The sequence below is a fragment of the Sceloporus occidentalis genome, unplaced genomic scaffold (assembly GCF_023333645.1).
Source record: "Sceloporus occidentalis isolate IW3139 unplaced genomic scaffold, rSceOcc1.0.p SCAF_17, whole genome shotgun sequence".
NCBI lineage: Eukaryota > Metazoa > Chordata > Lepidosauria > Squamata > Phrynosomatidae > Sceloporus > Sceloporus occidentalis.
This window is the reverse complement of record NW_028316997.1, coordinates 3,296,287-3,368,375: the sequence shown is the minus strand read 5'-3', so window position 1 is coordinate 3,368,375 and position 72,089 is coordinate 3,296,287.

Sequence of the window (72,089 nt, the reverse complement as noted above, 5' to 3'; positions counted from 1 at the left end):
AATAAGAACAAAAAAAAAATAGTTTACATGAATTAATATTTACTAGTAAAACTTTTTTTCCTATGGGGTCATCTTATATTCAGGCATTTCCTTTTTTTCCTAAATTAATATTCAGATTCTGGGGGGTCGTCTTATAATCAGGGTCATCTTATAATCGAGCAAATACGGTAATTGATCCACCAGAGTAAGGAAGGACATTGAAGCAAAAGGCAGGGCATAAGCCAGGCACTGAAGGACAGACACACCCAGCCCCAAGATATTAGGAAAAAAAAAGGAATTGCTTCCCCCAGAGTAAGGAAGGTGAGAGTGGAGCAGCAGTGGGGTACTGGGCCTGGGCAGCCTTGCACTGGCAGCTAAGTTTCCCCAATCACGAGAAGATGGCCGCTTAGGCTTTTTGCTCTGCAGCCCCTCTCCGTGTCCTACCGCTAAAGTGTGCTTTCCTGACCAAGATGGGCAAAACAAAAAAGGCTCCTGGCACCCCTAAACCTTCGTGGAGCAAAGAGAAGTCTTCACTTACCTCGGTCCGGTCCTATTTTCAAGGAACCCAAGACCCGGACTCTAGAGACTCTTTTTCCAAGATGGCGCCTTCTCCCGCCAGCTCCAGTAACGATTGTCCCGACGACGCCTGCTCTGACTCCCGGGACTACTCCACGCTGCAAGAAGCTCTACAGCTTCTGCCTACGAAGGATGAGATGTTCCAGATTATCGATAAAGCCACCCAAGGCATTCGAGTTGCGATCTCAGACCCCAAGGCCGACGTGCAGCAACAAGGGGACCGCGTGGAAGCTGTCGAATCGGATACTTCTAAACTCACCGATGCTGTGGATACCTTATCCTCGCAAGTGCATTCCCAGACGCTCTGGCTCATGGCTCGGAAGATGAAGGACCTGGATAACCGGGGACGAAGAAATAATTTGAGGATCCGCGGTGTACCGGAAGACGTACTGCAACCTGATCTCATCTCGACCCTACAGGCCATCTTTAATGATCTTCTGCAACGTCCGGTGGAGTCGCAGATTGATTTCGACAGAGCCCATGGAGCCCTTAGACCCCGCGGTGACACCCCTAGTCCCCCCAGGGACATTGTATGCAGACTGCACTACTACTCCGTGAAGGAGGACAGAGCGAGAGGAGACGTCTTGTGGAACGGACACTCCATTTTCATCTACCCGGACTTGTCTCCTGCTACCCTACAGGCACGTCGCATGCTGAAGCCACTCACAATGGCTTTAAGGGAAGCGTCGATCCCATACCAATGGGGCTTTCCATTCGCCCTCATTGTCCGTAAGGGCGCTGAGACTTTCGCCCTCCGTCAAGCCTCGGATGCTCCCGCCTTTCTGGAGAACTTAGGCCTACCGCTCCTAGACGTCCCGGACTGGGAAACGACTCTCTTCGCTCCGACTCACCTTCAGGACCCTTCCAAAGACTGGTCGTCCAAACCATGCAGGGCCAAGCGACCAAAGTTTCCGGGCTCCTAGGGATGCAGCCCCCCTGCTGTTCCTCCGTTCTTCACAATTTTATGATGCCAGGGGTTGCAGTGAATGGGGCTATATCTGGTGCAGAAAATTAGGTGGCACACAGATTTTTTGCAGGAGTAGGTATAGACTCTGTATGCCTCCTTTTTGGGTTTGAGAGCTGGCAGCAGAGCCCCTGAACTGTCACTTGAGGAATCAATAATTGGCTTGATATCTGAGGCCGTATGGGACAAATCTGAACACAGAGCTACAGTATCTCACAAAAGTAAGTACACCCTCACATTTTTGTAAATATTTTATTATATCGTTTCATGTAACAACACTGAAGAAATTACACTCTGCTAAAATGTAAAGTAGTGAGTGTACAGCCTGTATAACAGTGTACATTTGCTATCCCCTTAAAAATAACTCACACAGCCATTAATGTCTAAACCTTGGCAACAAAAGTGAGTACACCCCAAGTGGAAATGTCTAAATTGGGCCCAATTAGCCATTTCCCCTCCCCAGTGTCATATGACTCGTTCGTGTTACAAGGTCTCAGGTGTGAATGGGGAGCAGGTGTGTTTAATTTGGTATTATAGCTCTCACACTCCCTCATACTGCTCACTGGAAGTCCAACATGGCACCTCATGTCAAAGAACTCTCCGGGATCTGAAAAAAAGAATTGTTGCTCTACATGGCTTAGGCTATAAGAAGATTGCCAAGACCCTGAAACTGGGCTGCAGCATGGTGGGCAAGACCATACAGGGGTTTCACAGGACAGGTTCCACTCAGAACAGGCCTCGCCATGGTCGACCAAAGAAGTTGAGTGCTCATAGTCATATCCAGAGGTTGTCTTTGGGAAACAGATGTATGAGTGCTGCCAGCATTGCTACAGGGATTGAAGGGGTGGGGGGGTCAGAACATACGCCGCACACTGCATCAAATTGGTCTGCATGGCTGTCATCCCAGAAGGAAGCCTCTTCTAAAGATGATGCACAAGAAAGCCAGCAAACAGTTTGCTGAAGACAAGTGACAGAGCCACATGTCAGTTGCAAAATAACAGTGCTGCTGCTAATAAATAAGTAAGTTGGATGTTTCCAAAACCAGCTCCAATTTCCAATTGCAAGAAGTTGCAACTATCACTGCACCCTTTCACACTGAACAACCTGATTAGCACTTCATACTGAGTAGCAGACTCATAACATAATGAAAATACCTCTAATCATTTAAAGTCATTTTTAGAGGTAGGCTTGGCCTGTTGAGTATCTTGTTTTGTGAGAGCACAAGGGAAATCACACTCACTTTTTTCACTTTGTTTTTTTAAAGCGAGACTGAGTTATCCGGTGGGCTCAGTTATTATAATAGCTTCACATTTGAAAAATAATAATGTTTTAAGATGTGCTATGAAAGTTATAAATAAATATGCATGGGGAAATTATTGCATACTGGCCATTTTTGATCTGAGTTTGTCAGTTGTATGCATCTTGATTCATATTTGTGCTTTTAGACTTCTTAATATCTCTTTATTTGCTTATAGGCTACATAGGTAAGATATACATTGTAGATTTAGCTGATCTATAGGGATGCTCTTGTGCACACACTTACTGTTCATTCATTGAATGACTGATCTGATGTGAAAACATCAGAATTACACAAAGAAAGTATCTGATGTTACTCACATGCTAAATCTGTGGTGTTTAATATCCTTGTTACAAGCTCAAACAACTGATAAATGATTAGACTGGAATCTAAATAATGGGTTCAGATCTCATCAAAACCTTCAATGCAATGATAAAGTATCCATATTAATGAAGATGTTTCATATACATTCTTATAGTCTTATTTAATAGGCACCTTTATATTTTTCTCAACCAGTCACTTAGAAAATGGTCTTCATTGTGTTTCAATCCGATTGTCCCTCATTTTGAAGGCAAAAATTAAAAGATAACATCAGTATGGACAAACTGACAATGACAGGTATGGACTTTAAGCTGCACCTTGACCCTCCTTACCACACGTTCCTTAATGCCTTTTTTCTTTTTACCCCTTTACTTATTTTGTTTCAATTCTGAAAAGTGCTACCCTTCCAATTGTGTACTATTTGGACCAATTTTAAAATAAAGTGTTAAATGCATAAAAAACATTTTGTGTCATAGTTTGTATAAAAGTACTTATTTCTATCAATCATTTTTATGAATTTAGTAATCTTTCCATAACTTAGATATGTATATCTCCACTAAAATAATTATTTTCTGTTAGTACCACATAAATAGAAGCTTTCTGTTTATAGCTCATTTTATGAAAGCTTTTAAAAGTAATATTGTAAATTATACTTAATTCTTTCAATACTGAGAAGCATAAAACCACATAAAATTTAATAATTAGCATATTTAATAAAGATTCAATGGGCCTTTTTATTTTATCTCAGGATTAATAAGAGTCATTGTGTTCATTCCATGCAATTTGCTATGTCATTAAGACATAAACTTAACTGCTTGTATAGAAATAATTACTGATAGCTTCTGCAGAAGAACAGCTGATATGCCACAGTTATTGGCTTTTTAAAGCACTTATTGTAATGCTTAGTAAAGCTTGTGTAACATTTTACCATTTTATTGTTTAAAAATGCAATGTAAATGTAAGATAAAATTTCTGATGGCAAAATGTCAAAAGATGTTTTGGAGAAAATTATTAAAAATTACTTAGAACATATTTAAAATAAATTTTGGTAATTTTTCATTTTATAATCCCTTGTCAATCCAGGCAGCAACCTATTAGAGACTCTACCTCCTAACTCAGGTATAGAAATGTAAATTACCCCTTTCCCCTTACCTCCCCATTTGTTTTTCCCTGCAGATAGTGGGCCAGGAGTGAGGCTAGTACTCCTCCTCTAGACTGGGCATAAGAGAATAGTCCCTCTGCAGGCTGGGGGTGAGTCTGCGGCAGACTTGGACTGAAACTTGCTCCCTCCTCAACATCAGGTGTACCCTGTACACCTTCCATGTGTTTTCCTAGAAATATTCTCTAAAATACTAAGTGGAAGGACAGGTGCTTTCTCTTGATAAAGTCATTGAGTTTCCAAGTCAAATGTTTCCAAGATGGCCCCCTAAGTGAAGCAGATGCACAGTGGGGGGTTGCTATAGTAATGCACTTGAATGCATGCACTGTTTTAAGTTATGAGCCCAGTCACTTGATTCAGCAGTTGAATTCAGCGAGTGGCATTGGCTGCCTTGTTTTGTCTTACTTTTTGATTGCTGCTGTCAAAGATATCCGCTAATTTGAAGACCCTGGCATGCATGGATCAGGGGCGGTGATATCACTATAAAGCACTACCAGGACAGTTTCTTTAGCATTATAGTACTGAACCCCTTTTTATATATGCCTATTCAGAGTTACTTTGCTGTCACGTACATGGGGTGTGTGCAATCTACATGTACGTACAACAACATATATTACAGTTAGTAAGGAGTTGGTTTGGAGTATATGAAGGGGATTATGTTTGAGGGGGTAACCACTATAAGCTAGGCCCCTTACTAACTTAATCTTAATGCTTCAGCATACCAAGGCATTTTGGACAATGCTGTGCTTTGTGGGAGCAGTTTGGGGAAGGCCCATAAAGACATAATTGGATGAATTTGGTGGGGAAGTACTTGACTGGACCACACAGAGCCCTGACCTCAATCCCATCGGACACCTTTGGGATGAACTGGAACGGAGATTGCTAGCCAGGCCTTCTGGTCCAACATCTGTGCCTTACCTCACAAATGCTCTACTTGATGAATTGGCAAACATTAACACAGAAACACTCCAAAATATTATGGAAAGAAGCTTTTATAGATGCAAATGGGGGGGGGACTACATAATAGTGTCTATGTATTTAGAATGCAATGTCATAAAAGTCCCTGTTGGTGGAATGGTCAGGTGCCTAAATATTTTTTCCCCCATATAGTGTATATATAATGGCATCTTCTTCCAAGGTTGTCATCTACATGTAATGATAACAAAAACATTAAAACTAAAAGTATCCTGCTGTCACTCTAAAGGTTAAACCGACTAGGTTTTAACTGTACATAGAGCTGGATCAGTTATTGAGTCACAGGGTGCCAAAGACATTCCTTAGCTGTGTGTTCCTTAAGTTTTTATTAAACAGAGGCAGAATGTGTCATACTACAGGTCAAGGAGCAACTTAGATGGGCTATGAACAGATTTTTCTGTATGTGGTACTTTTGCAAATGGATTGTTATGATTTTATTACAGATCTTTAAAATTGATCCTTAGGTAAGAATATTTTAATATCTATACTTTCCTCCCAATAAGTTGATGTTTAATAATTGTGGATAAAATATGAAATTGAGCAACGGTTGGAGGCCAATGCCTGCCAGCAACCAATAGAGTCGCTCTTACGACCTTTAAATCCTGGCTCGATTCTACGGATTCCCGTATTAACTCCTGCTATACCACAGAATACTTAATATAGGCTAGAAAACCAGCAGAAAATGAAGAAAAAAATGAATCTGAAGAACCTATATGAATATTCAAAACGAACATTATATTCGTAGAATATTTATTTCCCGAAGACAAACTTGAAGACTTCCCTGGCGCCCAAGTCTAGTAAGTTTTACTTTTGACTAAGAATTGTCCCTTATGGGTAAATACACCTAAACCATAAGATTTTAAAGCTTGATTTTCATATATAGGTGAGTATGTATGTAACTAATTATTCAAACTTTCATGATGTGGGAGGATACACCATCAATATTGACACTAAGTTTTTTCTAATATACAAATATACAGAAACATGAGAAAACTATGTAGTTTGTTAAAATACAATTATGAAACCCCCTAGGTGATTTAATTTTCACATGAGATAATAGCACTCGTCGAGCACAAAAAGCCTACTGTTCATGGTTGCCGTACTAACACACACCAGTAAATTATGACAACAACATGATATTTTTCTTCAATTTACAAGACTTTATTTTTAGATACATTTTGCTTTGAGGTTTTGCAATCCTGCATATAACAGGACAATAGTGTGACTCAAGTATAAAGACCTTCCATCGGCTGTAAGTGAGAAACCCCACTGCTATGTGTAACAGGTTCTAGCTTATGATGCATGGAGAAAGCTCCATGGAAATCACAGTCAAGAAATCAAAATTTATCTTGCTGTGAATAGAATTGCATCCACTACAGACACCAATTAGTTTTGTCCTATAACACCAGTATATAGATATGACATTGAAAAAACTATTTGCAAACTACAAGAGATTTGACATAGCATGAGCTCAGGATGTCTAACAGACCTATTAATTCCAATCTGGCATGTGAAAGTATGTGAAAGATTATCTGAAAAGAGCACCGCAAGGTCAGGAGACAACTGCTGAGGTACTGAAATAAGATTCTTTCACAGACGAGCAGGTAAATGCCTGATACATATATGCAAAAACTATGTGTAATATATTGTCAGGATTTTATTGATATTATGTTAGATATTAATTTTGTGTAAATGTTACAAATATTTTCGGCAATATTAATTTACAATCTATTCATATAAAGATAGATATATATTGTCCTCAAAATAAATATTTATTACAGAATGCTATGGAATATGATAGAGAATTTATTAGAGAAGATTGGGGTTGGCAGGAAAGGGTTAGACATTGAGGTCCATCATCATTATCAATCAGTCACAACTATAGTTATAGTTATGCCAGGAAGCGAAGTTCAAAGAACATGAAGGACAAGTTTATGTGCCAAAATGTCATAAGCGTAATTTTGTAGATCAACAGAAAAATAAGCAACATAAGGGACACAGTAGTAGTGTTCATGTTATATTAGATGTTAAGATTTTAACTGAATCTACTAGAGCACTGATAGGCTGGAGCATGTTGTGTACTCAGGGGGACTGATCCACCGAGAATGGATTTAGGGCCCGCCGTCAGGTGTGTGCCCCTTTAAAGGCAGACTATACTATCCACCGCTCCATGAGAAGGGTCAGTTGGGGAGATCATGGATGTCCCTCTAACTGGCCCAAAATAAAGAGAGCGGGAGGTCTGTTCATACAGCCTCCGTATACTGCTCCCTTGCAATGTGCCAGAATATGATGTGATATCCCTGACTAGAAGGCAGAACAAGAAAAAGCATTTTAGTGTACCACCGTCAATGCCTGGCTCAGTATATAGTGATGGGAGTTATGCTGTACCACCGGTAATGTCTGGCTCAGTAAATATTGATGGGAGTTTTGCTGTACCACTGTCAATGTCTGGTTCAGTGAACATGAATACAGCTTTGATAAAGTCTTTGATCAATTTGCAGAAATAAAAACTCAAAGGGAGATGTAAATTAATTTACCTTTACAGAATAGACTAAGTGGTTGCTTTGGACCTGTGTTTTTTGGGGGATTTGCTTTATAGAAAACAGTGTTATCTATTCAGTAAATGTTATTTATGTAAATCTACCGTATTTGCTCGATTATAAGACGATGTTTTTTTCAGAGCAAATGATCTGAAAAATACCCCTCGTCTTATAATCGATGTCGTCTTATAATCAGACCTAATAAAAAAAATTTAGCTGGGGCCAGGCTGCTTACCGGTGCTTTGGTCGCGAGCAGCGTCTCTTCTTCTTCTAGCAGCAGGAGAATAGGAAGCTAGCAGAGTGTCACATAATTCTGCCTCCCCCCTCCTTCCTCTGGGGGCGTGGCCAGAGAAGTTGCTCGCACAGCCAGACCCCTGCAGAAGTCTTCGAGTGAGAGATCTGCAGTTCAGTTAAGGGGGTGGGGGAGGGTTTTTGAATGGAATGAATGAGTATTTAAATGTTTGTGAATGAGTGTGTGTGAGTGATATCATGGATGTGTAAGGGGGGTGGTGGTGGTAGCATGGCATAGGGAGGCTGTACTCACACTCCTATCATCCCCAGGTTCCAGCATGTACTGGCTGCCTTGGCTTGATAGGAGTGTGATTGCTGTTAGCAGTTATATATATATATATATATATACCTCCAGAAATGCCTTTTAACCCCCTATATGCCACTCTGCCCCATGATATGCCTTTTAACCCCCTATATGCCACTCTGGCATATAGAAGGTTAAAAGGCACATCATGGGGCAGAGTGGCAAATAGGGGGTATAAGGCATTTCTGGGGGCAGAGTGGCAACCCTGGGGGCAGATGTGCATAACTGGGGGGGCAGGTTGGCAAATAAAAGGAAATAAAAAAAATATATTTTTATCAATCATAGCTTTTATTAAATATGAAAAAATTGTTAACATGAATTAATATTTACTAGTAAAACTTTTTTCCTATAGGGTAGTCTTATATTCAGGCTTTTTGTTTTTTTCCTAAATTAATATTTAGATTTTGGGGGTCGTCTTATAATCAGGGTCGTCTTATAATCGAGCAAATACTAGACTTGTGCATTCGTCTTCGGGCGAACATGGAAACGAACATGAAGAGTGCGTTTTCGTGTTCGTTCCGAAGACACGCCGAAGAGAAGACGGCGGTGGTAAAACGTAGGCGAAGACGAAGACACACACCACGAAGATCTTCGTGATTGTCTTCGTCTACCATTCTCCCCCCCTCTTCTAACTTACCTTGTCTTCGCGGCTTCGCAGCAGTTCCCAGAAATCCGCAGGTTCGCCGTCACGGGTTACAGGGCAGTGCGAATGAGCTTATTGGTCGCCTACAGGGACCTCCTCTGGCATCAACCAATTGGTTGATGCCAGAGGAAGACCCTGCAGGTGACCAATAGGCTCACTCGCACGGTCTTTGTAACACCTGACAGCGAACCTATGGATTTCCGCTCCCGTTAACCCCTTCGATGATGCGTTATCTAACACAGCATCGAAGGGGTTAACGGGAGCGGAAATCCATAGGTTAAAGGGATGTGCAAGCGACCAATAGGCTCACTTGCACGCCCCCTTTTAAAACCCCAATGCTGCAACTTACCCTGCCGATGCCACTGATCTCCCTCCCTGTTCAATTAGTTAATTGTCCGTACGAGCGACCAATAAAGTCGCTCGTACGGACATTTAACTAATTGAACAGGGAGGGAGATCAGTGGCATCGGCAGGGTAAGTTGCAGCACTGGGGTTTTAAAACCCCAATGCTGCAACTTACCCTGCCGATGCCACTGGTCTCCCTCCCTGTTCAATTAGTTAAAGACCAGTGGCATCTGCAGGGCAAGTTGCAGCATTGGGGTTTTAAACCCCCAATGCTGCAACTTGCCCTGCCGATGCCACTGGTCTCCCTCCCTGTTCAATTAGTTAAATGTCCGTACGAGCGACTTTATTGTTTGCTCGTACGGACATTTAATTAATTAAACAGGGAGGGAGACCAGTGGGATGTGCCGGGTAAGTTGCAGCACTGGGGTTTTAAAACCCCAATGCTGCAACTTACCCTGCCGATGCCACTGGTCTCCCTCCCTGTTCAATTAGTTAAAGACCAGTGGCATCTGCAGGGCAAGTTGCAGCATTGGGGTTTTAAAACCTCAATGCTGCAACTTACCCTGCCGATGCCACTGGTCTCCCTCCCTGTTCAATTAGTTAAATGTCCGTACAAGCGACTTTATTGTTCGCTCGTACGGACATTTAATTAATTGAACAAGGAGGGAGACCAGTGGGATGTGCCGGGTAAGTTGCAGCATTGGGGTTTTAAAACCCCAATGCTGCAACTTACCCTGCCGATGCCACTGGTCTCCCTCCCTGTTCAATTAGTTAAATGTCCGTACGAGCGACTTTATTGTTTGCTCGTACGGACATTTAATTAATTGAACAAGGAGGGAGACCAGTGGGATGTGCCGGGTAAGTTGCAACATTGGGGTTTTAAAACCCCAATGCTGCAACTTACCCTGCCGATGCCACTGGTCTCCCTCCCTGTTCAATTAGTTAAATGTCCGTACGAGCGACTTTATTGTTCACTCGTACGGACATTTAATTAATTAAACAGGGAGGGAGACCAGTGGGATGTGCTGGGTAAGTTGCAGCATTGGGGTTTTAAAACCCCAATGCTGCAACTTACCCTGCAGATGCCACTGGTCTCCCTCCCTGTTCAATTAGTTAAATGTCCGTACGAGCGACTTTATTGTTCGCTCGTACGGACATTTAATTAATTGAACAGGGAGGAATACCAGTGGGATGTGCCGGGTAAGTTGCAGCATTGGGGTTTTAAAAGTCTGCACGAGCGACCAACAGAGTGGCTCGTGCGGACTTTTAAAACCCCAATGCTGCAACTTACCCGGCAGATCCCACTGGTCTCCCTGTTCTATCAGTTAATAAATGATAGAACAGGGAGACCAGCGGGATCTGCCGGACAATTACGGCACCAGGAGTTTAACAGTCTGTACGAGCGACCCTATTGGTCGCCAGCAGGGGGCTCGTCTGCCATCAACCAATGGCAGACGAGCCCCCTGCTGACGACCAATAGAGTTGCTCATACGGACATTTAAACTCCTGGTGCCAGAGCGGCTTTAACCCCGTTTTAACCCCTTAACCGGGGAAAATGATGAAAACCCGAACACGAAGAATGTCCGCGAATATTCACCCGAAGAGAAGACAGGACCAGACGAATATTCGCGGAATACGAAGTTGTTTTTTTTGCCGAAGATGAACACGAAGAGCCCCCTGGTGCCCAAGTCTAGCAAATACGGTATTTTATTTATTTAAAGTGTATGGGGGTGCCACATATAGGATCCGCCCGGGTGCCAAATACTGTAGGTATGCCCCTTTGTGGTCTGCCCCTATGCAGAACTGATTTTTTCATTTAAATGCTGTTCCCCCCTGTCCTGGGAGCCATCTGAACACTTTTTCTCTACTCTCATTATTAAATGGTCTTCCCAGAGTCTCCTGTGCTCAGGGAAGTTGAAACTTCAATGCGCATGTGTGTGCACTCTTATGTGTGTGTGCAAGTAAGTAGTTGTAGGCCAAGACATTAGCCAGGCCAATCTAATGTTCTACTCCTGTAAGGTTTAGGGTAAACATTCATGCTTATAATAGTTGGTATATTCATATTTAGTAAAACATTTTTAAATGACAAGACCTTTTTTGTGTCGAAATCTTACAATGAGCCTTTGTATTTCCTAGTTTTAGTTCACGTTTACAGTGATAGTACTGTATTTGCTCAATTATAAGCATACCTGGGAACTTTTGGGCTCCGGCTACCCAGAGCCTTCTCTTGCAGGACGCGGCCAGGACTGTCCACTGACGTCAGCGGGTGGTCCCATGACATTTAATTAAGTATATATTATTACTTCAATTAAGTAGAAAACTTAACTGACGGTAAGCACGTAGTTTCATTTATTCGCAGGATCATCTTAACATCTGCAGAAGTGTTGAGGGAAATTCATAGATGGTCTTTATGTTTGGGAGTAGGCACAGACTAGACAAGCAGACATACACATAGGGTTAATTAGTAATTAGTAATTACACAGATGATTTGTCATAGACAGATCTCAAAGTAGTGCATGTTATTTACCTAAAATATGTTATGTACTGAAGTAAAATAACCTTTAATTTCTTTAACAAATAATTTAAACCCCTTAATGACAAAGCCCCTACGTGCATGTACTGGCTGAAAATGCATTGTTTTCAATGGGTTTAGGGACCGCCCATTGTCCTTAAGGGGTTAAAATTGACAACTATATGACACAATGAACTTTTTTGGAAAAAAAAAATATAATAATCCTAACTTTAGAACATGCGTTGACAATTGTGTTGTGTCTTAAACTTATATATGTCCAGAAATAAAAGGCCACACTAGCATATTTGTAGACACAGATATCAGGTGTGTACCTGGTCAAGTTCACCTAATGACTTTACTCCTATCAGTGTGGTTCAGGAATGTACTCTGGGTTGGGGGACTTCAATATTCAATATGAAGTGACAAAAATGTGTTTATAAATATATATATACAGCATAAATGTTATTTATGCCGGAACATGTGTTGATGTTGTCTTTTTTTTTTTACAACAGATGAAAACATTGCTACACAGTATATCTATATATGGAAATTGCTTAAGTGATGATTACTAACTCAGTTAAATGTTCACACATATTATTGTTGGTGTAATTGTGCAATTGCTAGCCTCCTGTCAGACTGCCAAGTTTCTCAGTAGTAAATGTTTATTTACCACATAACAATGTGCTGTTGATTGATGAAGATTGCTGGGATAGATAATAACAGTTATACTGGTGAAATAATTGCTGCTAAAGAGAAACATTGTACCAGTTGATGGTATTTTAGTTACTTTACAACAGTCCCTCAAATAAATATGTTTATAATAAATAATTATCTTATTTTCACTCCCCACCTGGGGAACACAAGGCCCCGCTGTTGACCATAGTGTATACCCAGTTACTCTGGCCAGTGTTGCATTTTTAAAATAAAGAGACAGAGCTTATTCTGGTTATTTCTCACACAATCTCACCAAAATACCTTTTGGTACATAGACAGGAAACCATGCATAATGATACAAAATAAGAACTAAGAAACTTGCTTGTAGATCTGGCATAGTAGTCCAAATAAGTTGGAATACTTTTTATCTTTTACTTTTAGCAAGACCTTGGCTTGAGATGGTAGTTAGCATGCTGTTTATTATGGTGCAGGAGAGCTTACTTTTTGAGCATGAACCTGTTTGATTTGGACCTATGTGAGATGACTTATTTTATGTTTTTTTATTTATGTATGTACATATGTGCCGAATGCGTATTTTTATTTATTGAGCCCTAACAAATTTATAATTAACACTATAATGAAAATGTGAGGTATAAAATGTGGTTAAATAATAAGTACAGACAATAGGTATTAATACATTAGAAAAGAAGGTCCCTGCCCTGTAGAGCCTACAATTTATTTTCTCATTACTTACAGTCCTCATTAGTTATTTAAGTATTTGTATGACCAGGGCCGGCCCTACAATGGAGCAGAGTGGGGCAATTGCTCCAGGCGACACTTTGAAGCCCTTTTTTTTTTTTTAAAGCGGAAGAGAGAGAGGGCGCTGAGTGGTTTTCGCTTACCAAGTTATCACTACCCGCTCGGCGCCCCTCTCTCTCCTCTGCGAGCCCTCTAGCTCGGTCTCGGTGCCGGCTTGTAATGCTGAGCGTCAGAAGATGATGTCATTTCCGGCGCTCAGCATTACAAGCTGGCACCGAGACCGAGCAGGGAGACTCGCCGCAGGACTGCTGAAAGGTAAGTACAAAGGGGGGGACTAATGGTAGATAACGGGGGGGGCGGCAGAGGAAGGGTAGATAATGGGGGGGCATTTTAACCTTCGCCCCAGGCGGCATTATGTCTTGGGCCGGCCCTGTGTATGACTTGGAAGCTTACTTACTTTTGTTGTAGGGGTGTTTTTATAATTGCACCCTTCCATTTATTCTTAGGCTTTACACTGTGCAGGTTCATTCTAGTAGATATTACGCAGAGAGAGGACTGGTATGTAATGCTCCTTTTGATTGTGAGATACACTTTTCTTTGTGATTAGGACTAACGTGATGACTTTCCCATTTTTGAGTGTTTATTTCTCACCCTACACAATTTTTCACAGGGCCAAAGCTGGTTTCCTGAGCTTTTAATAGAGAATTTGTACTATAAGAAAAGTTCTGGGTTTTTCCCATTCCATTCCCCCTGACATCCCTTCAGTACCTGATCACAAGTAACTTGGTTCAAGTTGTGTCACTCACTGATAGCACTTGTGGTTGCAAAATAATGGCCCTTTTAGTGACATCCTTTCCCGCGGTTCACTTGAGGGCGATATGGCTGCACTTGCAGTGACGTCCTCTCCCCTGATTGGAGGATCGGGAAGGACATCACCACAGCACCCCTATGCGGACAAAGAAAGTAGATTAAGGATTGAAGATTGAAAATAGAAGAGAGAAGAGAAGGGAGAAGATAAAGAAGAAAAAGATGCAGAAGTGGAAGTGGTCAGCAGAGAAGGTAGGGAAACTTAGAGAGCATGAGAGAGAGAGTAAACGAGAATAAGAGTGTGGGAGAGTGAGCGATAATGAATGAGAGTAATTGAGGACACCGGGCAACAAATTTTTTTTAAAATTTCCCCCTAATTTTCAGCCTAATTAAATGGGCAAGGAACGAAAATTGTTGCCCGAAAATGAATGGGCCAAAAACAAACCGGAAAATTAGTCAATCATTTTTGGCCTATTTGCACATGTCTAATTTACACTACATTTTTCAAACAATACTTTATGCTATGGGTGCAACACATTGTACCATCCTATTATATGTATTTTACTATCAATAAACAACAGTAGCAATGCAAAAAGATAAGTATACTAAACTAAGCATCATTCTTTATACAATCTTCAGACAATATGAGATGTCAATAGCTTCTTTACAAAAAAAACCACAGGAGCAATCACTGTAGAAGAAGTCATTTAGTATGCCTAAGGTATAGTCATTATGCTTTGACACATCTCCCCATGTTTCAAAATTAACATTTGCGCCTCTGGCTATCAAACATCAATGCACAAAATTATTCACAAAGGGTTTTAGGTTCAAGTGGTAAACTCAGTAATTTGCAAAATGTTGACCCACATGAGTCAGAGCAGAGAGCTTGATCTTTCAATATGATGAAAATGTAATTTTATAGATGTCAAGTCTAAGTTCAAAAGTGACACAGAGTGTCATCCATATAAGCAGTTTTGCTGAAAGCAATGCCACAGTTTATAAGCACATTTTAGGGCAATACTACGCATTGTGCTTACAAAAAGGCCAACCAGAAGGATTTGTTTCAAGTGAGTGACACATTCTAATGGTCATGTCTCTCCCTCTGTACTATGTCCTACTTGTATCCTTTTGTCAACAGCAACATTTACATTATTTCAATATTTTTTACAATAATTGGAAATTATTATAGCCTTGGTGCCCGAATAATTATAATTTTAATAAAGACAGGAGGCGAGTATTTTGCATCTCTTCCTTTACTGTCACCAACAGCAGCAAAGAAAGGGTTAACGTAGAACAGAGAAACAACCAATAGAACAGCACACAGTAGGTATATAAACTCCTAAACCATCCCCCTCTTCCTCTTTCGTCCGCTGTGAACCGGAGCCGTGGAGCATCTGAAAACTTCCTCAGGAGGGAACCAAACTTAGAGAACTGCAACCAGAACCCAAACCGGAACTACAGGAATATGGCAACCAGCCGTCTTTAGATACGAATCGCACCCGGAACATTGTGACAACGAAGTTAAGCTGAAAAAGAGAGAGAACGTAACAGACACCTCATCCAAAATTAGTCAGCAAACACAAACCAACATAAGAAAAGACCATAGCGTGTAAACGGCAATGCAGAACACAATGCGAGAAATGCATAAAACCGCACAGGAAAAACCAGACAAACGTACTCACCCCCAGGAACCCAACGCCACTAGGGAGGGAAGGGAGGGGAAATGCTCGCCTCCTGTCTTTATTAAAATTATAATTATTCGGGCACCAAGGCTAGAATAATTTCCAATTTTAAGGCAAGACAGGAGGCTTCCTATTTTGCAGTTTTAACGGCTGAAACAAGCGCAACGGCCGCAGAAGAAAGGGGCTTAAAATAAAAAGAACGAAATGTAGAGGCGCGAGACCAATCCGCCGCCTGAAGGATGTCCCCAAGAGCTCCACCAGCACGCAAGGCGCCAGAAGCCGCGGCCCCACGGACTCAGTGGGCCCCAAAAGACGACTCCACCCCCGCCAGGGACCCACCTGGCGAGAGTGGGAGGCGAAACCGCCTTAAACGGTTTAACATAAGAAATAAGAAGCTGGGAGACCGAGGAATGGCGAACCGCCGCCGAACGAGAAAGGTATGCCCGGACGCAACGAGCGACACAAAGCTTAGGGTCATCATGGAAATACGGGTAAGACACGGAGGAAGACAGCGAAATGAGAGTAGGCAGAGAAGCAAAGTAAGCTTGGCTGATAACTGCCGAAGGGACAGAGAATCGTCCTCGGGTCAGACCCGAAGGAAATCCAAGACCACCGCCACGTCCCATAGAGACTCTTAGCGGGGAGCCGGGGGCCTAGACAGACGAATACCCCGCAAAAGGCGACACACCAGGGGAGCCTTACCGACCGAGTCCCCATCAAACCCCACATGCCCGAAAAAGATAGCCGAACGAAACACATTAATAGTGCGGTACGACTTGCCCGCCGAAAATAAATCGGCCAAAAAATTGAGAACGGACTCTAAAGGGGCCGAATGGGGATCCACCTGTCGTCCCACACACCAAGCAGCCCAGCGTCGCCAAGCAGCCCGGTATGACTTTCTGGTACCTGGAGCCCAAGACTCCCGGAGCAGGGACTGAGCCTCGTCCGATAAGCCTGGGAACGACCGGGATCCCCCGAGATCGACCAAGCCACCAGAGACAGACGGCCCTCCACGATGAGTGGATGAGGTTGACCCTCCGGACCGGACAGGAGGGACGGCAAGAGCGGAAGAGCCAAGGGATCCCAAAAGGACAACTCCAACAGGGCCGGGAACCACGGCTGAGAGTGCCAAAGGGAAGTCACCAGAAGGAGGCACCCCCCCGCCCGACGAAGATGATGAACGACCCTGGAAATGAAGGCGAACGGGGGAAAAGCATAACCGCCCGACAGGGGCCAAACTTGGGAGAAGGCGTCCGTCGCCCGGGCTTCCGGGTCCGGAAGCCAACTGAAAAAGTCTGCCGATTCGTCCTGGACACGAAGAGGTCCAGGTGCAAAGGACCCCTCTGGCGACGGAGGGTCTGAAAAACCTGAGGATGGAGCCTCCAGTCGCTGGCGTCCCGCCAGTGTCTCGAGAACCAATCCGCCAAGAGGTTCTCTGAGCCCAGGAGATATTCCGCCTGAAGGGAGATATTGCGGGCCAGGCAAAACTCGAAGATGTCCTTGGTCACCTCCGTGAGACGCTTGGAGCGCGCACCGCCTAAACGGTTGATGTAGCACACCGCTGACACATTGTCCATCCGTAGAAGGAGACAACAATTCGTACGGTCTTTGGCCAGGTTCTTGATTGCGAACGACCCCGCGATCAACTCCAGACAATTGATGTGGAGAGACCGTTCCTCCAGGGACCAGAGGCCCCCGGTCGCCTCCGACTCGGAGGCAGCACCCCAGCCCAGCATGCTGGCTTCGGATTCGAGAACGAAGTCCGGCTGGGAACCGAAAATCGCCCGGCCGTTCCACGCCTCCATATGCCGGAGCCACCACCCCAGTTCCTGGCGAACCTCGGGGGTGTGGTGGACGAGCTGGTCATACGACGGGACCCTGCGAAGATGCTGCGCCTTGAGTGAAGCGGACCCGGGAAGATCGCCTGGATAGACGACGAGAGGAGACCCACAACCCCGGCTAGGAGATGGAGCGAGCAAGAATTCGCGCGGAGAAGGGCCCAAATCTTCTTCCGAATGGCGACAATTTTGGACCTGGGAAGGCGAAGCATAGCAGCCTGTGAATCTATCTCGAAGCCGAGAAAAAGAATGCGCTGGCGCGGCGTAAGCTCGGATTTGCTCGAGTTTACAAGGAAACCAAGTTGGTGAAGGGACTGGATCATGAAGTCCGTCTGGACTCGCAGAGTCTCCCTGGAACTGGAAAAGAGCAGGATGTTGTCTAGGTAGACGATGCACCTGATACCCCTGGTTCGAAAGAGAGCCATGACCGGCTTCAGGAGCTTTGTAAAGCACCAAGGGGCGGAACTGAGACCGAAAGGGAGAGCCTTGAATTGCCAGATTTGGCTGCCCCAGCGGAATTGCAGGAAACGCCTGTGGTCCGGGTGGATCGGGACGGATAGGTACGCGTCCGTAAGGTCCAGCCTGGTGAACCAGTCGCCTTCCGACATAAGGTCGCAAAGAAGGTGAATGCCCTCCATCTTGAAGTGGCCATACACGACAAACGCGTTGAGGGCCCTGAGGTTGATAACCGGGCGGAACTCCCCGGATCGTTTTCGGACCAGAAATATGGAACTGAGGAAACCGATCGGGCCTGACGCCCTTTGGATGGCACCCTTGTCGCGAAGGGAATGAAGTTCCGCCTCCACTAGGGCCTGGTCGGCGGAGGACCTGCACGCTGGGGGCGGTCTGCGGGACTGGAGGGGGGGGGCACAAAGTCTATCCGAAAACCCCGGACCTTTTGGAGGATCCAAGGGTCTGACGAAATCCACGCCCAGTTGTGGAAAAAACGAGATATCCTGCCCGCTACCCGTGGAGGGGAAGAAAGACAAGGAAAAGTTGTGCTTATCGAATCCGGAACGGCCTCTAGGGAATGCGGTAGCGCCTCGACCTCTGTTACCTCCTCGCGGAACGAAGGAGCGCGGCTGGAAGGGGGTCCTGAAGGACGTCTGGGCCTGAGGGAAGCCACGGGAGCCTTGAAACGACGAGCGGCTGGAGACCCGGCCCCGGGGTCGTCCAGCCCTGCCAGAAAAACGAGGGCCTATCTGAAAAACCTTGCGCATGGACAACTTTGCCTTGTTCCAGGAGGTCATAAGTGCAACATGCCTGTTCAGTTCCTTGACAAAAGCGTCCCCGAACAGGAGACCTAGAAAACACAGAAAACACTGAAATAAATGGTAAATAAGTAATGTAATAATATATATATATGAATCAGAAAATTAAGCACCAATGGTAGCAAAAGATCTGACCTATGTAGCTTCGGTGAGCAGCAAAGAAAGAGGAAGAGGGGGATGGTTTAGGGCAGGGGTGTCCAAGCTTTTTCTGCAGTGGGCCACTTCATCAGAATTGTATACGTGCGCGGGCCACACTCATTTTTCACTTTGAGAAAATATGGCCTTTAATAAAATATGCAGATTAAAATAAAGTAAATGACACAAAACCTTTATTTTTCCTCTCACTGATTTCTGGGCCTAGAAAGTTTTCTGACTACAAATTCAGGATAATTAAAAATGAAATAGTTCTATTTATTCTAGGGATGCACCAAAATGAAACTTCTGGACCAAAACATTCACTTAGCCAAAAATGAAAATGACCCCCCGCCTTTAAAAATAATAATAAAAACACATTTTTAATAAAAGTAGGTAACACACCACAATTGGACAAAAAAGATTAGCAAATGACTTGGCATGATAGGAGTGTGATTGTTAACAGCAATCACACTCCTATCATACACAGGCAAAGAGTAAATGCTGGTACCTAGGCATGATGGGACTGTGATTGCTGTTAGCAATCACACTCCTATCATGCCAAGTCAGCCAGTACATGCTGGTACAGGGTGGCTGTAAGTGATGTGCAGACCCCATATTGCTGGCAGCATCAATACACAAGGGGGGCAGCTAGCTAGGTTTCAGCATGTACTGGCTGACTTGGCATGATAGGAGTGTGATTGCTAACAGCAATCACAGTCACATCATGCCTAGGTTCCAGCACTTACACATTCAACCAGTAAATGCTGGAACCTAAGCATGATGGGACTGTGATTGCTGTTAGCACTCACACTCCTATCATGCCAAGTCGGCCAGTACATGCTGGCACAGGGTGGCTGTAAGTGATGTGCAGACCCCATACTGCTGGCAGCATCAATACACAAGGGGGGCAGCTAGCTAGGTTTCAGCATGTACTGGCTGACTTGGCATGATAGGAGTGTGATTGCTAACAGCAATTACAGTCCCATCATGCCTAGGTTCCAGCACGTACACATCCATGCTATCACACACACACTCATTCATTCATATATTCATTTATTCACAGATTCATTCCCTCAATCACGCATACTCATTCAAACACCCTCCCCACCCCCTTACCTGCACTGCAGCTCCTCGATGCCGCTCACAGACATCGGCAGGGGGCGCAGCCTCCCTCTGCGTTCTCTGGTACTGCACAGAGGAAGCAGGACTGGAGCAGAGTCATGTGATGTCGCGTGAACTCTGTTGGGTTGCGCTTCCTCTTTGCAGTACAAAAGACCCTCCCACTGGTATGTAGCAGGGCTCTTGTTGTAACAGGGGTCGAGGTACGGCCCGCATAAGATCGGTTGCCCTGGCTGCCGATCTTACGCGGGCCGCACCTCGAGGTCTCGCGGGCCGCATGTTGGACGCCCCTGGTTTAGGGGTTTATATACCTACTGTGTGCTGTTCTATTGGTTGTTTCTCTGTTCTACGTTAACCCTTTCTTTGCTGCTGTTGGTGTAAAGGAAGAGATGCAAAATAGGAAGCCTCCTGTCTTGCCTTAAAATTTACGAGTGGACTTTAGACAAGGTGCATATCAAACATTAAATCTAACTAATTAAGAATAACCTCACTTGTGTTGAACAGTACACCCATATATTTTCCTTCCGTCACACTTCAATCCCAGGGGTTTTTGGTACCTCAAAGCCCAGAGCAATTTTGCCATTTTTGGGGTATGTCGGTTTAGCGATGATTCTCTTTTCCTGTGAACCCATGTAAACTATATATTGTTTTTTCAAGGAGAGATAGAGCTTCCGTTTGATACCATAGTTGGATGATTAGCTGAACATTTAGAATGAGAAATTTAGTAAAAACTAGCGAAAATTAGAAAAATAAACTAATTTTTTTTACATTTTGCCTCTGAATCCTCACAAAATTAGGTAAAGTGATGGAAAATCCCCTCCAAGTTTATTAATTCAGGTGTCCTGATTTCAGAAATACCTAATTTATATAGATTTTCCAGACTTTCCCAGCACCAGGGAGCATACTATTAGGTGTACAATTTTGTATAATTTTTATGCCTATGGCTTAACGGGTTTGGGGGTTGTGAACGGGGGCAGGAGGGTTATACTGGCTAGATGTTATGCTAGGGCAATGGGAAGTAAGGTTTTTTAATAATTTTTTTATTATCTTTTTTATATATTTTTTTTAATGTTTTTTTAAATTTAATTTTTTTACATTTTTTTTTATTTGTTATATATTATTTTTACACAGAAATGGTTAGAGGTCCTCCTAGGGACCTCCTGAACATGCCAGTGATGTCACAATGACACAATGACATCACAGCTCACATTATATTTTTTTTTGTATTATTTATATTATTATTTTAATGATTTATTTAATATTATTTTTTAAATGGACTAACAGGTTTTTTTTCTGCTTTTCTCTTTCAGGACGGGAGGGGGAGTGAGAGACATGGTTTCTCACTCCCCTCCCTGCGATCCCCCTGCACCGATCACACTGTGATCTCTATGCAGGTCCTCACAGACCTGCATAGAGATCGCAGCGTCTCTGTGCCTCATCGGAGGCTGAGGCGGGGATATCCTGTCTTCCGATGACCTTCCGGGTAATGTCAGCAGTGACGCAACCCTGAAGGGAATACCTGATCGCTCGGTTGCAACTGCCGCTGCACGGGAGACCAGGCTGTGGTTTGACAGCCTGGACTCCCCCCTGGCAGCAGAAGCCGGCATCGCCGGCTTTCTGCTGCCCGATCTCCTGTAACAGCTTCCGGCATGAAAGCCGGTAAGCTGTTACAGTTGAAAGTGCCCGATCGCACAGTTGCAAACGCGCGATCAGGTATTCCCTTCAGGGTTGCGTCACTGCTGACATAACCCGGAAGGTCATCAGAAGACAGGATATCCCCTGCGGGAAGGGCTGGACGTACTGGGACGTCCATAGGGGTTTCTTAGTTTTTTGGACGTCCCGGTACGTCTATAGGGGATTGAAGGGGTTAAGAGATCTAGTATAAAAGTTTACCAAACAAGTTAAAAGAGAGGTTGGGGGTCAGGGAACACAAAATGTCATATAACATGAATCGGTACACACAGAAGTGAGTCTCCAGATACCCCATGTTTTTAGAAGCTGTTCTTACCAAGACCAAAAACAATTGAGCAAAGTAGATGCTTAGCATCAATGACTAAAAAAGAAACATGAAGTTGCAAATAAAAATCTAGCTAAAATGTACTTTGATATAATATTACATATATAACAAAAAAGATAGCAAGAGTGATTAAGAGATTGGATACTACTAGGGTCACTCCTACTTTGCTTATAAGCTTGTCAGCAATGCCACCACAGAAATCCACAAATGCTGACAATGATGATTTCTCGCAAACATTTACCTAGTTTAGTAACACTTATCTTACTAATGTCTTATGCTAGGGTGCTAGCAACAACCTAATCTATATGGTTACTTTATTGTGTTGCATATACAGAGATTTTCCTTCACAGGCCCTAAGGTTTTGCAAGACAGTACAATGGCAAGACAAAGGCATATCAGAACTCAAACTGGCTTTTCTCTTGCGTGAAGAATAAGCTCCACAAGCTTGGCTAGAGGGTAGTTTGGTCATGGTATGGCTTGTTATTCTCCATGTACAGTTGTCACACCAGTAGCAGAACCATATTAATTTTTATTCATTTCAATACAATACAGTGCATTACCTGTTGAAGAGCCTTTATGTTTTTCATATACAAATTCAAAAGTATGGTTATAAAAGGTAAGTAAACCTTATTGAAAGAGCAGACAGACATTATTCAGGTTTTATTACATCCAAAGTGTGTTTTCTTGTACAGTAACTTATTTTGCATCATACACAATATTTACAATATTCAGTTACAGATAAAGTGCAGAAATACATTTTATGACTCAAACACAGTAATAGATTACTAATTATTAAATGGCAATAAAATGTAATTTGCCTTTCTTAAAACATAAATTACAGTGACATTGTCAAAACAAGGCTCAAACATTCTCAGTTGCTCTTAAGTAGCTATAATGAGGGTCTTAAATATGACACTTAGAACAAGCTACCGCTTCATATAAAGCCTTGTGCAAAGTGATGTTAGGACTTGAGACATCTGTACGTTCATAAACGTCCTTCTCTAAAGTAGTCACATATTGTTCATACTATGTGTGAATTACACTACATAACTTTATTGTTTTTTAGAACTACATATTTATAATAACAGTATGGAGGATGCATCTGCTAGGTACAATGATCCAAAGTGTGACGATAAGAGATCGTCTTTGTAAATGGCCCACTGAGCAGAGGCATACCAGGGAACATGATTACCCAACAGGATGATCTGCCCCTAGGTTGGTGGCAGAATACAACTCTGCTCCTATTATGTTACTTACCAGACGGTGTATTTATTTTACCTCCAAAAATTAAGGTCTCAAATTTTATACTGCAAATTGTACAATATTTGGAAAATTCACAATATTTAAGCGAAAACAGGAGTTTAAGTGTGCTTCCATGATATGCATTTATTTTGATCTTTTTACAATTTTCTTCTGCAACTTTTGCAATTAAAAGAAAAAAGTTTGCTAATGGTTTAAACAGCTAAGATATAAAAGAACATTGCATTACAATAAAACCATAGGCCTGCCTACATATGAAAAATCTAAATAATAAGGCAAGAACACATTTTCATCTGTAGCGTATTTTAAAAGAAATGCAAAAAGGAGCTTGTTTTTAAAGTCTGTTTCATTGATTGTTCTAAATGAAAGTCATATTGCGCCTGCTTGTAGTAGGCCAGATTTCATGCATTTAAATTGACCAAAATTTACATAAATGGACTCACCATGTCTTATTACTCTACAAGTTTTATGAAATCAGCAGGGTTTCGAAACCAGCTATATGTTGTATAATGTATCCTCTGATTCTTACCTTCATAAAAATGGACGTAATAAAAAAAAATTGCAAATGAATTCACCATGAAGCTGTCTTTATTGGTAGAAACTGAAATGAAACAATGAAATGCATAACAAATATCAATTTTTCAAAAGAAGGCATACTTATTTTTTTGTTCTACTAAAAATATATTATACTTTATACTGTATATACAGTATCTATCTGTCTATCTATCTATCTATTGTTTTTTTTATGTTTTCTTTTCTTGGCAGGGTTGTGTTATACAGTGGGGCAAAAAAGTATTTAGTCAGCCACCAATTGTGCAAGTTCTCCCACTTAAAAAGATGAGAGAGGCTTGTAATTTTCACCATAGTTACACTTCAACTATTAGAGACAGAATGGGGGGAAAGAATACATTAAATCACATTGTAGGATTTCTAATGAATTAATTGGTAAATTCCTCGGTAAAATAAGTATTTGGTCACCTACAAATAAGCAAGATATCTGGCTCTCACAGACCTGTAACATCTTCTTTAAGAGTCTCCTCTGTCCTCCACTCGTTACCTGTATTAATGGCACCTGTTTGAACTTGTTATCAGTATAAAAACAACCTCAAACAGTCACACTCCAAACCCCACTATGGCCAAGACCAAAGAGCTGTCGAAGGACACCAGAAACAAAATTGTAGACCTGCACCAGGCTGGGGAGACTGAATCTGCAATAGGCAAGCAGCTTGGTGTGAAGAAATCAACTGTGGGAGCAATTATACGAAAATTGAAGACATACAGGACCACTGATAATCTCCCTCGATCTGGGGCTCCATGCAAGATCTCACTCCGTGGTGTCAAAATGATCACAAGAACGGTGAGCAAAAATCCCAGAACCACACGGGGGGGACCTAGTGAATGACCTGCAGAGAGCTGGGACCAAAGTAACAAAGGCTACCATCAGTAACACACTACGCCGCCAGGGACTCAAATCATGCAGTGCCAGACGTGTCCCCCTGCTTAAGCCAGTACATGTCCAGGCCCGTCTGAAGTTTGCTAGAGAGCATTTGGATGATCCAGAAGAGGATTGGGCGAATGTCATATGGTCAGATGAAACCAAGGTAGAACTTTTTGGTAGAAACTCAACTAGTCGTGTTTGGAGGAGAAAGAATGCTGAGTTTCATCCAAAGAACACCATACCTATGGTGAAGCACGGGGGTGGAAACATCATGCTTTGGGGCTGTTTTTCTGCAAAGGGACCAGGACGACTGATCCGTGTAAAGGAAAGAATGAATGGGGCCATGTATCGTGAGATTTTGAGTGAAAACCTCCTTCCATCAGCAAGGGCATTGAAGATGAAACGTGGCTGGGTCTTTCAGCATGACAATGATCCCAAACACACCGCCCGGGCAACGAAGGAGTGGCTTCGTAAGAAGCATTTCAAGGTCCTGGAGTGGCCTAGCCAGTCTCCAGATCTCAACCCCATAGAAAACCTTTGGAGGGAGTTGAAAGTCCGTGTTGCCCAGCGACAGCCCCAAAACATCACTGCTCTACAGGGGATCTGCATGGAGGAATGGTCCAAAATACCAGCAACAATGTGTGAAAACCTTGTGAAGACTTACAGAAAACGTTTGACCTCTGTCATTGCCAACAAAGGGTATATAACAAAGTATTGATATGAAGTTTTGTTATTGACCAAATACTTATTTTCCACCATAATTTGCAAATAAATTCTTTAAAAATCAGACAATGTGATTTATGGACTTTGTTGTCTCATTCTGTCTCTCATAGTTGAAGTGTACCTATGGTGAAAATTACAGGCCTCTCTCATCTTTGTAAGTGGGAGAACAAATACTATTTTAAAGCATCTGAGGCATAAGTATTGGGATTCCATCACACCACTAGGCCATATGTTGCTTAGCCAACACTACCTCAAAGTACCTCAAATTTGGCAACTCCTATCAAATTTTACAAGGCTACACTGGTTACCAAGGAGCTGACAGGCTAAGCAATCTATGCTTTTAAATAGTTTTTGTTGGGTGTGCTCTGATTTATTGCTTTATAGGCACATCCAGCGACATATAATGTGACTTAACTACCCCTAAAACTGGAAACTTTTATGAATAGATGCCTTAAAGTAAGGAAGATGATAGAGTGGCAGCAGCAGTAAAGGAATGGGCAGACACTAGCAGACAGACACTTCTAGGCCACATGGTATGGGACTGAATTTCCCCAAAAACTGGAATATTGATCCCTCAGAATATTGAAGGGAAGGCAGTAGAGTGGCAGCAACACTAGGGCAATGGGCAGGCACTGGCAAACAGACACGTCAAGCCACATGGTATTTTCCCCCAAAATGGACCATTTTTATAGACTGATCGCTGAGATGAGAAAGCTGCAACTGAAAGAGTGCCAACATTTTTCAGTGTTTCACCCACACACAGTACATGGGTTTTTTTTCAGGACAAGCAGGGCTTTCTTTAAATACCATTATTTTTAGCATATCATCTAATTTACTATAAAAAATGATAAAATATGGTGATTTTTTGTTAAAACTCACTTTTATTTGAAAAATCTTAAACTAATGAAAAAACCTGCTAAATAGATTCTACTATGTGTCCTGAGTTTAGACCTACCCAATGTTTTAGTTTTTTTGTTTGCTTTTTTTCTGCAAGTTATTGGGCAATAATTACAAGTAGTGTTTTGCTATTTAACACCATTCTACCTGAAATCTGGTCATTCTGCCTCATGTGGTATTTGGGACATCTTTGAAGCCGGTCAATGCAATTTACCCCATCAAACCATTTATTTTTCAAAACTCAGCCTTTGTCAAACTTTATGGTAGTACATTTTTTTTTTTACACAGGTTATACATCAGGTATGAATTTACTGCTCCTGGTATATGTCACTGTCAAACAACACCCCAATATGTGTTCAGCAACATCTCCTGAGCACAGTGATATGCATGTGTTTGTTGGGTTGTACCCAGGCACCCCTGTCTCTGTAATGTCTTGTGTTGATGGTACTGTGCAACATATAAGCAACATAAAAATAAGAAACAAGGAATAACTTGAAAATAACAACAGGACAAGAATACACAATTAAACACTTACTGAGAGGAGGATATTTTAATAACTCTTTTAAAAAAAAGCACACAATTTTAATTATGTCTAAACCAAACTACATTAAATTGGTTTATTCTTTTTGAGTCATTGTTGTAGACATGAGTAAACTTGGTTTCCAAATCAAAATGTTGATCAAAAAGTGCAGTCTGGGCATTATTATATGATATAATTATTAATTTGAATGTTTCCCTGGGGGCCATTTTCCAACATAAGTAACACATTCAATTATGTATTCTTCTCTGAAGTGAAAATATGATTTTTTTCCCCCCAAGCTATTCCAAATGCATAACCATTAATGTTCTCTGTAGGGAATAAAATGAAAACCTGAAACATAGATAGCTATGTTGAAACAATATCTTTATTTATGAAACATTTAGTAGTGGGGAAATTACCATGAGATGAGGGCTGGCACCTCTTTATCCGGGGAGCCAAGCCACGGGGTTCCCATCCCTGACCTTATGAAATCTGCATGTTATACTGTTTAACCCCTTAATGCCCAGGCTTTTTTTTTTTTTGCACCCTTCTATACCGAGGCTGTTTTAACATTTCTGCGGTGCTTTTATTTTCCCTCATTCAATGAACCCACACAAGTTATGTGCTTTTTGAGAACAAGAAGGGCTTTATTTATTTTTTTTGCAAGTTATAGGGCAATAAATACAAATAGCATTTTGCTGTTTCAAAACCATTTTTTCCAAAACTGGTAATCCTGTCTACATGTCCTAGTTGGGACATCTTTGAAGCAAGTCAATTCAATTTACCACCATCACACCATATCTTTTTTAGAACTAGACGCACCGAGGTATTTCAAATGCTGGTATTGTAACACTTTCTGTGCACTCATTGTACTACCAGCCTTTTTTTTTTCACACAAATTGTACTTCATGAATAAATTTACAACTCCTGGTATATGTCACTCTCAAACAACACCCCAATATGTGCTTAGAAACATCTCCTAAGACCAGTGAAACTACCCATGGGTGGGTTTGTCGGGTTGATTGGGGGTAATTGGCACGTTCTACTCAGGCTGCAGAGCTGCATATCTCTGTCTTGCTTCAGTCTCTCTGTTTTGCCACAATCCATTCCTGGATTTCCTTATGCTCTGTTCTGATCTTCCATTATTTGCTTCTAGTTCTGCTCTTTGCTTCAGCTCTGTTTCCCTTATAAGGTGTGCCACACCCATTATGTTTGTCTCAGTCTGCAGTCTAAAGGTACGTCTCATTGCTATATGTTAAGATTTCTTGTTTGGTTTGTTTAGTACTTCCGTAGGCAGGGTTTAGAGTAAGGACCCACCGTATATTGGAGTACTTTGGCGTAGTGGTGGGCTAAGCATACTATGGCCATAAGATATGGCGGAATCTCCAATAGTTATTTTATAGTTCTAGGCTTGTCCTGTTTGGTCCTGTGGTTTCTGTGTACTCCTGTCATGTGTAGTCTGGTTAGTCTAGGCAGCTTTGTTCTTTGTTGTGTTGTCCTGTATCCCTGGTAGAGGGGTGTCCTGTCCTGTATCCCCGGTAGAGGGGTATCCTGTCTTGTATCCCCAGTAGAGGGGTGTCCTGTCTTGTATCCCCGGTAGAGGGGTGTCCTGTCCTGTTCAGGTTGGATCTTGAGTATAAACCAAAAAAATTATGGGGTGCAGATACATACAAGGGAAAAAAACCCAAAACCAATATAGTGTAGAATGTAAAACCAATTTTTGTGTTGGACTCACAAGTGAAATAGATGATTCGGACCCATCTAGGTTGAATGCAATAATATCTTTAATAATCTTCATTGGCTCTAAAAAATAAACTTAAAATAGTGCAATATCCGAGTATATTAAATATATGTAAATATAAATGTGACCATAAAATTAAACCTAAATAAATATATTAAAAAATTAAAATTTATATAGGTAAATATGAATGTAAATGTGCATATAAAGTTAAAATTGTATAACCATACATTTTAAAAAGGTGGGCTAATCCATAAAGGCTAAAATGTCAAGTTCCATATTTAATCCCCCTTTTTTGTGTGTCTGGAACTTATATATCCACTCTGGTACAACAACGAAATAAGATCACTTACTGGATCGATTACACTTCTATTGAAGAAGCCAAGTCGGCGAAACGCGTTTAGAAGGATTACTCTACATCCCAAAACTGGTGGACGTTTCATTTATACCCCTCAAGCACTTTGGGTGCACGGACTAAATGTGAGTGCATTCTTTACTGGTGACATTAATCCTTTACTCAGATATTGCACTATTTTAAGTTTTTAAATTTTTTTTTTATTTTTTAGAGCCAACGAAGATTATTAAAGATATTATTGCATTCAACCTAGATGGGTCCGAATCATCTATTTCACTTGTGAGTGCAACACTTTATCCACACAAAAATTGGTTTTACATTCTACACTATATTGGTTTTGTTTTTTTTCCCTTGTATGTATGTGCGCCCCATAATTTTTTTGGTTTGTCTCATTGTTTGGTATCATTTGTATTTACTTTTCACTGTATTACACAGCACGTGATTTTAGGTTTATCCACGTTTCTTCGGATCTTGAGTATTCCTTGTTTTGTTCCCTGTTGTGCCCTGTATTATGTATGTCTTGTCTGGTTATGCTTCTTGCCTGGTCTCCCTGTCCCTTGCTCGCTATGTTTCTGCTATATGCTCAGCTTAGCTTCCCTACTCCCAGCCTGCAGCATCCTGCACATAAGTCTAGTGCTATGTCTCATGCCTGCTCCAAGGTGCTTGCAGGATATATCTTTGCTTCGTTCTGGACTACATCCGCTTCTATATCAGGGCGCTGGTATGTGGCTGCACAACCCTAGATGCTCACCACCCAGGTAAGTGCATTCGCCCTGCACCAGGCCCTGTCCTGTAACTCCGCTACTGTATCCTGAACTCCATCTTTGGGTGCCCTGGGTATGGACCCAGTACCTGACACTAATAGGCCAATTCAGTTTTTCAACATGGAATTTTGCCCCATGTCCTATTTGGGACCTCTTTGATGGAGGCCGATTAAATTTTACCCAGATCAAACTATATTTTTAAAAACTAAACACCACAGGGTATTTTAACTCTTTTCATGCACTAATTATACCACCAGCTTTTGTCAACGTTTTTGGTAGTAATTTGTGTTTTTTTCACACACATTGTACTGTAATTTAGGTATGAATTTACAGCCCTTGGTATATGTCACTGCCAAACAACAACCCAATATGTGTTCAGCAACATCTCCTGAATACAGTGATACCACCCATGCATAGGTTTGTCATGGTTTATTGGAGCTAAAAGGCCACATTTGGAAGGTGCAATTTTTTTTCTTTTCATTTTGACATCTGGTCTGCCCCATGTCCTATTTGATGGAGGCCAATTCAATTTACCCCAATCAAACGATATTTTAAAAAACTAGACACCACAGGGTACCTCAAATAGTGGTTTTTAACTCTTTTCAAGCACTAATTCTACCACCAGCTTTTGTCAAAGTTTTTGGTAGTAATTTGTGTTTTTTTTACACACACATTGTACTGTAATTTAGGTATGAATTTACAGCCCTTGGCATATGTTGCTGCCAAACAACAAGCCAATATGTGTTCAGCAACATCTCCTGCATACAGTGATACCATGCATTTGTCAGGTCGCTTGGGGGCTAAAAAGCCACATTTGGAAGGTGCAATTTTTTTCTATTCATTTTGACATCTGGTCAGTCTACACCCATGACCTAATTGAGACATCTTTGAACTCGGCCAAACTTTCCCCATCAAACCATACATTTTTAGTTAGACACCCCATAGGTATTTGAAATGCTAGTATTAGCAATGTGGGTGCCACCATATTGCAAGAGGCAAAATATCTTGCTGTGGTGCTCTCCACGTGAACTTAGGGCAATATGACAGTGTTTGCAGTCTTCTTCCTTGACTGGAGGATCAGGAGAGGACATCACCACAGAGCCACCATATTGCTTTTGCAATGCTGCCATTTTGGTGGAAGTGGCCGGGTTATATTCGCAGAGATGTGGACGAAGATTAAGGATTGAAAATTGAAGATAGAAGAAAGAAGAGGAAGATTTGGAAGCAGAAGTGGTCAGCAGAAGCGGAAGTGATCAGAAGAGAAGGCAGGGAAACATTTAAAGGGTGTGTGTGAGAGAGAGAGAGAGAGAGAACAAGAATAAGAGCATGAGAGAGTGACAGTGGCTAAGAGTGAATGTGGGCACCAGGCAATAAATCTCGTTCTGGAATTAGAAATGCCCCTGAATTTTCAGCCGAACCAAATGGGCAGGGAATGTAATTTGTTGCCCTGAAAATGAATGTCCCAAAAACAACATTTGTCTGAATTGTTTTTGGCCCGTTTGCACTTGTCTACTTAACAAGCAAAAATCTACAATGGGTGTCAGATTTTTTTAATTACATTTTTGCTAAATAAACTTGTAACCCCTCTCCTCTTTGAGATGAATGAGGAGAAAAAACATTCCTCAACCCAAGTAGATTTCAACCTAGTGTCAGGAACTTACCGTTCACCCGTCCGCGTGTGTCCTCGCCCAGCGGGGACCTCTCGGAATGCCGGCGCCTTCGTCCGCGGCCCACGGGGATAGGCCGCATCCCCGGCCTCTCCTACGGCGCACGCCGTGTAGGACGGACGCCAGAAGGAGATTGACAACAGGGAGGCGTGTCCTGCGGTCCAGTGATGCAGGTGGGCAGGCAGGGACGGACAGTCACCATTAATATGGTTTATTGGGGAAGGAGGGCTTATGGGAGGAGTCAGTCTTTGGCTGGCTATTTAAACCTACAGCCCTGTACATTCATTACTTGATTGTTCTGGTTACCTGCTATATCCCTCTCCCTTATTGCTGCACACTTGTTTTTTAGATTCTACGGACTTTGCTGATTCTCTCTACCCCTGACTACGGATTGCCTAACGGTGCTTTTTGCCTATTCCTTTTTGCTTCAGTAAATAAATCATTGCTGTTGCATTATCTACTGGTTTCGTGTCTGCTGCTTCACCTGGTGTCTTTCTGGGCCGTGCTCCAACCCCACAAACCTTACACCTAGTATGACTAAACACTAAATTAGCATGTAGTTTTTTAAAATGAGATAGAATACAGGCATGTACACGCTCACATACTCACAGACACCCTAACTCCCAAAAGCATAAACACTGTGTTCATAGCAGAAACTAACAGGAGGACTTTGTACTAGTGATTTGAATGCTTTTTCTACTGTAGGTGTTTGGGCTAGTGGCTTCATCTGAATAACTCTCACATATTAGTTAAATGTGAAACTTAATCCAGTGGTGGAAATCAACAATTACTTGCATAGATGATGATTAGATGATTTCAATTCAGTTTCAATGCTTTATTAATAGGATATTTGTTTATTGCAGCTCCTCTTGAGCTGAAATTAGTTGACAAAGGGGCATGTCCATTTGTAATGCTATTATCATTCACACGTGTCAACATTTGAGCCAAATGGAGGTAGCGTTTACAACACCACAGGGAAATAAAAGGGTTAGTCACTTATTTAACTTTTAGTGACAAAAATGATAAGCCAAATGAAAATAGATGCAAAAACTAGGATTGGGCCTAATTTGTAAGCTTACTTACAAAGAGTCAGTGGCAACTCTAGAAACAACATATAGGGGGGGCACATTAGATACTAAAGTCAAAACTGGGGAAGAGCATTAATAATTTCCACCATTAAATCATACCACTGAAAAAAACATATATATATACGGTATATATATATATATATATATATATATATATATATATATATATATATATATATATATATATATAATATATGTGTATCTCTCTCTCTCTCTCTCTCTCTCTCTCTCTCTCTCTCTCTCTCTGACCAAACACTGACACCCACACACACACACCAGGACAGGCTTTGCCACACTGACACCCGAACACACACACCAGGACAGGCTCTGGCACACTGACACCCAGACACACACACACACAACAGGACAGGCGCTGCCACACCAACACCCAAACATACACACCAGGACAGGCTCTGCCACACCAACACCCAAACATACACACCAGGACAGGCTCTGCCATACCGACACCCAAACACACACACATACACACCAGGACAGGCATCGTAAAAGGGGTGGGATGAAGAGCTGAGGCATGGCCATTGGGCTTTCATTTCATTAGGCGCCGGCGGCCAGTCCAGCCCTACGGCATGGAATAGGCACACTGGCCACTTTACAGTAATTAAGCGGCCGGCGGAGGCGGTCTCACGGCCGCTTTAAAACTCGATGTGCTGGCCCTGGTGTCCTGGTGGGCCAGTCTGGCCCTGGATGGGTGGTTCCAAATTCTGCAGGGGGGCAACAGGTGGGGAAAGGAATAACCTAGGGGGGCAACAACATCCTCCTGTAAACGCCACTGCAAAGAGTAATGATGATATTAATTGAATTTGATGTAATTTCAAGTAGAGGGAACAATAAAAAGGCATCAAATCTAATTGTTTTATTATGCCACAGGAACATTTTAGTCAAATATATCACATACTTAATCTCCTTACAAATTAATGTATACATACTATTTTATTCTAATGGCAATGTTATTACCATTTATGGATCAATTTAACATGATTTTTCTATTAAGACAGCCAAAGGTTGCAATTAACCTGTTAAGCTTAATAATATAAAATAGGCCTATTAAATTCATGGCACAGACCTACACATAGTTCTATATTACAAGTTATAAAATGCAAATATAATAGGAGTTGAAAAAAATAATAAAATACTATACAAGCACCTCATAATTAATGTTTGTATTTGTACCTTTGAAATTAAGCGCTGGTACTTGTTTCTTCTTTTTGTTTTTTACCTAAATATACAGCTTGCAAGTTCATACCAGCTTTCAAGTAAATGGTATTTACCTATGATAAAAAATATTGGAATTTGTAATTTTGTATTCGTAATATTATCATATTATAATAAGCGGTTACAAAGAAATGTAAACATTTTCAACATTTATATATCAAAGGCATAGCAATAATAACTAAAAATTCCACATTTCTTGAAACCTAAATCATTAATTTTAGTGAATTTATTAATGTGAAAACAACACAGAGAGACACCTTGAGCACCAAATATACACTATATCAGTGGGCCACTTCATCAGAATTGTATACGTGCGAGGGCCGCACTCATTTTTCACTGTGAGAAAATATAGCCTTTAATAAGATATGCAGATGAAAATAAAGTAAATGAATGGATAAGTAAAAATGAAATAGTTCTATTTATTCTAAGGATGCATCGAAATGAAAGTTCTGGACCAAAACTGAAAATTCAGGGTTCACTTAGCCGAAACCGAAAATGACCACCCACCTTTAAAAATAATTTAAAAAATCCCACACTTTTAATAAAAGTAAGTTACACACCAAAATAGTTGAAAAAATGTAATAACAATGTTAATATATAGGCATACCCAGATTCCAGCATGTACTGGTTGGCTGGGCATGATAAGAGTGTGATTGCTGTCAAAAATCATATATAAATTAATATTGTTATTGTATTTTTTTGTACAATTTGGTGTGCTAACCACACTTTATTAAAAGTAAGTAACACACCAAAATTGGACAAAAAGTTCAACAATATGACTTGGCATGATAGGATACCCCCCCACCCTTACAAGTCCATGCTATCACACACACTCATTCATTCATTCATTCATATACTCATTAATTCACAAATTCATTCCCTCAATCACTCATACTCATTCAAACACACTCCCCCCACCCCCTTACCTGCACTGCAGCTCTCTCGATGCCGCTCACAGACTTCAGCAGGGGCCGTGGCCTCCCTCTGCGTTCTCTTGTACTGGACAGAGGAAGCAGGAATGGAGCAGAGTCATGTGATGTTACGTACATTCACGTGACTCTGCTTCCTCTGTACAGTACAAAAGACCCTCCCACAGGTAAGCAGCAGGGCCCTTGTGATCCCTGTTGCCCTGGCTGCCGGTCTCACGCGGGCCGCACCTCAAGGTCCCGCACTATATGGACAAAAGTATTGGGACACTTGACCATTACACCAACAGGGGCTTTTTTGACATTGCATTCTAAATACATAAACATTAATATATAGTCCGTCCTCCCTTTGCAACCATAACAGCTTCCACTCTTTTGGGAAGGCATTCCACAAGATTTTGGAGTGTTTCTGTGTGATTTTTTGCCCATTTATCCAGTAGAGCATTTAAGTCAGGGCAAAATGATGACGCTTTAGGTGATGTCCTCTCACACAATTGGAGATTCAGGGAGAGGACGCCAATGAAAGTGCCACCATTTTGGCAGAAGTTCCTGCCGGTATGTGGGCAGTGTGGACGCCAGGGCTGACTTTGGGGTATACAACCTGGAATTTATGCCTGGAATTTATGGTTTTATCTATACCTTTATGTTACAGGGTCACCGTACCCAAGGCTGGGTACCCCTGTTTGAGGGCTGAGGAATCACCAGTCAGTCCCTCATACGGATAGCACTCAGCTATCCACAGGGCAGTCAGACCACCATTCTGAGTAAAACCAGAAGAAGAACTCTTTATTGCACAACAAACCAAACTTATATAGATCCTTAACTCAATGAACACAAAACCCAGCCCCCAATCTCATCAGCCACATCCCATCACAAATCCCATCGGTATACAGGGGATGTATCAGGTGAGGGGATTACAGAATACAATGGGTTCCCCCACCTGTGTTATCCCCCCTGTAGTGCGGGTGCCGTCTGGGCAGACAGGGCTGTGCTGGCTGATTAAGAGCCCCAGCCAGATTATAGGATCGTCTCTTTGAAGGCTGGAGCTGCAGCCACATCAGTCTCTGGGCCGGTTACACAATAAACCGGGTCATGGTATCACAAACTGAACACAAGAACGCTCCATGACCCGGCTAACGTAACATGAAAATAATAGCCTGTTAGCCTGACCCTGTGACATTTCTCCCCCTTGACCAACGGTCCGGCAGACCCAACGAGATCCACCCGGGTCGGTTGGAGGCTGTCCGAGATGACACAGTTCACACACCCAGGTCTGATTGTCGGGATAAGCCATCAGCGTTCCCATTCTGCTTACCCGGCCGGTATTGGACCTTAAAGTCATATGGCTGCAGGGCCAGGCTCCATCGCAACAGTCGCCCATTGTCCCCAGCTACACGATGGAGCCAAACTAGAGGATTGTGGTCCGTGAGCACGGTGAAGGAGCGTCCATAGAGATAGGGCTGAAATTTCTTGAGGGCCCAGACCAGAGCCAAACATTCTTTCTCCACGGCGGCATATGCGACCTCCCGGGGTAGTAGCTTACGACTGATGTAAGCTACGGGGTGCTCACGGCCATCGGACCCTACTTGACTTAGCACGGCTCCCAATCCAAAAGCAGAGGCATCTGTGTGTACAGAAAAGCGTTTAGAGGGATCAGGAGCAGCTAGGACAGGTGCGGTGACAAGTGCAGCTTTCAGGGTCTGGAATGCTGTTTCACACTCTGGAGACCACAGGACTTGCTTGGGGAGATTCTTTTTAGTCAAGTCCGTCAGGGGCTTTGCTATGGAGCTGTAATCGGCTACAAATTTCCGATAGTACCCGGCGGTGCCTAGGAAAGCTAACACCTGGGTCTTTGTACGTGGAGTCGGCCAGCGGACTACCGCCTCTATCTTAGCCGGCTCAGGGCGTTGCATCCCTCTGCCCACTCGGTGACCCAGGTATGGGACCTCGGATACCCCTATCACACATTTGTCGGGTTTGAGGGTCAGTCCGCCTGCCTGTATACGGTCTAGTACGATGCCCAGATGAACCAGATGGTCCTCCCAGGTATCGCTATAGATCGCAATGTCATCCAGGTATGCACATGCATAGTCCTGGAGGCCGTCGAGGAGTCGATCTATCATCCGCTGGAAGGTTGCCGGAGCATTCTTCATCCCAAACGGCATGACCTTAAACTGGTACAAGCCGAAGGGAGTGATGAATGCCGACTTCAGAACCGTGTCCGAGTCCAGCGGAATTTGCCAATATCCCTTACAGAGATCTAAGGTAGTAAGGAAGTTCCCCCGGGCAATGCGGTCTAATAGCTCATCGACCCGGGGCATGGGGTAGGCGTCTGTCGTGGTCCGGTCATTGAGCTTCCGATAGTCCACACAGAAGCGGGTAGTCCCGTCCTTCTTAGGAACTAATACAACTGGAGATGCCCAGGGGCTCCTAGATGGCTCGATGACCCCCATGTCGAGCATCTCTCCTATCTCAGTCCGCATTTCTGCCCTGACTGCCTCTGGTACCCTATAGGCTGCCTGTCTAAGGGGTGAATGCCCTGGAGTCTCGACTCGGTGTACCGTGAGCGAGGTGCACCCTGGGAGTAGGGAGAACACGGTCCTATGCTGGTCCAGCATGGCTCTAACTTGCTCTTGCTGGGTGGCTTCCAGCTGCTCGGACACTTTTACGCCCTCTGGGCCTACAGGGGGTTCGCCCTTTCGTGGTAGTTCTGGGAGCGGTAGACTCTCTGGGTCATCCGCGGCTGGGGCACATATGGCCGCTACATCCTCTAGTCTTTCCTGATACGCTTTCAACATGTTCACATGAAAGGTTCGTTGGATCCTTTCATCTGAACACTTGGCGACCAGGTACGTGGTGTCGCAGAGCCGCTTCACCACCAGATAAGGTCCCTTCCAGGCGGCCTGGAGCTTATCTGTTTTTTCTGGCTTCAAGACCAACACTTTCTGCCCTACCATCAGGGTACGGCTCCGAGCGGTACGGTCATACCAACCCTTCTGCCTACCCTGGGCTGATCGCAGACTCTCTGCCACCGAGGCAGTGAGCTCCGTCAACCGGTCCCTAAGCTTCAGGACGTACTCCAGTAGGGGGGTCCTTTCTTTTTCAGCCCCCTCCCAGTGATCCTTGACTAAATCTAAGGGTCCCCTTACACGTCTCCCAAAAAGTAATTCGAAGGGTGAGAACCCAGTAGACTCCTGGGGCACCTCCCGGTATGCAAACAGGAGGTGCGGCAGGAATTTCTCCCAGTCCCGGTATGTGACCGCAAATGTCCGGAGCATTTGTTTCAATGTCCCGTTAAAGCGTTCACATAGACCATTGGACTGGGGGTGGTAGGGGGCACTGCGCAGGGTTCGGATCCCACATAGATCCCAGACCTGCCGGGTGAGTTCTGCGCAGAACTGCGACCCATGATCCGAGAATACCTCTCGGGGTAGCCCTACTCTCGAAAATATACTCATCAGGGCATCAGCCACTGTGCAAGCGGTAACATTAGCGAGGGGAACGGCTTCAGGGTACCGAGTGGCAAAGTCTACTAGCGTCAGTATGTATCTTTTCCCAGAGGCACTTGGTCGGGGTAGGGGACCTACAATGTCTACCGCTACCCTACTGAAGGGCTCCCCAATGATAGGTAGGGGGTGTAGCGGGGCTTTGGGATGGTCTCCGCGCTTCCCGGCTCGCTGACATGCATCACAGGTACGCAGGTAGCGCACCACATCTGAGGTAAGACCTGGCCAGAAGAAATTGCGGGTTAGGCGGGTGATCGTGCGGTCTCTGCCAAGGTGGCCAGCCAGGGGTATATCGTGGCTTACTCGTAGTAGTGTAGCCCGATATTTCTGGGGTACAACCAGCTGCCGTTTGGGCACCTTAGTCTCTTTCAGGCCCTCTGTGAGACGGTACATCAACCCCTGGCTCCATATGATTCGATCACCAGCCTGTCCCTCTGGCTCAGCCCCAGCTCTCTCCCGATACCTTGCCAGGGTAGGATCGGTAATAGACTCATGACGGAATTCAGCTGCATTAGCCCAAGGGCTGGTAGGGGTATAGGGAATTCCGTCAGGGCTACTTGGGGTGGGTAGGTCGGGGCTCTGGTTCCCGTCACCATCCTGCACATCTTCTGGGCTACAGTCAGGGGTATTGTCAGAGGCATGGTCAAGGTTTACCTGGGTCTCCTCCTCAAGTGACCTTCCTTCCCTCTGGCTCTGTTGGCGAGTTATCGCATTGCAGACCTCTGGTTTAAGGGTCTCGGTGTAGGCAGAGGTTAAGTGTCCCAGGTCGTTAGCCAGCAGCACCTCCGCTGGGAGTTCGGACATGAGTCCCACATCCACAGTACGTGTCCCAGTGCCCCAATCAAGTTGTACCCGGGCTGTGGGTATCCTATGGACATGTCCTCCGGCCACTCTGACTGCTACGGCTTTAGGTAGATAAGCAGACGAGGGGACAAGGCTGGGTTTTACCAGCGTAATGGTAGCCCCACTGTCACGGAGTCCTTGGGCATATTGGCCGTTGACCCAGACCTCTTGTCGGTGGTGAGCTCGGTTATCTCCTGCAGCAGCCCGGACCGGGTCTACCTCATGTAGTACACCAAAGTCCTCCTCATTGCCCAGACAGTACGCCGTTGGTGGGGCAGTCTGCCCTGGGATGGTTACAGTGGGTCGTGTAGCAGTAGGACAGGCAGTTTGTAGGTGTCCTACCTGCCCGCATCGGAAGCAGGTCCTGCCCTCCAGACGCTGTAGCCGAGGTGGCAAACCTCGGGTCCCTTGACTTGGACTGCGGTAGGGCGGGCGTGCCCCCTGGGATGCATTATAGAGCGCCGGGTGAGCTGGGTATGTCGATGTAACCGTCATTGGTGGGTTCCGGGACGGATAGACAGGGCGAATCTGGGAAGTTACAGGTTGGCCTCTTCTGTTCATATCTATATGAGAAGTGCGCCGTGAGTCAAGATATTCATCCCCCAGAACCGCAGCTTCATCTACTGTGAGGGGTTTTCTGTCCCTCACCCATTCGGACACAGCTGGGGGCGCATACTTGTAGAATTGTTCCAGGAGGATGAGTTGGGTCACCTCCTCGACGGTGCTGGCATGGTGTCCTCGAATCCAGCCTTCAGCTGCCCGTCTCATGCGGTGGGTCCACTCTCCTAATGACTGCCCTTCGGATCTCCGCAGGCTGCGGAATTTCACCCTATGTGCCTCTGGGGTGACTCCGAAGCGGGCCAATAACCGTTCCTTGACCCTCCCATAGTCTTGGCAGTCCTCGGTGGGCATGGACTCAAATGCTGTCCTAGCCCGGCCTGTGAGTTTACTCACCAAGAGCGGCACCCATTTGTTCGGCTCCAATTGCAGGGTAAGGCACTGTCTCTCAAAGACCTCCAGGTACTGGTCTATCTCGTCCTCAGGGTCTCTGAAGGGCTGGATCGCCTGGTATGGTATTTTGGCTGTCTGTTCCCCTAGGCTGGGGGACACGGATCCTCTCTGGCTCTGCTCCCGGTGGCATAGCTCAATGACTGCCGTTACTTGCTCCGGCGTTGCTCCTCCGGGGTACAGAGACAGATGCCACTGGATATTTTTCTGCAGAGTGCTCAGTCCGAGGCTCTCTTCCCTTGCATCTTGAGACTGATCCATTTCTCTTAGCTCCGCTATCAAGGTAGCCTTAGTCTTTCCACTGGTTGACCGACCCTGAGCTTCTAGTAGATCTTTCAGCGTCTCCCGTCTTAGGCTGTTGTAGATCCGCTCCATATATCTGCGGTCAGGGTCCCGGCTGATGGTTTGAACTTCACCCAAATTGTGGGATTCGTCCCACCGCTGCCAGCCAATATTACAGGGTCACCGTACCCAAGGCTGGGTACCCCTGTTTGAGGGCTGAGGAATCACCAGTCAGTCCCTCATACGGATAGCACTCAGCTATCCACAGGGCAGTCAGACCACCATTCTGAGTAAAACCAGAAGAAGAACTCTTTATTGCACAACAAACCAAACTTATATAGATCCTTAACTCAATGAACACAAAACCCAGCCCCCAATCTCATCAGCCACATCCCATCACAAATCCCATCGGTATACAGGGGATGTATCAGGTGAGGGGATTACAGAATACAATGGGTTCCCCCACCTGTGTTATCCCCCCTGTAGTGCGGGTGCCGTCTGGGCAGACAGGGCTGTGCTGGCTGATTAAGAGCCCCAGCCAGATTATAGGATCGTCTCTTTGAAGGCTGGAGCTGCAGCCACATCAGTCTCTGGGCCGGTTACACAATAAACCGGGTCATGGTATCACAAACTGAACACAAGAACGCTCCATGACCCGGCTAACTTAACATGAAAATAATAGCCTGTTAGCCTGACCCTGTGACACTTTAGTGCTGAGTTTTTATGTGAATTCCAATTGATTTATACCTGCAAAGCTGCACATCTGCTATGCTGCAAATACAGGGTTTGTATGTCTTATTAAGTTGATCAATACCTGCAGTGCTGTTTCCATGTGTTGTTTATTCCATGTGTTGTTTATTTGATCTATACCCTCAGTGCTGAGTTTACATGTGATTTCCAGTTTACCTATACCTGCAATGCTGGGTTTGTGTGTTCTGTTGATCTATACCTGGAATGCTATTATACATTATTATTGTATACCCACAAAAACATGATTTGTGTGTTTAATTCTGTTTATTTGATCTATACCTTCAGTGATGCGTTCACATGTGAATTCCAATTGATCTGTACATGCAAAGCTGGGTTTTGTGTGTTAATATGTTGATATATACCTGCTATGCTATATTTCCATACATTATTTATGTTTACCTGCAAATACAGGGTTTGTATGTCTTATTCAGTTGAGCTATAATTGCAAGTGCTGTTTCATGTGTTGTTTATTTGATCTGTTATGGAACCAGAATATATCAGCAAGAAACGCTTATTGCTTTAATGAATATAAGCTGGCCTCGACCAATATAAAGGGTTACACCTCACGCAGATACGTGGGAGACGCAAGTAGCAGTGTATTCAATTATCTATGTTTTACTAACCACAAGCGCCATCCGGCTATATCTAGTTGCAGGAAAGTATCAAACATTTGCTTCTAACGGTTTTCTGCCTATTTCCGCATAGTTTCAGGATTAACCAATTAATAAACTTTACGTAATCTGACGTCTCTCTTTCCGGACACTATATAATCTATAATATAAACAAAATAAAGAAGAGTGATTTTGGACCTGACCCAGAGTGTATCGTGTGTCTTATTTCTCTCTCCGTGCACGTACATTTATATTCACAAAATTTGGAGCAGTTCAACAATTGAAGAAAGGCTTTATTGGAAAGCATCCAAAACAGATCTATACCTGAACTACAGGGAGTAAGTAAAAAAGAGGTATGGCTTAGTGAATGAGGGGTCGCTGGGATGATTATGGGGAAGAGGACCTCTCAATGTCTGGCTTCATTTTCAAGCCTATGTACAAATCTGCAAATTTACCAAAATGGACTGTAACTTTACTATTCGTACAAATCGGAATGCAAGTTAATGAAAACATTGTGTTAAAGATTCACAGCCACTAATCTTATCCCAGACCTGAGCCAAGCTATCTATGAGTCACATTAGTACACATAGTTATTTGTCTCTCCTAAATCTCCAGAATAGAATATATCAATTCCCCAGAAGATACAGGGGTTTTAAATGAATAATAAACCTCTGATATTAAATAAACCTTAATACATAACCATACACAATGCACTGTAACTAGGGCAAGCATTGAAACTGGAAAAACTGCATATTAAAATAGAGAAAACATAAAAGTATCACAGTATTATACATTAAAACACTAAAATGAAGTGAGCACATAATATTTTGTGCATGCAGCAATTCATGTGAACTATTAAAATAGTATGCACCTTAGAAGATCAAAAATTGGAATATAGAAAATAAACTCTTTTTCACAGAAATCATATAAAACATAACATCTGGGTTTTTGAGCATTGAATAGTGATTTCATCATGATATACTGTATATTAATTTGAAAGGGTGTCCTATAGGCAGTGCATTGTTAGGAAGCATATACAATTGTATTCTACCTTAACATGAAAAGGAGCTCATAGTATTGCATTTATTATGTCTGGTTTGTGATATTATCAATATGTTTATCATATTTTATGGGTATTTTATATTATTATTATTATTATAAAAATATAATTCCACAATTGCACTCTTTTAAATTGCCTATAGATCAAAAAGGTGTTCCCAGTCCTGCTGTTATTGAATGGACATACTTTCCATTAAAATTATATTGTATCCACAAACAGAGCTGCACTTTCCGTGCTGTCTTTTTTTATTTTTTAAAACATAGGACACAAGTGCTCTCAAACAGCTGTGTTTCATCTTGCGCATTGGCACCTAATGGCTAGAGAGATGGGAAATAATGTCATTCCTGCAATATTTTCTCAGTGAGGTCTGAGGGAGATATGCAAAGGGTCTGTGATTGAGCAGGTGAAGATTCATCTCATTAAAAGTCTTTCCCAGGGATGTAACTAGAAACTCAACCTTTACCACATATCCCACAGTGCCACCCTTGCCTCCAAACAGTTTTTGAGTGCCTCATTTTCCCCCAAACAGCTTACCAGTGCCATCCTAACCTCCACTCTGCCTGTGCCATCCTTACCCGCCAAACAGCTTGTCTGTACCTTCTTTGCCCCTTGTAACACACATACATAAACACACTTAAATAAATGTACACATGCTAATACACATACACATACTTACACTTACTGATATTCTCTAACACACATGCACACACTCATTCTAACACACACACACTTCCTCTCACACCAATTAGATATGCACATTCATGCAACTACACAAACACAATAAATATACACCCATGCTAACACACAGACACCTATACTTACACACTTATCCTAGTGTATCATTTATCACTTATCATTCTCACATTCACTTATACATAGACATTCATGCTCACATACACAGTCTGAATTCAGATTCATAGAAATGTCACCAAAAATGTTAAAAAATGTTGGTAAATCAGTCATTCTTACCAGACCCCCATAGATCAAACGAAAATGAGTGTCAGGACCGGGGACTGCCACCTATCTCGCGGGGAGGATCGCTGTCGCGGGGGACGGGTTCCGGGCGCCGGCTTCCTCGTGACGCGATCGCTCGTCCGCGGGGAAGGCCATTTCTCCGGCCTCAATTTTGCCGCACGCCGCGCTTGGCAAAAGCGCGAGCTTTCCTTGTGGTGGGGGAGTGGGGTGGCATGGCTTCATTCCGGAGGACGAAGGGAGGCAGGAGGGAGCTGCCAATAAAGGGAGGAGCCAGAATCCATTACCCCTATCCTTCTCACACCAAGGGGAGGGCATCAGGTGTGTGGAGGAGGGGAACAGGTGTGCAGAGGAGATAATCAGGTGTGAAGGGGAGGAGACCTCTAATCATAGACCCTATAAAAACCCAATAACCCCTTCACAATTTGCTTGCTAGCTGAGCTGCTTTTCCTGTGGATTCCCTATCTATTCTATTTTTTCCAGTTGACATACAATTAATAATTTATGAAGTAAATATTCTTGTCAACATAAATTTTTTTGTGCCACATACAGGATCCACCCCAGGTGACAACTACTCTCGATACGTCCCTGCCTTGGGAGCACACAACATGACCCTGTGGCTTTTCTGTCTCCCTTTGCCAGTTAAAACCAGGTTGGAAGGTCCCTAACTGAACAATTTTGAAATGGCATAAAGACACAGGAACAAGTGGTTGCAGAACTCTCTTGGACCCCCTAGAGAGAGGGGTCCTGTTGCAGTTGTGACCCCTGCAACCATTGTAGTTTCACCACTGGTCTTTCCACAATAATACAATTTGCTCCCTGCACCACTGAAGCTGTGGCAGGCCCTTACAAACTCCCTGCCAAAAACTGACCTTCACATAGTGAGGTTTTTGCACAACAACAGGAGAGTTGTAGTTTCAGCACATTTAATTAACTATCCAGTACAATGGGCCATGCCTGCTTAACCCAGGAGAACTGGGTGAAAGTGTTGTGGTCAGAGGAGACCAAAACCGTGCTATTTGGCATCAACTCAACTCACCGTATTTGGAGGAGGAGGAATGCTGCCTATGACCCGAAGAACACCATCCCCAATGTCAAACATGGAGGTGGAAACATCATGCTCTGGGGTGTTTTATGCTAAGGGGACAGGACAACTTCACCGCATCAAAGGGACGATGGATGGGGCCATGTACCGTCAAATCTTGGGTGAGAACCTCCTTCCCTTAGCCAGGGCATTGAAAATGGGTCATGGATGGGTATTCCAGCATGACAATGACCCAAAGCACATGGCCAAGGCAACAAAGGAGTGGCTCAAGAAGAAACACATTAGGTACTGGAGTGACCTAGCCAGTCTCCAGACCTTAATCTCATAGAAAATCTGTGGCGGGAGCTGAAGATTCGAGTTGCCAAAGGTCGGCCTCGAAACTTTAATGACTTGGAGAGGGTCTGCAAAGAGGAGTGGGATAAAATCCCTCCTGGGGTGTGTGCAAACCTGGTGACCAACTACAAGAAACGTCTGACCTCTGTGATTGACAACAAAGGTTTTGACACCAAGTACAAAGTCATGTTTTGCAAAGGGGTCAAATACTTATTTCAGTAAAAAGCAAATCAATTTATAACTTATTTGAAATGCGTTATTCTGGGGTTTTTTGTTGTTCTGTCTCACTGTTCAAACAGACCTACCATTACAATTATAGACTGATAATGTCTTTGTCATTGGGCAAACGTACAAAATCAGCAGGGGATCAAATATTTTTTTCATTGATTTAAATCTCCATCATCTAAATTATTCTTTTAGCAGAAAGTCAATGAGGTTAGTGTTGTAAAGTGAAATCAGGGACATGGGAGAGCAACTCTCCTACACACTCACAGTTATATGGAATCTGCATCTCTGTGGCTCATGTATATTTAATTTTTTGCACTTTAGGTTTTCATATAACAAAAAACTGATAAAGATAACCAATATTGTTGTTAACACTTTTATCATCATATGTAGTAGAGAAATTTTTAGACAGTAAGTATGGTGCAGAACTGGTTTCTGTGAGACTTTTTGTTGTCACCTCTACTTTATTCTTTTAGTCCAAATACCATTTGCATTAAAAAATTATCACCAAATATTCATCAAGCTTTCCAGCTCCAGGCATTCTCAAAACAATACCCTTTATAGTACGAATATTAATTATGAATATGCTCAAGGACATGGAAGGATTTTTAAGCGCCTGATCTGATCTGTAAGGTTCAAGAAATTCACTCAATAGCTAGCTTAGGCTTTGAAACTAACCCTCACATGTGAGTTCCAAGCATGATAAAGCTTTGCATTCTACTCCCAGTGTTTGGTAAAGCATTGCTTAACTTGTTCTGAGTTACAGGTGTGTAAACATTGCTTATGTATTTATTTACAAGAAAAACGACCAATAGAGTCGCTTGTACAGACCTTGAACTCTTGGAGCGGGGAGACCAAGTGGTTGATGCCAGAGGAGGCCCCTGCAGGCGACCAACAGAGTCGCTTGCACGTCCCTTTAACTCCTGACGGTGAACCTACGGATTTCTAGATGGGGAAGGGACGAGGGAGATTAGTAAAAGAAAACGAACATGAAGATTCTTTGTGTTGTGTGTCTTCGTATAGGTTTTGCTGCCACCATGTTCATATGCTCGGTATTCGGGCTGAAAAAACACCCTTTGTGTTTGTTTTCAGGTTCGCCCGAATACAAATGCACAAGTCTAGTTACATTACCGTTCATTTTGTTCATGTTTCTATGTTTATCTCAGGGTCTGTGTATTAGACCCTGCCGCAGCGACTCACCGGAGTACCCGCTACCCGAGGGTACCGGGTCCAGCGCTGCGTACCTGCTACCCGCGGGTACGGGATCCATCGCTGCGTCGTCGGTCTCCTCCTCCTCCTTCCCTGTGGCCGAATCTAAGGGCACATGCGCCCTCTCACGGAACTTTATTGTTCCCACACAGGGAACGATGAGTACATGCTCGGATGACGTCCCGTCTGAGAGGCAGGGGGTACCCGAGCGGCAAGTTTTAAACCGTATCTCCTGAGTGCTCCTGTATTATCCTCGCTGTGTACCAGACCCGGCTTGCCTTGACTCTTCCATTCTCTACCGTATCCTTTGCTTACCAGACCCGGCTTGCCTTGATTCCTCCATTGTCTTCCTCCTTGCCTTTGGTGACTAAACGACTCTTGCATTTGTGTACCGACCTTGGCTATCCTTTGGACTTTGCGTATTGCTGTCTTCCCGTGTATGAACCTTTGGCTTTTCCTCTCGACTACGCTTTAGGGACTGATCTACTAAGTACCTCACCTGGTTATTCTCCTGCATATTGGTCTCCGCTCCTCACCTGTCGCTGCAGACAGACCCTGACAGTATATAATATATATCCATATCTATCTATCTTTCTATCTAGCAGCAGGTCCTTTAAGTCCTAAGCAGATGGTGCCTCAATGGATCGGACTTGTTTGTCCAGCACATCCCACAGATGCTCGATTGTATTGAGATCTGGGGAATTTGGAGGTCAAGTCAACACCTTGAACTCGTTATTGTGTTCCTCAAACCATTCCTGAACCTTATTTGCGTTGTGGCAGGGTGTATTATGCTGCTGAAAGAGGCCATGTACATGGTCTGTAACAATGCTTAGGTAGGTGGTACGTGTCAAAATAACGTCTACATGAATGGCAGCACCCAAGGTTTCGCAGGAGAGAATGACCCAAAGCATCATACTGCCTGCTCCAACTTGCCTTCATCCTGGTGATATGTGTTCTCCATGTAAGCGAAGCACACGCACCCGGCCATCCACGTGATACAAAAGAAAATGTGATTCATCAGACCAGGCCACCTTCTTCCATTGCTCTGTGGTCCAATTCAAACACTCACGTGCCCATTGTAGGTGGTTTCGGCAGTGGACAGGAGTCTGCATCAATGAGCCTTGGCCGCCCATGATCTTGTCATTGGTTCACTGATTTTTCTTCCTTGGACCACTTTCGATAGCTACTGACCACTGCAGACACCCCTCAAGAGCAGCAGTTTTGGAGATGCTCTAACCAGTCATCTAGCCATTTCAATTTGGCCCTTGTCAAAGTTGCTCTGATTCTTACACTTGCTCTTTTTTCCTACTTCTAACATATCAACTTTGAGGACAAAATGTTCACTTACTGCCTAATATTTCCCACTCACTGACAGGTACAATAATAACCTGTTATTCACCTCACCTGTCAGTGGTCATTATGTTATGGCTGATTGGTGTGTGTATATATATATATATATATATATATATATACGTCCTATAATCTGAAACTGATCTCAGCAACATCAAAATACTACATGTGGTAAGCAATGTGCTGTACCAGAGATTCATTATTTAATTGATTCCTTCACAAAAAAATACGGTATCTAGAATAAAGCATTACAAACTAAGCATTAAAAATCAATTAATAACCATAATCAGCAATGGCCATGCACTAGGCATTATTATAAAGTAATGAGAATAGCAGATTTCATAAACCATCACATTTTGGCATAAGACGTAATACTATCAGAAAGCATAAATCTGAGTTGTTATGTGCACAACAAACAAATAAAACTGTCTGAAGGAAGATTCTTACAAAATATGTGCTGGCATAAAATGCAATATAAATAATTATTAGTTATACCAAAAAAATGCCCTTCTTCTTAATCAGATTGGTTGTGATTAAAAATTTTAACTAATTAAACTTTCTTACATGATAAAACAAAACAGTTTTAGATGCAAATTTTGTGTAGTATGCATTTTTTGCTTTTTTCATCGGCAGTCAAATGTATATTGCTTCCTTTTCTATTTGTGTCGCATTTGCCACAGTGTTATCTAGTGTAATTGAATTAAGCTGATTTGCCTACACAAGCATGGTCATGGTAATTACTGTTATTTAGTCATTATACATTAGTTCATTTGGGCAATTACAGTGTTTTCATTCTGTGAACTTTGTTTGTTATTTACATATCACACGAAGTAGCTGAGATTTGCTAGAAAGGTCCCTAAATATCAAATTGTTCAACTTAGAAGTTGACTGCAGATAAAAATAATTGGCTCATCTAGTCTGCCCATTTTTTCCTGCTTTAAAGTGACACTCCAGTCATCATATTTCAGAAAATCCCAGAGAGACGAATACCTAGGACCCAGGGGACAAGATAACTGGGCCCTGCGCAAAAGATGGCAGACCAGAGGATGCCTACCCAGGGGAGCACCCGAGACCTGAGCATGAGAAGCCGAGATGGTTGATCTAAGGCATTAAGGGTACGGTCAGTGGCGGATCTACCGGGGTCGCAGGGGGGCCCAAGCCAAGGGGCCGCCCGAAATCTTTTTTACGTTTTTTTTATTTTTTTTTAAATAAGGCAGGGGCGTCCAACATGCGGCCCGCGGGCCAAATGCGGCCCACGAGACCTCGAGGTGCGGCCCGCGTAAGATCGGCAGCCAGGGCAACCGATCTTACACGAGCCGCACCTCAAGCCCTGCTACTTACTTGTGGGAGGGTCTTCTGGACAGCACAGAGGAAGCGGAGTTCACGTGACATCCTACTTCCTCTGTGCTTTAGCAGAGAAGGCAGAGGGAGGCCGCGCCCCCTGCTGAAGTCTGTGAGCGGCATCGAGGGAGCTGCAGTGCAGGTAAGGGGGTTGGGAGGGTGTGTAAGTGCTGGAACCTAGGCATGATGGGACTGTGATTGCTGTTAGCAATCACACTCCTATCATGCCAAGTCAGCCAGTACATGCTGAAACCTGGCCAGCTGCCCCCCTTGTGTAGTGATGCTGCCAGCAGTATGGGGTCTGCACTTACAGCCACCCTGTACCAGCATGTACTGGCTGACTTGGCATGATAGGAGTGTGATTGCTAACAGCAATCAGAGTCCCATCATGCCTAGGTTCCAGCATTTACTGGATGGATGTGTAAGTGCTGGAACCTAGGCATGATGGGACTGTGACTACTGTTAGCAATCACACTCCTATCATGCCAAGTCAGCCAGTACATGCTGAAACCTAGCTAGCTGCCCCCCTTGTGTAGTGATGCTGCCAGCAGTATGGGGTCTGCACATCACTTACAGCCACCCTGTACCAGCATGTACTGGCTGACTTGGCATGATAGGAGTGTGATTGCTAACAGCAATCACAGCGAGCACAGTCCCATCATGCCTAGGTACCAGCATTTACTGGTTGCCTAGGCTAACAGCAATCACACTCCTATCATGCCAAGTCATATTGCTAATTTTGTCCAATTGTGTGTTACCTACTTTTATTAAACATGTGAGTTTTTATTATTATTTTTAAAGGTGGGGGTCATTTTCGGTTTTGGCTAAGTGAACCCTGAATGTTTTGGTCCAGAATTTTCATTTTAGTTCATCCCTAGAATAAATCTAGGGAATCCTGAATTTGTAGTCGCAAAACTTTCAAGGCCCAGAAATCAGTGAGAGGAAGAGTAAAGGTTTTGTGTCATTTTACTTTATTTTAATCTGCATATTTTATTAAAGGCCATATTTTTTGTCACAGGGAAAAATGAGTGCGGCCTGCGCACGTATACAATTCTGATGAAGTGGCCCACTGCAGAAAAAACTTGGACACCCCTGGATTATGCCCTTTGTACATGCGCCCCTTTTTCTTTGATTTTTTTACAGATATGATTCAATATGTAAATTGAATTGGTTGAATTAGTTGAAAAAAAATTGTTGGGTAAAAATCATGTTTTTTTTGGGGGGGTGAGGGGGTGGGGGGGCCCTTAACAGATTCTCGCACCCGGGCCCTGAGGCGTCTAGTTACGCCCCTGGGTATGGTAAGACTTTCCCTGGGAGAAAAGGTGAGAAAGTTGAGAACAGCAAATTACAGGGACCGAGAACTGACTATCCTGCTGTTCCAGACACCAAGACACCCAGGGCCTCCAAGCATAACCATAAGCTTGTCCGGTGCCTGGTGCAAGGGCATCTCAGAGAAGCATGTGAGCATCCTCTGGAAGCTGCAACACATCTCCAGGTCGCTGGGAAGGCTCCACACTATTGAGGATGAGGGGGTGAAACTGACGGTCCAGATCCTGAAGAAGGCGCAGGACTGACAGTAGGAGAATCTGGGGCCTTGCAGGCAGTTCCAGAAGAGATGGGACCCACGGTAGAGGCAGCCAGAGGGGTGTAAATGTGAACCACCGATCCGATCATGCGAAGCGCCTGAGGAATCAGAGAGAAGGGGGCAAAGTGTAAGCCCCGGATAGAGGCCCAGTCTGTAGGAAGGCGTGCACTGGAAGCCAGCTGAAATCAGCTGAGTATTCAGTTGAGCATTCAGCCTGGATGCAAAGAGATCAATAGAAAATTGATCCCTCCGAGAGTCCAGATGCTGGAAGACCACAGAGTCCAGCTTCCAATCGCCGGCATGCCTCAAGTGACTGGAAAACCAGTCTGCCATCGTGTTGTTGGAGCCCGGAAGATATTCTGCTTTTAGTGTGATGTGGTTGGCCAGGCAGAAATCATAGAGAGCCTTGGTAAGGATGGTTGATGAATTGGACCGCAGAGATGTTGTCCATCTCAAGGAGAAGGCAAAAGTTGGAGTGATCCGCGGCCAAGCTCAGAATGGCAAAGGAGCCCGCAATCAGTTCCAGACAATTGATGTGCAATTGTCTCTCCTCCGCTGACCATCAATCACCAGTCACTCCGGAAGGTCTGGACACCCCACAACAGTAAAAGCTCAGATTCCAGGACTAAGTCGGGAAGGGAGACGAAGATAGCTCGACCATTCCATGCCTCCATGTATTGTAGCCACCCCATGAGCTTTGAGCCTCACCTCCGTCGAGAGGGTGATCTGATGATCATAGGATGGAAACCTGCAAAGGTGGGTCGCTGAAGAGCTCGGTACTGGAGCGGAGCAGGAACGATTGCTTGGATGGACGAGGAGAGAAGGCCCACAATGCAAGCTAAAATCCGAAGTGGAATCATCTTGGAGCATAGCACCCTGCGGATCTCCTTCTTGATCGCCTGGGTCTGAAAGAAAGCCACAACAGGTTTCATCAGCTTGGTAAAGCACCAAGGGGCCGAGCTGAGTCCAAAGGGAAGACAGGTGAACTGCCGAAGCTCGTTATGCCAGAATTGAAGAAATCGGCGGTGATCCTGGTGGACAGGGACTGTGAGATAGGCGTCCTTGAGATCCAGACGTAAGCCAGTCACCGTCTAATAGAAGATCTCTGAGGAGATGGATGCCTTCCATCTTGAAGTGATGGCAGGTGAAAACGACGTTGAGGCTTCTGAGATTTATAACGGGTCAAGATTTCCCCGGCTTCTTGCGAACCAGGAAGATGTTGCTGACAAGGTGAGGAGGACCCATGACACGGGTTCTATGGCGCCCTTCTGCGTTCCTTGAGAGTACTCACATACGTGTAATGTTACTCTTGCTGGATAGCTACCGCCGTAACCTTTCATGCATGGTAGCCACAATACTACCCTCCATGGTTCCGATCTATGGACAGTCCTGCGCTTAGCTACTTCGTTAGTGCCACACAAGTTAGCCGTACCTCGGACACCAAACTCCTGTACTCATGTCAGACCTCAAGGACTAGCATCAAAGCCACTTTTAAAATAGAGTATCAGGTGATCCTTTTTTGAATTTACCTGAAAATATTATTGTATTTTATACCAGCCAGAGGCATTCCTAAAGAGTGACTAGGGGGCCTGAATCACAGAGCTGATGGTGGATAGCAGTGGATTTGGACAATAACACCATGTTTAATGGGATAGAGACCATGTGTGTGCTATAGTCACCAGATCTTAATGGGCTATCAACCCCAAGTGCTGCCATTTTCTTAATATTCATTGATTTGCTTTAAAGATAATTTTACTAAATTTAATAAAATTTAAATATTTACTAAATTCACAAGTACAATATATTTTGTCTAGGTTGGTTACATTATTTTCTAATTTACTGAATGCCATTTAACAGGCTCAAACTGGCAATCTGGCACACTGATGGCCGTTAGGGCTACATACTTACTCATACCTTCACTCCAGCAGCAACGTGCAGGTTGTTACAGATAGCTGCATGCTACTAGCATGTAAAGCATATTACTTTCTGATGATCTGTGTCACGGACGCCTCCGTGACTTGGGAGGTGCCTGGAGGCTGTATTTCCCATTATAGATTGTGGATCCCTGGATTCAGAGCCGGCCTTAGGTGTTCAGGCGCCCTGTGCGGGCAACTGTCATGGCGCCCCCCCCCATCATGCCCCCCCCATCATGCCCCCCCCTAAACATTGACACAAGAAGAGAGGAAAAAAGATCTTTGTAACAAATAATTTTTAATTAAAGATAATTTATGTGCAAGTGCAATAATAACTGGGAAGACTGGTAATAGAAATGTACACCTTCTGGCATTGAAGGTTAAGCTGCTTAACTAAATACCACATGATAACATAGTGATCCACTGAATAAGACATACAAGCCTTTTATTTGCAGGTATAGATTAAATAAAGAAAACCGGTATAGCAATGTAGATCAACTGCATAATCCACAGAAACCCTCTAGTTCAGGTAAAAATCAAATAAACAACACATTGCATTTCAGGAATAGAGCAACTGAATAACATACAAATCACATGCAAACTCAGCAGTGACGTTACAGATCAAATAAATAATGCATGGAAACCTTAAATAACAGGCATAGATCACAGGTCGCATGTATGTTTGAACAACCACAACAAACAACCCCTATCACTTCTTAAAATATATATTAGTTAATTAAGAAAATAATTAAACCAGTTACTGCACTTTTAGGAGGTAAAAACCCTTTAATATAAAAACAAAATCTATAAATAGGTATCTTTGCAAAAACCAACTGAACACTGGCAATAACAAGTAAGCTCCATACTCTAATTGACGAGATAATGGCAGGCATACATAAACTGGCATTTGGTAGTCAAAATCACATTTGTGTATTGACTTAAAAATGTGAATTTGACAACCATAAGCCAGTTTAAAAACAGGAGCAATAATCAGCACATTATAATCAAACATTCCACAATACTGAGCATGTATAGCAGCTAATGCTCTTTTTTATCTAAGATACTGTTAACTTGATTAAATCAGGCTTTTCAAAAGTCAATACTCCTAAAAGGAGACCTATGTCCATTGTCTTTTTTTAATGACTGCTAAGGTTTTTTTAATATGCAGCAGCACTAATTACGTTTTTTTGTATTTATTTGGTATTTTTACTGGCATAAAATGGCGTATCCTTGAATAAAAACGTGTTATGGAGTAACAGTTAAACTGAGCACTATTTTTCCATATGTAAGGGGTGACAAGGGGTGAATCTTTTTTGACCTTTCATTAGATGACATACACTATACAACAAACTTGCACTTACTTAATGTTTTCTTTAATCTTTAATTATTTTTTTCTGTTTTCCAAGCAGGGTACCCTGGATCCTCTTACTCTGGCTGTCTAACGCTCCTGACACCTGCCAATGCTAAATTGCGGAAGGTCACATGACCATCCACGCTGTATGTCAATTTCTGTGCGCGCACGATTGTCAGCTGCAGAGGGGGCGGCGTCTGACACCGCGGCGGTGGTGGCGTACTCTGATCTGCGTACATCATCGCCGCAGCGCCGCCATACACAGGCGTACACCGCGGAGGGGATGGATTGCCGCGGCGGCGTACACCGCGGCGGCGGCGGTGGATCAACGAGGCGTCGGCGCCCCCTGAGGTGTGGCGCCCTGCGCGGCGGCGGTGGATCGCCGCAGCTTCTGTGGATCGCCGCGGCGGCGTACACCGCGGCGGCGGCGTACACCGCGGCGGCGGACATTGAGGCGGCGGTGGATCATCGGGACGGCGGCGCCCCCTGAGGTGTGGCGCCCTGTGCGGTCGCACAGGTCGCACACCCCAAAGGCCGGCCCTGCCTGGATTGCATTACATACTTCCACCAGGCGACAGTGGGCACTAATTGCAGTGCAATATCTGGCCAGAGCTCTCTAAATCCCAGTTCCCCCCTTCCTCCTGCCTGTTTGACCAATATTATTGGTTCTGATGGCAGGATTGTGTAAATTGGTGTGGTTTTCTGTTATACCTAATTTGCATATGATCTGCATATTGTGTTTTACATATGGTGTGATGCATGCTGGTCTTAATTCAGCAACACCTATTGAAAGGCTCTTGGAGGCTGGCAGTGATTGTTTCCTCAATAACCTTAGTTGCTGTTTTACCTCAACATGAGTCCTGTCTTGTTATTGGGGTAAGCCTCGGTGCTGCCCTTGTCAGGAAGGTAAAGCACTTTATTGCTATGCTTCTGTATAGTACAGTGCCACAGAGGTTCCCAAAGAGCCATGTTTCCTGCTGTCTTTGATGCTAGTCCTGCCTGACTAGCGTGTTCCCGGTGGCCATGGGGAGAAGGAAAGGCGCTTAAGTGAACTTAACTGGAAGCAGTTGCAATATGCCCGGGTGCTAACAATCCAAAAAGTATATACAGCAAATAAAGTTGATGCACTCAATGGGTCTTCTTTTTATAAAATGTATTGACTTGGTGAAGGTTTTATAAAAAGAAGACCCGCTGAGTGCATCAACTTTATTTGCTGTATATATATATATATATATATATATATATATATATATATATATATATATATATATATACATATATATATATATATATATATATATATATATATATACAAGAAAAATCAAATAAACCCTTTGGAATTACCTGAATTAATTGTTCTGGCGGGTGTACCCAGTCAGGGTACAGGTCGTTTCCTGTGAACAATCCATCATATATATATTCCCGGCTCGGTGTATTTATGCATACGTCACATTGCATACATTGTTATTCTATTTAACCCACGTGAAGTCCGCAACGTGGTGAATCTGCAGTTTCCACCTATTGTGTAAGAAAAGTGTAAGTATAAGAAAAACTTGCTTTCACAGCTTAGCCACCGACAGTATAGGGGTTGGACTCATCATTCACAATGTTAAGATTCTCATTTCCAATCTGGACACTCACGCCTAGGATTGGGTTTTTCAAAGTTGGAGAACTTTGGCACTTTTGGCAAGAAAAAGTAAATGAAGCATTTGAAATTACCTGTATTTATGTATAAATTTGTCCTATAATTTTTATGATATGATCTTGGCCTAAGTAACAATAGTGAACAAAACACAACCTGAACAGCTTGCCATCCTCAAGGGGACAATGAATTCCCAAGTGTACTTGTGTGTGTGTGAGCATGGAACTGTACTTGAGGGTGTGTGTGAGCATGGAACTGTATTTGTGTATTATGTGTGTGTGTGAACATGCATGTGTACGTGTGTGTGAGAGCAGGGATGTGTACTTGTGTGTGTTTTTGAGCATGTAAGTGTGTGTAACTTGTGTAAGTGTGTTTACATTTTTTTTATGTTGGAAGGGTGAGCAAGGGTCAAAGAAGGCACAGATAGGTTGTTTAGGGGCAATGATGGCACAGACTAGCTGTTGAAGTTGGGGGCCCTAGGTCGATTTTCACACCAGGGCCACGTGGTTTATAGTTACGCCCCTGATACAGGGTAATCTAAGAGAGGCTGTCTGCCAGGTGAAGTTCAGTGGAAGCTGTGTAGTGCATCAAGGCAGTGACTCCAAACATGAAAGTAAATATACAGAATGTTTTTTCAGAAAAGAAAATCTGCCTTTTGGAGTGGCCCAGTCAGAGCCCAGACCTTAACCCATTAGAGAGGATGTAGAATGACCTCAAGAGAGTCATTCACAACAGACATCCTAGGAATAAGGCTGAGCTTAAGCAGTTCTGTAAGGAAGAATGGTGTAAAATTCCTATTGACCATTGATGCGTCCAAAGGAGGTTCAACCAGTTATTGAATCCAGAGGTTCACTTACTTGCACCACCAGCACTTTGAATGCTGAATGGGTCTGTTCAATTAAGACATGAAAGATTATCATTGTTTGTGTGTTATTAGCTTGATCACATTTTGTTTGTCTATACTTGTAGATGTAGATTAGATCACATTTTGTGAACAATTAATGCAGATAATTCCAAAGGGTTTATTTGATTTTTCTTGCCAATATATATATATATATATATATGTATATATATATATTCACTTAAGCGCCTTTACCATGCAGATGTAAAAGATATGTAATATTTCTAGTTTTTGATGTGCAAATGAATTGAATGTTTCCTTCTCTTTGAAGATAAGTAATTGAACCACTGATGATCATAATTTTACACATTGAGCCTTTTGATATGCAAATAACTAGGCTATTTCATCCCACTTTGGAGGTGATTAATGGATACATTGATTATAATATTTCTACATATCAAGACTCAAAATATTTGAAATGATCGTTTTTGACGTGTAGCATATTCTTCAGCTATCAAATACCATATCCTGCTGAGTTCATTTTGGCTGTTGCTTTAGCCGTCTATGGGATAAAATCTAAAATAAAACTAATGTCTTTCATTGTTCCAAGAACATAATCACAGAACAAAGTATATAAACATTGAGAACACGTATCATATAAAGTAAAACTCTGCTAAATATGCTAAAATATAAAATAAGCATTTATTTAAATAATTACAAATAATGAAATTTCAAGCAACTGTCTAGCCTACAAAAAAAAGAAAGAAAACAGTAGTACAGTACAGGACGTACATGGAAGTACATGGAACCCGGGAATATTGGACAAAGCAAAATACAAGGAATAGATACCACATTAGTAAACAGATATTGCACAACAGGTAAAGCACAGATTAGTAAACAGATATTGGGATAACATCAGCTATAGGAAAAAAAGGCAAAGTGATGAAACACCAATTCAAAGGCATGATTAAATCAATGAACACGTTAACTATGAGAACACAAGCTTAATGAGAACACAAGAACTGATGGTATGAATAATGTGCTAGTGATAGCTATATTAATTAGATAGTGCAGATGGATGCAAATATTATATTGTCTATATACACACACCTATTTAGCAATCAACTATTGTGCAAGCTGTTGGCTGCTCAGTAGTGTAACAGATGCTTCCTTAAATGAGCATCCAGCATCCATTACAAGTGAAGTAGGATTACTACATTTTGCTTCTATAGTTCTGGGAACAGGTGTATCAGTGTGTGCAGTTAAAAGTAAATATTTATCAAAGTACCAAAAATGGCTAGAAATAATGTGCCAGTCAAAGCGAGTGTATCATAAACCAATCAAACAAATATATATACTTTTCCAAATTTACAGCCACGGCCCTAGAAAAACAATCTGGATGTTTTTAAAGATATATAAGTACAGGTAGGGGTGCTTGTATCATAGGGGAGAAAACAATGAAAAAATACAATATTATGGCCTTTATAATAATAATAGTGCAATGTACAAACTGTAGAGGTTATGCACTTACAAAGAACTTGCTTAACTCGGGCTCATCTCATTAAAAAGGTATTCTTTTAATTCCACGAGGTCTAAATAAAAAACAGAAGGAAAGACAATGGTACAGTATGTAAAAAAGGATAATTGTACTAAAATCCAGTACACTTACAGAAAGTTGGGCACATCATCCAGAATGTGCCAATAGGCAAAGGAATTAGGAGTTCCGTGGTGTGTTGCCTTCTGCTCTGGAGATTTTCTAAACGTGCTATGATGCCTTTAAAATGCTGTGTCTCTTAAAGGTACTTTCTATTAAAACTGCTTGTGCTGGATCTCAATAAAGAAAAAGTCGCAATGGGAATGATTCATCATGGGTATCTCTCCATCAAGAAGAATAACTTGATTTAATAGGTAAATAAATAAATAATAAACAAATCTTCACCTCTGCCCCTCCTGAAGAAGTTACTTGTTTTTATTCAGTGAAACAGACTTTCCAAACACACTTTTTCTCCCTCCCGTAGTTTCCCCATTTCATTATTTATCTCCTCTCTGCTTGTCCCTTCCTTTCTCTTTATAGCTCCTCTTCTCTTTTCTCTTTAGCTCTCTTCCTCTTTCTGTGTATGTCTCTTTTCCCTATCTCTCCCCTTTCGCTTTATATCTCCAATTCTATTTCTTCCATTATCTCTGCTCTTCTTTCCACCCCCTTTCTTTTTATCTCTTTGTTCTCTTTATGTCTCCATCCTTTCTCCTATTTCTTTGTCTTTTCTCCTCTTTCTATTTATTTCTTCTATTTTCTCTTTACTTCACCATTTTCCCATCTCCTCTTTGTTTATCTCTCCTCCTTTATCGCTCCTCTCTTTTTTGTTTATTGCACCTTCTTTTTGCTTTATCTCTCTCCCTCTCCCTCTCTCTCTTTTGTGTCTTAACGTAACCTCATCATACATGATCTAGCAATATGGTTTATGTTATATAAATGCCAAAATATCCAATTTTCTTATGTGATTCATTTTCCCAATACAGCTTGTTCTACATCCCCCTCTCCAGTAAGGTGTTGTCAATTTCAATTTCTTTGAAGGAGTCTAACTTGCAGCTGTTTCAGTGTTGAGGTAAACTGTGATTCATGCTTTTAACATCAGTGTAGTTATGCCAATGTTCTGTGGCCCACATCCATACTAAAGTAAATCAATGTATGAAATGTAAAATCTTTCCTTTTACTTTTATTTACCTGTTCTAAACCTTCCTCCAACAGTTTTGTTGGATAGTGTCTCTTTGAGAGCTTTTTTATCTGAACATTGCTCTGATCAAAAAAGTCTCTATCATTTAAACAGTTCTTCTTAATTCGTTGAGCCACGTTGAATGATGATAACTCGGAAAATCAATAAAACTATTGCTATCCGACAGCTTTAAAAAGGTTTCTAACGGAATTAGATTGATAAATGTTGATAAGAGTTTCCTAAAACTTTCAATACAATATACAATCCATGGTGTGGTCATCCTTCGTACCCATCTTTTTGCATAGAAATATTGGAAATCAAACTGTGGAAGGTAGAGAATGAGTTGGATTGAGAGTGAGGAACAGACTATTGGAACAGGGTACAAGAGGTTATGTTAAAAAGTGACAGGGCTCGTGTCATGGTAAGCTGTAAGACCAACAAACTGATAAGGGATGGAAAATCACATTGTAGCCAATATGCAACATTTGTTTTCAGGCTCCAAACTTTCCTAGGGAGAAGGTGGCTGTGCACCCACTGCTTGAATAACTCTCCAACAGTTGTTAACGGTTTAGTCAAGGAATCATGGTACTTAAACAATTGGAGCCTTTCTCAAGGTGATACGTTGTTTGGAGTTCCTTACATCAGTTTAATTTCCTGACCCTGCATTTGGCTACCCTGTCCCCATATTTTATTGGAACTACCGGTTTGACTTTTGGCTTATGTACCGAGCTTGCCATGTACCTGCCACCTTTGTGGTCTGATCCCCTGGCTACAAACCTGGATTTAAACTAGACTATGCTTTGTCTGACTCCACTCAAACTGTTATTCCTGGTATGACCTGCTGTCTGTTTCTTGACTATGAATTTTAGATTTGATTTTGGACTGTCTATTGCTAGTTTTCCAGACCTTATCGGCTACGTAAACCTTCCCTCATTTAGTTCAGACTCTGCATTACTGGATGAGTCTTTACATTTGTTTATAGGAAACTGTACTAAGGGTGAGTTTTTGCTTTGCTATAGATGACTGAACATACCAGTCTGAGATACAGTATGACAAGGAACCAAGGGCGTACCTAGAGTATTTGGCACCCGGGGTAGATGCTGTATGTGGCACCCTCCACACTTTAAAACGTTGGCAAGAATATTTATTGCACAAATTTGTAAACTGTATGTCAACTGGAAAAAAAGTAGAATCTTTTTTATCTGAAAAAATAAATGATTACCTTATTAAAAAATTCAAAAGGTTTAAATAAATAACATTTAGTGAACTGACAGTGGTACAGCATAACTGCTATCATTATATAGTGAGGCAGACATTGACGGTGGTACAGCATATCTTCTATCACTATATACTGAGTCTGACCCCCCTCTCCCCTAGGTATGCTACTTCAAGGAACATGAAAGCTAGGAAAAATGCAGAATCTGGTTGTTGTGAATACATGTTATGTGAGAGTCACTAACACATATTTTGGGCACTGCTACAGTGCTCATTAAACTTGTATATTCGGATTAGTATAAATTGCAAATTTACAGAATTTTGGTAAATTTGGAGATTTCTACGAAGCCCCAAAAATGAGGCCAGACCTTCCCTCAAAAAGCTCTGAAACTTGTGGGTCTTTCTCGCTCACTTTCTCACGCTCCCCAAATGTTTACCTTCCTTCTCTGCTGACTGGGTCTGCCAACCACTGGCGGTTCCACATCTTCTTCTGCATCTTTTGGTGGTATCTTCTTCATCAATTGGAGGATCAGGGAGGACATCACCACAGTGCCGCCATTTTTGCGTAGGTTGATGTTGAGTTATGTCCGCAGAGATGCAGCCGAAAATAGCAGATTGAGGATTGTAGATTGAAGATTGCAGAAGTGGAAGGGGTCGGCGGAGAAGGTAGGGAAACATTAAGAAAGCGTGAGAGAGAGTGAACGACAATGAGAGTGCAAGAAAGTGAGTCGGTGTGAATGTGGGCTCTAGGAATTTCGTTCCGGAATCATAAATGCCCTCAAATTTTTGTCCAAATCTAATGGGCAGGGATTGAAACATGTTGGCCTAAAATTAATAGGCCAAAAACCAACTAAAATATTTTACCAAATCATTTGCACATGTCTATTGCTCATACATTATTCATCCATTATCTTTGCATTTGTCCGATGGATTATTTGTTATGATGCCATATCATTTATTTGTAAAAACTCTCCATTTAATAATATGTAAATACCATATGTTACAACAAATAAAATAGAATGGTGAGCTAAAGGAATCTCAGCAACTGCTAATTAACTCTTCCTGCCTTTAGTTCTTGGGTAAAGTGAAGTTTCTAAAACAATGATTTGTTCTTCTTTCATAACTTGTATACAACTTTACTCAAAAACCCTCATGTCAAAAGGTTCAAGTTTTATTCTGGTTATTATTTAGAAAATGAAAGGTGGCAACATTAACATTTCTGTTCATTCTGCAATGTTGCTGACATTTTGTACGAACGTTTGAGCTTGTTAAGGATTCTTAAATTTTTTTCAGTTTCACATTCATTTATTTTATGTTGTAGGACAGAATTATCTAAACTAACAGTAGAACTTTACAGAGAAAAGCATAGCTGCAGAAAGATGACCTCACAGGGACTTTCAGCAAGAGCTAATTTTCAACAGTTTGACCATCTTCATTCTAGAAGTTGCAAATATCCTTAACAAGTTCACATTATTCTAGAATATGTCAGCAAAATGGCTGATTTAAAAGAGGTTAGAGAGCATATTTACTTTGAGATGTTTTTATGTTAATCACCTCTAAATAAGAAGAATAAAAGCTGAGCCCTTTGAAAAAAGCATGCAAAACCTATTTTTTTATTGTTTCCAGGTGTGTTGCCTACCAAAATATTTTTGTTCAGACTCAGAATGTGCAGTTGTAACAGCATGGTGATTCACTTATTGCATAACAAAACATTCTGCTTCAGTTTGGCTTGGTCATGAGCTTTCTTAAGAAAGTTCAAAATGTTCTATTTAAACTCATAATCAATAGAAACCTGTTTCTAGTGTAAATGACACAAAGGTTGCCTCAAGATAAAAACTGACCATTATCATGTCAACAAACTCAAGTTTATAACACCAAAACCCCTGATACTGTTACAATGAGATTTAGGTAGAATAAAAAAATGAATCCCTATAACCTGAGGAATGATGACAAAATATGGTCAAATCTGAGAACTGTTTTGTTTTAAGGTTCCAGAAAGCAATGGTTTATTACCAGGCAACTAATCCTCTAGATTGTAAGCTTGTAAGCAGGGTCCTCTTTATTAAATGTATCTGTTTATTATACTTTACATTTCTGTGCTGTAAAAAGCACTGCATAATTTGTTTGAGCTGTATAAATAAAAGAAAATAATAATAATAATAATAATCTCCAAAAAGCGAGGTGTGGTGTTTGGCCTTGTCTACTCCCTGCTTTGGCTCTTTAATTCCCACAATGTGTACTACAGCCCCACACCTGTACTTCATTGGTTGATGGCAGATGAGCCCCCTGCTGGCGACCAATAGAGTCGCTCGTACAGACTTTTACAATCCTGGCCGGCAGAGACCACTGGTCTCCATGCTACAGCAGTTAAAGGTCTGTACAAGCGACTTTATTGGTGGTTCGTACGGACTTTTAACTATTGGAGCAGGGAGACCAGTGGTCTCTGCCGGCCAAGTTAACCCCTGACGGCGAACCTACGGATTTCCGCTCCCATTATCTCCACAGCATCGCAGGAGTTAAAGGGAGCAGAAATCCGTAAGTTCGCCGTCAGGAGTTAAAAAGGCCGTGCGAGTGAGCCTATTGGTTGCCTGCAGGGTCCTCCTCTGGCAGAAACCAATTGGTTGATGCCAGTGGAGGACCTTGCAGGCGACCAATAAAGTTGTCCACACGGCCCCTTAACCCCTGACGGCGAACCTATGGATTTCCGCTTCCGTCAACCCCTGCGATGCTGCGGCGATAAGGCTAGATGGGGAAGGGACCAGGGAGATTAGTAGACGAAGATTCTTCCTGTAGTGCGTCTTCATCTTTGTGTACATTTTACAGCCGCTATTTTCACTTCTTCGTGACAAACATGTTCGCCCGAAGACGAATGCACAAGTCTAGTACTAAGTAGACATCTTTTATTTCAAACATCTTTAAAACTTCCATATAACATTTTCACAAATTCTAAAGTCAACTGCTTTTATTTCACTGATTAAATGTAAGTTTATTGATTTACAGACCACTTTTACAGTTGGTCTGACTTAATTACTAAGCTGGATCTTTTACATGGAGCTTTTTTTTTAAAAAAAAACCTACTGATAGTTGTACATTAGGTGGCACTATAGTGTTTCAGAAATTGAACTACACTAGGAAATTATTCTAAAATATTTTTACCTTTAAACAAAGATTCTGAGTTTGTAGTCCACTTCCTTGTCTTCTTGTGTAACAAAATTAAACTCATAAAAATCATTGACATTACATAATAATTTTCTTTAACAGCATGTTATTTTATGAATACAGATGTTCTTTGAGAGTAAATATACTTGGCTGCCCCTAACGGCCTTTAGGTGTTTAGGTACTTGCAGAATAAGCACCTGTAATACTAAGCCTAAGGGAGACCATGGTTATTATAAGCACATTCATGTGCAGAGCCTTCATGGATGTGCTAAAGAAGGGGCACAGGCTGTACTATGGCCAGATATTACAATAGAGGCAGCGGATCTGGTGGGGGGATCTGAGATAATACTCCTGATACTCCTGATACTCCACAACAGCAGAGGAAAGTGGGCAAACCTTTCTTTCACCCTCATGCCCCGTTCTGAGGCTGATTGCTGTGATATGATGTCATATCCTAGCTGTGGCAACTAAGGTACAGTCTTTTACTAAGCCAAGCAGAAAAGCTCATATTGCTTTCTAGGTAAGAACATTGGAAGGGGACCAGGAGCTTGATTCCTCACAGGGTGAAAGATACCTAAAGAAAAGAAAATAAATGATGTAATGCATGATTTGGCAAGTTTAATTTCATTACAAGACTGAATACTTCTAGAAGATAGTTAGACAGAGAGACAGATGATATAATAGATAGAATTCTTGCGTATATTTTAGAACATAAATCCTTCCATTGTCTACCTATGTCTCCCTGGGTAGGAGTGCCATGCAAAAGGATGCACCCAGGCATTAGCGATGAAAGGCTCTCCTCTGTTTGCCTTGACTGATTCAAAGGTGACCAAGTGCTGGTGATCTATTACAGGAAATTTACGTACAGTACTTCATCCATACCGGGGGCCTGACAAGTATACATAGTTCCTGTGTGCAAAATAAAGCAAGCATTCACAGCATACCCAACAAACACATTCAAAAACCACTAATTTAAGCCCCGGAAAACACCTGTATGGTTGTAGTTTATGTACACCAAAAAAGTTGTGTTATAAATAACATTCATCTATAAATTAGTATTGATCGCAAAAAATCAGATCTTTAATTATGTCACTGATTACTTAAATACCTAATGTATAAAGAAATTCTGTGTTTTGATATGTAAATTAAAATGCTAAAAAAATGAATAATTTGAAACAATGTAAAAACCTGATAACTAGATACATAAAAATATCATTTTGCTTTGAGACACTCTTTAATTTAGAAAGTGGAATAATCAAATTTGCTTCAAATGTATTTAAATCATGTAAAATTAAAAGATAACCTCAAGTATTTTCTAACCCTAGGGTAGGTTAAGTCTCCACATCCAACATATTAAAATGGTTTTATGAGAGTCTGTTTAAATTTTCAAACTATATATGAGATCCACTAAAGAGCTTTACCAAATTTGAAAGACTATTTCTGTTGATGACTTTCCCGGTTTCATGATTTATTGCCAGAAAGGTTTACCAAGTCTAAAATGGCTTTTAGCAAATAATAGTCAGCTCCTGTATCAAATTGTATGTATGTATATATATATATATATATATATATAAGCTAAGCGTAGACCTACCCATAAAAAGGACCAGTTAATTTCATATGTTTGCAAGCCTATAACTCTACTGCATATGTAATGGAAAATATTACTATTAATTTTCATGGCAGTAAAATACAGATGGATTTTTCTAAACATAAATGCTGCTCTGTTTTTTAACCCTAACTTTTATTTAAGGCTCTGTGTTTTTTTAATATATAAAAGTTATGCTTCTAAAATTCCAAAGCCACATATGTGCATTCAATGAATATGCCTGGAAGAACATCGAAGTTGCCAACACATTTGTAGTAAATGAGAAATTCCATAATAAATAATGTTTTTATGGACAGTTACATCATGTGATGTTTCAGAACGAAAATAGAGTGTCCTTATGTCAGACAGTGGATTCACATATTCACAAATGTTTCATACTACTTAAGCAGGTCTATGTGGGAGTTACTGCAAAATATCTAATTTTTCTCCTCTATAACAAAAAATATAGGGGCTATGGGATTAATATCTTTTTTAAAACAGACTTTGCCTGTAAATTGCTCCTGGTGGAAATAGATAAAATATTTATACATACATAATAATTAGCCAGTTCTATTTTAGAATTTTTATATCAGCAAAGCATGGTTATATATCTTTGGCTTTAGCTGTTATTATGAAAAATAATTACCACTAAGAAACGAGCTACTGGGTTGCTTGTGTGTAAACCCACAACTTGTTTTGCCTGCAGCTGCCTTTTGTTCTCCTTCCAGAATTCAGATGAGCAGCAGAAATAATTATCAGCACTGAGCATTGTGCTGAATATATTTGTGGTCCAGAACAAGTAGTGTTCTCATTATGTTTGGCATCCTATTTACATCTACTAAGGCAAACAGCTCCAGTGGCATCAAGATTAGTGAAAGCATCATTGGAATCATTTTAGATTTTAGTCACATACCACCTGCTCCACCTACAGATTGCCCATTTTTTCCATATTTTCCATATAACTGCAAGAACAAGAATATTGGTCTGACAGATAAACAGAGTGGTATTTGTGCCACTTGCAGTGATGACTTATCAGGACTGTTGCATGTAAAGACTCATAAAAAGCAGGTATCCCTTAGCACTAGTCTGTGAAAAGCAGGTGGTTGGAAATAGGGGAGAATAGAGTTGATTCCCCCAAACGTTATCAGGGTAAAGGGACAGTTTAGTGTTCCTGGCAACCCTACTATAGACAAATGCATATTAAAGTACTCTGTGAGTGTGTTATTCCAAAACCAAAAAAATCTGACACAGAAGTTATAGCTGATATAGCGTGATCCAAAATTTCTTGTCACTGATTGGCTATTTAAGCTGTCAATCAGTGGCAGTAAGTACTTTAGTACCTTTGGATTGTAAGTTTATTTGAGCAGGGCACTCCTTACCTTTTGTTTCTCTAAATCAAATTGTTATGTTATACTGTATATCCTATGTGTCATGTGATGTTTACCCAAACAACATTAAGATTTAAAGGGACCATGCACCTACTGTATGCATTAAAATGTATATGATGGCGGTCCCTTTAAGGATTAGTTTAACTGACTAGACTTGACTAAAGTTGTATGCTACCAGTCAAAACCACATAATAATAGAAAACGCTCAAGGGAAGAAAATTGTATTCTAATTTAATTGGTCAGAAAAACTACTTTGGTTCCTATTTGTTTACTTGGCTGTAGTATATTATTTACTATAGAGGCTGTGATTATTGTAATTACAAGTATACATTTGGTTTCTCCTCTTTTGTGCTTTTCTGTTGAATTTGCATATTTATAGTATAATTAGGAATGTTTGTGATGTATTGATTGCATTTCCCCCCCAAGATAAAGAGTTCCAATGAGTCTCTGGAAAAGCACGTAGTTTATTTCACCATATATTTGAGTCGCTTCTGATAATATTTGAAAATATAGTTTAATTTACTGTGTTTACAGAAGGGATATGATCACCAAATATTTACTCATCCCTTCTTTTTAACAAAGGAAAGTCATTTACATTGTTCCTGACATTTATAATTAACAGGAAACAGAATATTGATGTGGCTGCATTATTGTTAAACCTAAAACAAACAAAAAACAGATTCTTGGCATGCACTGGGTATGTAATAATGTGTTCATTCACAATTTTATTAAATGCTGGAGTTGGCAAAAAAAAGAGTCAGATAAGGACAATGTAGCATGTTTGTAAAATGTTGCAATCAAACATCAGTGTTTCACATTGGTTTAGCAAAATGAAAATACGACAAATATCTGTGCATACTCACATTTACACTAGAAACATAGAATCTCATGGGAGATAATAACAACCATTTTCACAATCTTGTCTGCCAATTTTTTCCTTCTTTAAATATTCAAACCATAATCAGTTCTTAGTATTGTCTTAGATCAGGGAGAACGTCACCGCAGTGTCGCCATTTTGGCAGATATTACAGAGTTGTGTCTGTGGAGATGAGGACGAAGAAAGGAGGTACCAGATTAAGGATTGAAGATTGAAGATAGAATGGAGAAGAGAAGGGAGAAGATAGAAGATGAAGAAGACACAGAAGGAGATGCAGAAGCGGAAGTGGTCAGCAGAAAAAGCAGGGAAGCATTCAGAGAGCATGAGAGTGAGAGAGTAAGTGTGAGAGTGTGAGTAAATGTGGACCCATTAGGAAGTAACTGAGGTCAGACCATTTAATTCATATGATTTGCACAATTGCCCCCTAAATACAACCTCAGATGAACAACACATGACATGTTAAACCATGTCATGATTTATTCAACACACATAAAGCCAAAATGGAGAAGCCATGTGTGACAAACTAAGTACATTTTATGATTTAATAGCTATTAACAAACTCTAGCAGCATAACTTGAAGTAATCGTTTTCTGTATGACTTTATCAGTCTCTCATATCATTGTGGAGGAATTTTGGTTCTTTCCTTTTTTCTTTGTTGTCCATAATAGTTCCCAAATCCTTCTCATTTGTTGTTATCCCTAATTCACTACCATTTAGGGTGTAAATTGCTTGTGCATTCCTTACCCCCAGGGCCAGACTGGCCCACCGGGATTACGGGAAATTTCCCGGTGGGCCGGCAGATTCGTAGGCCGGGCGGCTGCCCGAAATCTAATCTAAACGGCCGGCGCTACTTCAATTCTTTTTTTATTAAAGTATTAAAGCAGCGCCGGCCGGCGGCATCAGCACTCAGCGGCCATGTGCGATGGCCGCCTACTGATGGGAGCAGCGTGAGGGGTGAAAGCCCCGCCCCCTCGCACGGACCTTTCACCCCTCATGTTGCTCCCATCACTATGCGGCCATCAGATTAATGGAAATTTAATCGAAACGGCCGATGCGTGCTGACACCGCCGGCCGGAGCTACTTTAATACTTTTTTTATTTTACTTTATATGGCAAGCCGATCCGGCATATTCAATAAAAAAAAAAAGAATTAAAGTAGCTCAGGCCGGCGGTGTCAGCACGCATCGGCCGTTTCGATTAAATTTCCATTAATCTGATGGCCGCATAGTGATGGGAGGAGCGTGAGGGGTGAAAGCTCCGCCCCCTCAGACTACTGGAGCACCGGATGTCCTGTCACTAACATCCTGTCAACATAGAAAACGGCGGCCTGCAGCTACCAGAGGACGGAGGCCAGGATGAAAAAGCCCCAAAGTGGAAGAAGTAGAAGGTAAATAAACAAATTTATTTTTTTTAACAAACTGTATAATATTTTTTTATATAAAAGCCTTATGCCCCCCATATGCCACTCTGCCTCCCTGATATGCCTTATGCCCCTTATATGCCACTCTCCTTCCAGAAATGCCTTATACCCCTATATGCCACTCTGTTCCATGATATGCCTTTTAACCCCCTAAATGCCAGAGTGGCATATAGGGGTATAAGGCATTTATGGAGTCAGAGTGGCATATAGGGGCTACAAGGCATTTCTGGAGGCAAAGTGGCATATAGGAGGTTAAAATGCATATCATGGGGCAGAGTGGCATATAGGAGGGTATAAGGCTTTTCTGGAGTGCCCCATGGTATGCCTTTTAACCCCCTATATGCCACTCTGCCTCTATAAATGCCTTTAACCCCCTATATGCCACTCTGCCTCTATAAATGCCTTTTAACCCCCTATATGGCAGAGTGGCATATAGGGGGTATAAGGCATTTCTGGAGGCAGAGGGGCATATAGGGAGTTAAAAGGGGGCAGAGTGGCAAGCCTGGGGCAGATGTCTGGCACTCCACCAGAATTGATCTGTGTTTGTTTTCTGGATGTACCCTGCAATACGAAAAAACATCAGATTCTACTAACTTAATCAGGTTCTATTAACTTAAGTAATTGAAAGCTCCTTGACATGGGGCTCTGTGCAAAAGAAAATAAAAAGGGGGTAGAAGGGGCTGTTGGCAGGTTGGCAAATAAAAGGAAATAAAAACAAAAACAAAAAATGTCTCAATCTAAAAATGTTTGCAGTAGTAAATGTTTTGATTCCATTATGTGTAATATATTTCATTTATTAGGGCCTTTTAACAGTTTTGCTTTCTGGTATTTTAATACAAATAATATGATAAAAAGAATGTTTTATAGTTATTTGTACGGCAAATAGTGTGACTCGGGTATGTATAAGGGGTGCGTGTGGGTATAAGAGCTCAATCGCGAGATAAACTATATGGGGCTGCTCTCCAAATGTTTCCAGGGCTGCTTTTCAGTCCCAGTCCGGCCCTGCTTACCCCGAAGTGCATAACTTTGCATTTACCTACATTAAATTTCATCTGCCATGTCTGTGTCCAGTCCCCCAAGACATGTGGTTTGTTCAGATGCAACTCTGCAAACCTTATACATGCTGCCATGTTCTTTTTAGAGAGAAGAGGCTTTCTCCTTCCTAACAAACCATACTTGTTCAGTAGTTTTCTAATTGTACAGTCATGAACTTTAACATTCAACATGCTAACTGAGGAGTCTGGGATGTAACTGTTGGGTTTTTGCAATTTCCCTGAGCATTGCGAGGTCTGATCTTGGAATTAATTTGCTGAGACGTCCACTCCTGGGAAGATTTAATGTCTTGAATGTTTTTCCCTTTTGAAAGATCTTTCTCACTGTAGAATGATGGACTTTAAAATGTTTGGAAATGGCAGTATAACCCTTCCCAGATTCATGGATAGCAACAACTGCCTCTCTAAGATCATTGCTGATGTCTTTCCTCTTTAATGGTCCAGACTGGCAAACTGCTAAAACTTCAGCTTTTATAGAAGTGGTCACACTTGCTGCTGATTAATTAATCAATGGCATTTTATCAGCACCTATTTGCTACTTAGCATCTTAATTTCTTTGGAAGCAGTAAGGGTGTACTTAGCTTCTCACACATGGCTTCTCTATTGTGGCTTTATTTTTTGTTGACTAAATCATGGCATGGTGTAATGTTTCATGTATTCTTGTTTATCTGAGGTTGTATTTATTGTTTATCTGAGGTTGTATTTATTTAATTTTTAGACCTCTTAAGGAATGAATGATTGTTATTGTCTTTTTCACATGACTGTATCTTGTCATCTCAGAATCCAGAAGTGTTTAAAAAAACTTGCCTCCCCACACTGTAATTGGCATGACACTCTGTGGTTACAATAGTAATTTTAGTGCAGCTGGAGAGACTTAGGCTGCTCACTCTGTTACGTACAGGTGCAGATTCTGATTCTATACTGGTGACATTATATTTACTGTGTGAGATATGGCTCCCTGACTTCCCACACTGTATTTATTGCAGATCATTTTTCAGAAGTACTGCATTCACACAAAACGTTAGTTATGAGAGGAAAATTATCTATTAGGTTTTACCTTGATAAACCAAATAATTATTTCTGCCTCCCAGGTGTAGAATAACATAAAAAAACTCCTTGTTAGCCTTATTTTTAGTAAATCAAACCAAAAATCATTTTCTTTACTAATTTTTAAGGAAAAGCATTCAAAATATGTTGTTAAATGTTAAAACATATTCGCACATTGTGCATGGATTTGTTACTTGTTTTCACATTTACCTGGAGTTTTTAAGCAAAATGTAAAAACAAGTAAATCTTTATATTTGTCTTTTTTTTATTACCTTTTTTATACCTGAAATAATGAAATTAATTTTTTGGAGAAGGTGTAAATGAATTCAAGAGCTAGGGGGCTTGATTAAATAACCTATCTACGAAGTTTTGCAGAAAATGAACAGTACTCACTAAAAGTTCATACTCACCTCACAAGCAAGCAAATCAACTCCTGGTAGCTGTCCAAATACATCTACATATTAGCATGTGCATCTGATAATCACAGCACAGCATGTCCACTTATGGGGAAGAAGGTCATGGCCCCCTACATAAAATTCTGCTCCCATGTGCCCCTCCAACTTAACCACCATCAGCAGCAGGGGCGGGCTGGGCCGGGGGGCAGGGGGGAAATCTAATCTAAACGGCCGCTGGGTGCTGATGCCGGCGGCCGGCGCTACTATAATACTTTCTTTTACTTACTATGGCAAGCTGATCCGGCTTGCCATATTAAATTTAAAAAAAGGTATTAAAGCAGCGCCGGCCAGCAGCATCAACACCCAGCGGCCGTGTGCGATGGCCGCCTAGTGATGGGAGCAATGCCAGCGTGAGGGTTGAAAGCTCCGCCCCCTCGCACGGAGCTTTCACCCCTCACGCTACTCCCGTCACTATGCGGCCAATCTAATCTAAACGGCCGATGCGTGCTGCTGATGCCGCCGGCCGGCGCTACTTTAATATTTTTTTTTTTAAAGACAAAAAGTATTAAAGAAGCTC